Genomic DNA, 72,089 nt, shown 5'->3' with positions numbered 1-72,089 from the left:
GAGTTGAGAAGATCCCTGAGAGGAGGCCATGGCAACCCACTCCATTATTCTTGCCTGGAAAATCCCACAGACAAAGGAGTGTGGAAGGCTACAGTCCATCGGATTGCAAAGAGTCAGATGTGACTAAAGTGACTTTGCACACACAGCACATACTAAATTCTTACTATGATCAGTCTTTATATGGTAGGTCCCCTTTAATCTGAAGTAATAGATGCTGGCCAGAAGAAATGAGTTGTTCAATACTTAATGTGGACAGGCCACACCTGTATTAATGAGCACACTGTATATGTTAACTCAAAAAAACAAGATCCAAACTAATATTTGAACCTGTATAAATAGAGATCTCCAAGTCAGCTAGACTTGTAGTAGAGCATTCGTTACTCTAAATTCCTAATTTAAATATTAAATTCTCATTTAAATGCCTTTTGTTGAGTTATGAGTTCTGGATTCTAGCCCTTGCTATATTCTAACCCCTGGATTCTAGCCCTTGCTGTATTCTAACCCTCGGTGTCCTCATCTGTAAAAGAAGAAGGTTGGACTAGAAGATATCTAGGGTCACTTCTATTACATTTATTGTTAGAACCTTGTTCTTTTTTTGAATTGCCACTTTAGAAGCAAAAATGCCCCCTTAAAATGAAAAGATGAAGGGAGGCAGACCAGAACAAAAAAACCCAGTTTCCTTTCTATTCAGATCATTATCTTAATTTAAAAAAGTAAATTGTAATCATATTTTTGCAGGTAAATAAAATTAGTTGTCTGTCTATAGCTTTGCCAGCTAGAATGTAATACAAGGTGACAGCATCTCCTTTGATCTTTGCAGTAGTTGTTTAAGTTTCTGAAATCACAGAGATTGTGTGTGTGATGGCTTAAAGGTAGTTTACATTAGGTATCACCTGTTCTAGAGATACTTTTGGATAGAGCTGTGTAATGGCTTATTAACTCCACATTCATAAAGTAGCATTCTCAAGGAATGTTATTATTTGTAGTGTTTTATCTTTTAGTGATCATGTAAAATACATGATACTTAAAATAGTGGCAAAAATATTCAGAAAATGTTGAAAAATTATTAAATTCCTTGAGTGTATGTGGACATTTTTTATAAGTGGCAAATTTTATAAAATGTGTTTTAATGAATTTTAGTTAATCTGCTGATATAGATAGTTATGCTGCTTAGGACTTTAATATTTTTATTTTTACCATTTTATTCATTTTTCAAAGCATTTTTACTCCATTATTTCATTTAAAAGTAGTGTCTATGGTTGATGCTGTCTTGCTAATTATGATTAATTAGAGGATTTTCTCCCATCTCACTTTGTCGTTTCAAACAAATCTCTCACTTGCCACTAGGATAATAAAAATATTTGAATTCCATCACTGTTCATGAGGCTGTTCTTTTGGGTAGGTAATTATCTTGTGAGGAAATTTTTCCAAAATGGACACACATGCATTAAACTCCTAACTTTTGTATAAAACAGTGTCATTCATTTTATTCTGCTTATGTTTTTAAGAAAACACATGAGGGTGGAACAATACTTCATGTCAGGAAGCATTATCAGTTTCCACTGATGTTTTATACGTGCTCTGTTTTTATATGAGACTCTAAAAGCTCAAATGCTGTGTGATGCTATAAAGACATGGAAAATGATTCTTTCTTAGGGTTGGAGGAAGTGATGACTAGTGTTTTGCTGGTAGTATCTGATAATCCCCCCTCCCTTTAGCTATTCTAGGCATGTTTAGTTGTTGGGCGTTGTCGGACTAAATTGCTAAAAATAACAAATAAGGGGGAGGCTGTTATAAGACCAGCTCTTGCCACTGTCTGTAATCTGTTTAATTTAGTTCCTAAGGAGAAAGGGCAAAAGTAACATGGTGCCATTCTCATTGAATGGGTTTTTTGTTTGAAGTGCTGACAAGTACATGGAGCTCTGTCTTTCCACAAACCCCATAGGGCTCACATATGCACATCCACTTATAGTGGAGAGCCGGAGCTGGGGGACTCAAAGAGCATGTTCTAATCAGTGGTTATGCTTGAGATTAACCAAGTGATTGTGGTCTTTTGCATAACTTTAATGTGGTTTTTGACAGTGGAAATGTGCAGTTAGCCTGTGAGAGAGGGTGAGGTGGAGAAGATGGTGATTAGAAATGGATATTGTAAGAATAGACATCTATATAGTACTCTCTACTACACTAACTCAGTGTTCCCAGAGAGTCAGGTTGTTTAAAATTAACCACATATGTGACTTCAGTACATCTGCATGTATTGATAATTTTAACTTACATTGCCAGCATAAACCTTTCTGTGGATTTGGCTCTTGATCTTTCTTCACCTTAACTTCTTTCTAGTAATAGAAATAACTTTCTGTAAAGTGGAGATAGCAATCTAGTCAGTCAGTTCAGTTCAGTCACTCAGTTGTGTCTGACTCTTTGCAACCCCATGAACCGCAGCACACCAGGCCTCCCTGTCCATCACCAACTCCCAGAGTCCACCCAAACCCATGTCCATTGAGTCGGTGATGCCATCCAACCACCTCATCCTCTCTCATCCCCTTTTCCTCCTGCCCTCAATCTTTCCCAGCATCAGGGTCTTTTCAGTGAATCAGCTCTTCGCACCAGGTGGCCAAAGTATTGGAGTTTCAGCTTCAACATCAGTCCTACCAATGAACACCCAGAACTGATCTCCTTTAGGATGGACTGGTTGGATCTCCTTGCATTCCAAGGGACTCTCAAGAGTCTTCTCCAACACCACAGTTCAAAAGCATGCATTCTTTGGCGCTCAGTTTTCTTTATAGTCCAACTCTCACATCCATACATGACCGCTGGAAAAACCATAACCTTGACTAGACGGACCTTTGTTGACAAAGTAATGTCTCTGCTTTTCAATATGCTCTCTAGGTGGGTCATAACTTTCCTTCCAAGGAGTAAGCATCTTTTAATTTCATGGCTGCAATCACCATCTGCAGTGATTTTGGAGCCCCGAAAAATGAAGTCAGCCACTGTTTCCCCATCTATTTGCCATGAAGTGATGGGACCGGATGCCGTGATCTTAGTTTTCTGAATGATGAGCTTTAAGCCAACTTTTTCACTCTCCTCTTACACTTTCATCAAGAGGCTCTTGAGTTTTTCTTCACTTTTTGCCATAAGGGTGATGTCATCCCCATATCTGAGGTTATTGATATTTGTCCTGGCAGTCTTGATTTCAGCTTGTGTTTCCTCCAGCTCAGCGTTTCTCAAGATGTACTCTGCATATAAGTTAAATAAGCAGGGTGACAGTATACAGCCTTGACGTACTCCTTTTCCTATTTGGAACCAGTCTGTTGTTCCATGTCCAGTTCTAACTGTTGATTCCTGACCTGCATATAGGTTTCTCAAGAGGCAGGTCAGGTGGTCTGGTATTCCCATCTCTTTCAGAATTTTCCACAGTTTATTGTGATCCACACAGTCAAAGGCTTTGGCATAGTCAATAAAGCAGAAATAGATTTTTTCTGGAACTCTCTTGCTTTTTCCATGATCCAGTGGATGTTGGCAATTTGATCTCTGGTTCCTCTGCCTTTTCTAAAACCAGCTTGAACATCAGGAAGTTCACGGTTCACGTGTTGCTGAAGCCTGGCTTGAAGAAATTTTAAGCATTACTTTAGTAGCATGTGAGATGAGTGCAATTGTGCGGTAGTTTGAGCATTCTTTGGCATTGCCTTTCTTTGGGATTGGAATGAAAGCAATCTAGTACTTGTTAGTAAAGCTATTGAAGATCACTGAAGTGAAAGTCGCTCATTTGTGTTTGAATCTTTGCGACCCTGTGGACTATACAGTCCATGGAATTTTTCAGGCCAGAATACTGGAGTGTGGGTAGCCTTCCTGTCCTCCAGGAGATCTTCCCAACCCAGGGATCAAACCGAGGTCTCCCACATTTCAGGTGGATTCTTTACCAGCTGAGCCACAAGGGAAGCCCAAGAATATTGGAGTTGGGTAGCCTATCCCTTTTGCAGGGGGTCTCCCCACCCAGGAATTGATGATGACTGAAGGAATGAGTTAAGTGTCTTTCCTGTCCCCTGTTATGCATTTACCAGCAGTAGAGTGTGTGAAAATTGGAAGCAAATTTGCAGTTATATTTCTGGTATTCCACATTCTTTGTTGACTCACCTGAGCATTTATTGATTTTTATATTCTGAAGTTGCTTATTGATTTTTGCATCTGAAGTCCTATCCAGAAATCCCTTTGTGTAATAATTGTTTTGTTTTTTTCTGTGTGTGTTTTGTTTTGGTTTGAATCTGGCCACTTTACTGCCAAAGAAAGAATGGATTGCTTTTATTAGAGATTCTTGCTAAGGAGTATCTTGGGAAAGCCTGTTTTTAATGAAGATCCTGATATTTACCTAAAGCTTTGAAATCTGAGCGGTTGGACACTGCAAGCTTTGGGAATGCTTATTCCTTTTAGGCATTTCTTAAGTCACCAGCCTGCCTTACTGCCTAATTTAATGAAACACATAATCATTTTAACTGAACTAAAGGGTCTTAGAGATATAATTTAGAGCACAGTCTTCAGCACTACCTGTGCTATATAGTTGATGATGAAGTCTTGTGATTCATGTGGAATGACATGTATGGCAGCACTTAAAACCTTTACAAGTAGCTCAAGATTGATATCATTTATGGCCAAGTTTAATCAGCTCTAGAAATTTATAAAAAAAAAATCACTTTGCACTTCTGGATTTTTGAGGTTCAAATTCAGATCCTTCATTAAGGCAGGCTTAGTGTCTTTATCTCTTTAGAGAAGGCATGAGAGGGAAATAAAAGGTAGATGGTGATGGAAAACATAAGAGGAAGAGGAGCTTCTGGTACTAGAGTTGATCCTTGAAATGGATCAAGTTTTGAAATTAATTGTAAAATGTCAGCTGCCTTAATTTTTAAGTGTTGATGCTTTCAGTATCAGGGTTTGAGTTTCCCACCTACAGTGGATGTTCCTTCCTTTGGGCTGTGTGTGCCCTCAGTCCTGTCCACCTCTTTGTGACCCCATGGATTGTAGCCTGCCAGGTACCTCTGTCTGTGAGATTTTCTAGGCAAAAATGCTGGAGTGGGTTGTCATTTCTTCCTCCAGGGGATCTTCCAGACCCAGGGAGCAAACCTGTATCTCTTCTGTCTCCGGCATTGGCACAGATTCTTTACCACTAGTGCCAGCTGGGTGAACAATTCTAAGATTCATGAGCTAAGACTCTGGCCAATAATAAGTTGGCCAGAAGAAGTGTATGCATGTAAAAAAAAAATGCATCATTAAATGTTTGCTGGGTGTCTTGATTATACAGTATACTTTGGTGTTTTGACTAACTATGGAGGTTTTTTGTTCTTATTTTTATACATCAAGAAATGTACAGTCTATTGTAATACTGTGTGCCATGCACTATTATAGGCAAAGAAGACATAATTAGCAAAGACCCTGATGGCATGGAACTTATATTCTGGAGAATGGGAGTGAGGGGACAGATAATAAATAACTGATAAATGTTAGAAAGACAAACAACACAGGATAAAGAGAGAATGGTGAGAGATATATATGCTGTCTTACGTAGTGCTGACAGGGAGGGTTTCTCTGACAAGGTGATATTTGAGCAGAGAGACCTGAAGAGAGTAAGAGAGCAAGCTGTGAGTACATCTCGGAGAAGAGGGTTCCAAGCAGAGGGAACAGCGAGTATAAAAACGCTGGAGGTGAGAGCATATTTGATGAGTTGTGGGAACAGCAAGGAGGCCATGTCAGCTGGAGCTGAGTGAGCAAGAATAGTAGGAGATGAAATCAGAGAGGTATCAGGGAATAGATTATATAGGGCTTTGTAGGCCATATTAAGGATTTTGTATTATGGTCTGAAGTTGGGAGTTTTGGGAGGGTTTTGAGCCAGAGGAATGATATTATCTGATTTACATTTACATTTTAAATTTCACCATTCTGGATGCTTTGGTGAGAATAGATTATGGAGAGTAAGTGTGGGAGCAAGGAGACTTGTCAGGAGGCTGTTGCATTAAGATTGATGGTGGCTTGGACCATGGTGGTGGCAGTGGAGATGATCAGAATCTGGATATATTCTAAGGTAGAGCCAAAACAAACTGAGTGTAGGGATGAAAGAGACTGAAGGTTTTGAACCTGTTACAAAAGAATCATACCTCCTTTCTCCCACATATATCACTCATCACCTGTTGTAGAGATCTGGATTGGGTTCATGAGAGAAGGAGGCATTTTAGCTGGGCCTTGAAGATCAATTAGAATTTTATTATTAATACATAGGATTGGTTCAGGGGGGTCAGCATTTCAAAGCAAAAAAATGCTATGACCAGAAGTCTGAAAGTAGAGGTAGAATGGAGAGTTAAAGTGAGAAACGAAGCTGGAAAGGCCTAAGGGAAAGAAGTGGAGGCTAAAATGAATGAAATCAGTATGGTGTATACTCATTTTAAGTTCTCCTTGTTCTGGGTGAGTAGTTGTTTCCAGTGCAATGCTCTTCATTCACTCTGGTTTCCACACAGCACTCCATGTATGATGGGCTTCACAGGGATTCCGTGTGTTTATGGGAACATACATGCTGTTGATAATTCATAGATCAGTATTTCTTAGTCAATTTTCCAGTTTCAAAAGTAATTTTAAAAGCAAATTGAAAGTTTGTTTTGGGCCTTGTTAACCTTTGAGATACTGTTAGACACCCAAGTAGAAATGTTGAATAGACAGTTGGAAATAGGAATCTGGAACTCCAGGCTAGTGAAATAAAATTGAGAATTGTCTATAAATTGTCAGTTTATAGGTGGCATGTAAAGTCATAGAACTGGATTAGATCAACTAAGGAGAAAAGGTAGCTGCTTATAGGAGGTATAAAAAAGGTCATGTACTGAACCAAGGGCGCTGCAGCGGGATGTAAAAGCTCTGTACAGAGGTGTGGACTGTGTGCAGTGTGAATTCAGAGAACTGAGTGAGCACCCCCATGGGCAAGCCTCTGCTGTGAAGGGGCCAAGCTGCAGTGATGAGACCGGCTTCCTCCATGGTTAGGGGGCTGTGCGGGCCCCTGGTTTTGTGCTGCAGCAGTCACTGTCAGCCCAGTTAGCCCTAAGTTTCTACGGCTTTGTGACCTTCTCTCATTAGCACTGACCTGGAGCTGGGCAGGCCTGGTCTGTTGAAGGACAATTTGCTTTCTCTGGGGAGACATTGCAGAATGTAGAGACCGACATCTAGTTAATCTCAGAGCTGACCGGACTCTGGGGGCTGCACTGCAGGGAGTGGTGCAGCATAGCTCCTTTAAAGCACAGGAGGTTATAACACTGCCTGTGTGTGTCTGGTTTCTTGGGTGAGACCTGATGGAGGAGTGTGCTTGCATGGGTGGAAGCAAGCGTGCCTGCCAGTGCTGAAGGGTAAAAGTTCCCTAAAAGGATTTTATAATACAGTACTTTCACTGGTGTTTATATACACTCAACACACATGCATATACAAACGTGCAGTTTCCTGCCCTCTTTCAGTGTGTATTAAGAAATACTTCAACCTTTAGAATATTTTTTGAGTTCCCCTTACAAATTCTTAGCAAGTAATTGGCACTGCTTTTCTTGGCTCTGATAAGCACAGCATAATGCCTTGACATAATTATTAAGAAGATGAACTCTGGAATCAGTAAATATGAATTTGAACTCTAACTCTCCCACATACTATCACCTTGGGTAAATTACTTAGTGTCTCTAAGCCTGAATATACTTTTCTATAAAATAGCAACAACAGCAGGGTTGATAGATAAGGACAGTAAATAACCCTCTTATTTCCTGTTTAAGTATGGAATCAACTGAAAGTTGGGCATATTGATATGAAAATTTAAAATATCAGATCAGTCGCTCAGTCGTGTCTGACTCTTTGCGACCCCATGAATTGCAGCACGCCAGGCCTCCCTGTCCATCACCAACTCCCGGAGTTCACCCAGACTCACGTCCATCAAGTCAATGATGCCATCCAGCCATCTCATCCTCTGTCATCCCCTTTTTCTCCTGCCCCCAATCCCTCCCAGCATCAGTCTTTTCCAATGAGTCAACTCTTCGCATGAGGTGGCCAAAGTACTGGAGTTTCAGCTTTAACATCATTCCTTCCAAAGAAATCCCAGGGCTGATCTCCTTCAGAATGGACTGGTTGGATCTCCTTGCAGTCCAAGGGACTCTCAAGAGTCTTCTCCAACACCACAGTTCAAAAGCATCAATTCTTCGGCGCTCAGCCTTCTTCACAGTCCAACTCTCACACCCATACATGACCACAGGAAAAACCATAGCCTTGACTAGACGGACCTTTGTTGGCAAAATAATGTCTCTGCTTTTGAATATGCTATCTAGGTTGGTCATAACTTTCCTTCCAAGGAGTAAGCGTCTTTTAATTTCATGGCTGCAGTCACCATCTGTTATTACTGGTGAAGATTAGGTTGAAGGATGTGTCTTAGGTGTGCAGCAGTAATAATGATTTCTAATACTGATCCAGAATTAAGTTACCCAGCAAATCTCTGGAAGTTTGGGACAAGCACAGGTCTCTCTCTGCAGAGGCAGGGAGAATATATCTGTTAAATTTATGAGGAAAATATGTACCTTCTGCAAGCAGGCAAATCCTGGCAAAGTGGCAGGAGCCAAGCCATAGTTCCTTTTCCTAAACACACCAGTCAGAAAAGCCAGTAGTCTTCCTGAGAGTAGATTGGGGAGACCAGGATGGATAGCTGGTGAAAACTGGAGGTGAAGAGAATCAGCATTTCTTCATTCTTATAGGAAGTACCTACCTCATAACATGATACAGACAAATCACTTGGTGGCTGGCACCCATTAACTACTTGGTAAATGCAGGGTTTTGTTACCTGCATATGATGGGTGCTCAGTAACTATTTACTGATGGAGCATTTTGCCACCACATGCTTATAAGATAAAAGTTTCCTTTTAATTGGGAAAAAAATAAAGGCACACAAATGTACAAAACTAACACAACAAACACCTGTGTACTCATCACCCAGAGCTAACAAATGTTAGCATACGATAATGTTTATTTATTTTTGTTTTTTTACAAAAATAAAACCATACTAATGAAATTGAAGTCTGCTTTGTAACTTGCCTCCTGGCTATACATTCGTTTCATTCGCACTAACTAGGAGAAACTACTCTGAGCTATTAGGTATAACTTTCCAAGCCATGTTTCATAACATCCTATAGTCAACAAATGACATTATATTGTTCATGTCTTTAAGTAACTTGCCTTTTTTTTTTCTTTTTTTTCTTTTTTTTAACTTGCCTTTTTTTGAGTTCTGTTCACACTAATAAGTATATGTAATTTATTCAGTTTGCTGTAGGGTATTCTATAAGAATATGTAACTTTCTGTATTTTATTCAAAGGATCCATTGTTGATAGCTTTAGTGTATACATGTAAATGTGGGCAAGGGACCCGATGACTCCTTTCACATGTAGCATAAATACAGACATGTTAAGGCTAGTCAGTGGGCTCAAGGATGTAAGTGCCAACAGGTTGGTGAGATCTCCTGCTCTCACTTCCTAATGGCCAGGGATTCTGTGGTGAAGCCATCTCCTAAACTAGCTGGGCGGGATTGAAGGCGGGAGGAGAAGGGGATGACAAAGGATGAGATGGTTGGATGGCATCACCGATGCAATGGACATGAGTTTGAGTAGGTTCCAGGAGTTGGTGATGGACAGGGAAGCCTGGCGTGCTGCAGTCTTTGGGGGTTGCAAAAGTCAGACACGACCGAGTGACTGAACTGATTGAAACTAGCTGGCCTCTGCCAGTGTTTTAGAAATGGAGATCACATGTCCTTCACAGAGCCAGAATCAGAATTGATGAGAAAGAGAGGGCAGGCCTTAGTGGGAACCCAGGATTCCAGATTCTCATTTCCAACCACTTTTGCTGTGAAAGAAATGAGGGTTCCTCTGCCATGGTTGGATACTTCTAGTAGCTGGGTCCTCTAATGTTAGTGGTCCTTTTCTTATAAAATTATAAATCCCTAAACACCAACTCTTTGAGTAAAGAGATAAAGTGGGTTCTAAGTGGCCTTGTGTCTGGAAATTGAAGGAAGGGCAAAAGAAAAACCACCCCTTGAATCATGTTTGCAAAGAGAAGTGTGCCAAGTGCTCTTTATTACTCCAGTGTCATTATAAATTTAATTGGTCTTATGTCAGCTACTTAGATCAGAGCTAATAGCATGTTCAATTCCATTCTGTTTGTACCAGTTCCATGGTAACATGGGTGGGTGTGGAGTTGGGACAAGTGGCAGCTGCGACGTCTGGTCTGTGGAGTGATTTCATCATGATACGAGCCCCTTTATCAGCCTGGATGGAGAAATGTCACTGGGCAATGTGACCTGACTTTCCAGTGCCCTCAGAGCAATGAGCCAAGGCCTTGGGCTGCTTGTCCGACCTAGAGGTTTAGCTCAGAGTTAGAGAGCAGTGATTTCTTGGTGACATGAACAGGTGTAACTATCAGTTTCCCTTTTCTCTTTCTGAGTAAAAAGAAAGCTGAGGTTTTTTGAAAGCTTTATAAAATAACCCTTTGGTGTTAGAGTGAGTTTGTAGTTCTCTGGTTCTGCCCTCTGATGACCTGTACAAATCAGCAGAGGAGGTGCCCATGAGTCATGCATCTGTGCTTTTAGTGGCTTTGAGCTCTTACTTGTTTTCACTGTCTCCTGGTCCTTTTATGGGTTTCCAGTTGCCATATCTCTATTTTTTTAGTTGTATAAATATGTTACTCGATTGGAAAGTAATATTGTGATCACATAGAAGTTTCCTTGCCTTTGTTTGTCCATAGTCTCTCCCAGAGTACCTTATAAACTCATGAAATGTTAATGCTTCTGCTGATAACATTAATTTTCAGAAATTAATACATCAGTTTATTTTATCCTGCCTGGTTTGTGTATGTGTTACTGTCAGCCTCTGGGTGGAGTAAAGACTAATTTGCTCTGAAAATAATTCATTCGGAACTTAGATTGCTATGCCTGTTTTTAAACACAGCCTTATTATTTTCTAATTCTAGAACATGTTCATCACCCCCCAGAAGAAACCCGTTAATCATTAAGCATTTGCTTCCCATTTCCCCTTCCCCCAGCACCTGGTAATCATTCATCTATTTTCTGTCTTTGTAGATTTGCCTGTTCTGGATATTTGTATAAATGGATCACACAGTATGTGGCTTTCTGAGTCTGGCTTCTTTCACTTAGCTTAGTGTTTTCAAAGTTCATCTGTGTTGTAACATGTATCAGTACTTCTTTCCTTTTATGGCTGAATAATATTCAGTTATATGGATATATACTACATTTAGTTTATCTGCTTATCAACTGATAGACATTTGGGTGGTTCCTACTTTTGGGCTATTATGAGTAATGCTACTAACAATCACAAGTTTCTGGTACTACACCTGTCTTCATTTTTCTTACTTGGATATATACCTAGGAGTGGAATTGCTGGGTCTGATGGTTATTTTGTCTTTTCAATTTCTTGAGTATCTACTAAATTGTTTTCCATAGCAGCTGCATCATTTTACATTTCCCACCATCATATATGAGGGTTCTGATTTCTCTGTGTCTTCATTAACACTTATTTTCCATTTTTGATTGTAACCATATTAGTGGGTATAAAATAGTATCACATCGTGGTTTTGTTTGCATTTCCCCAGTGAATAATGATGTTGAACATCTTTTCATGTGCTTATCGGCCACTAATATATCTTCCTTGGAGAATGTCTACTTGAGGGTCCCTTGCTTGTTTTTTAACTGGGTTGTGTATCTTTTGTTGTTGAGTTGTAAGAAAATAGAAATTCTTAACTTGCTTGGAGCAAAGAGTAGAATCAGACTGACTTCTGGCTTTTGCCACACATATTTGCATGTTAGTCTTGCCAACACAGGTGAGTCAGTTACACCTCCACTTCTAAGAATGCAAGGTGTTGCCCTTACTTCCGCTCTGAGAAGGCACACCTTTGTTCACCTAACCCTTTACCATGCCTACAGGCCAAACTCCATAGTAAACACTGTTGATTTGATCCTCTTGCTCTTCTCGTAAGAGGGCAAACTAAAGACAAACTGAAATAGTAAAACTTGTTTTATTTGGTCATTTGGAAGACTTGGATAGTTTCGATAGTTCTGTTGATAGGTCAGGCTTTCTGACCCTGGAGAAGCAGAAGAAACTAATGCATATTAGAAAATTTCCTTTTGTAAAACTTGTTTTCATGAGACTTATTTATTATGTACTGTGTACATTTATTTTTCAAATATGATGAAACTTAGAATAATGTTCTAGTTGGGCTCTAAGGAATCAGAGACCCCAGGGTTGTGATATTGGTAGTTGTGTTTGCCCATCGTTTTTCTGATCTCTTTCCTGCAGGCCCTGAATCAAACACTTACCATGTTTAGCATACTGTTATGAGATTTGTACAACACACAGTTCTCAGTTGTGGCATTACGTGATCTCTGAAGGATATTTTCTTTGTGTGTTTATTTCCTGAATATAGCAATTCGGCCCTTCTAATAATTTCCTTGGGTGTACTGATACTCTACAACTCTTGTTTTAGACCTATGTGAAGCCCAGTGTCTCCTTTGAAGTTAAGAGGTAAAATTAATTTGTCCTGACACTTAACGTACTCTTAGGGCTCATCTGTGACAATTAAAATACCAGGTGGTTTCCCTTCATGAAGTTTTAGGGTCAGGTCTCAAAGAGCTATAGACTTTGAATTTTTATTTTCAGTTTTTTTGGCTGTGCTGCTTGGCTTGTGGGATCTTAGTTCCTAGGCCAGGGATTGAATCCAGGCCCTCAGCAGTGAGAGTGAGGAGTCCTAACCACTGGACTGCCAGGAAATTTCCTGCTGCTAAGTCACTTCAGTCGTCTCTGGCTCTGTGCGACCCCGTAGACGGCAGCCCACCAGGCTCCCCTGTCCCTGGGATTCCCGGACGTTTTAAAGTTGGAAGATATTCCAGAGGCCACTTGATGGAACACTCCCCCCACTGCCCTCAACATTTCTGATGTGTTGTCGTGGTTCCTACTTGAACACATCCAGTGATTTCTCAGAGAAGGCGATGGCACCCCACTCCAGTACTCTTGCTTGGAGAGTCCCATGGACGGAGAAGCCTGGTGGGCTGCAGTCCATGGGGTCGCTAAAAGTCGGACATGACTGAGTGACTTCACTTTCACTTTTCACTTTCATGCATTGGAGAAAGCAATGGCAACCCACTCCAGTGTTCTTGCCTGGAGAATCCCAGGGACGGGGGAGCCTGGTGGGCTGCCATCTATGGGGTCGCACAGAGTTGGACACGACTGAAGTGACTTAGCAGCAATAGCAGCAGCAGCAGTGATTTCTAGTCATCTCATCCTTTTTTCCTGAACCACTCTTCTCTTGGTTTTTATGAAACAGTGCCCCTCCTCTTTAGATATTACTGGCTGGTGCCTCTTCTTCCTTTGATTCTTCCTAAACGTTGACTTCCTATAAGGCTAAGTCCTTGTATTCTGAGTTCTTTCTCAAAGAATTCCAATCATTCTCATGGCTTCAAGTACCTGTATGTAAACTTGTATCTCTAGCCCAGACTTCTGTGAACTTCAGGGATGCAATCTAGTTTTCTTTTCACATCTCACTTAGATGTTTCACAAGTACCTTAAACTCGGCAAGTCTAAAATTAAACTTAGAATCTTTCCTTCCAAACCTGATCCCCTTGGGAGGTGTTCTTGACACCGCTCCCCCCTTCTGATTAATAATGAAGGTTATGGTGAAGTCCTCTGATAGCTTTTCTCTTAAATATTTCTTAAATATGTTCTTCTCTAGCTCCATTGCCATCACTAAGATACTGTCATCTCTTTCCAAGATTATTACAATGGCTTCCTAATAGGTTTCTCAGCATTCACACTTGTATTCTCTAACCACGTACTTCCCAACCCTTTTCACATCACAGCACCTAGAGAATAGTATTTGCATGGTTCACTGGGATAAGTGGACAGAGGGTGCTGAAGGTGGCAGCAACTGCCCAGGGGAGGTGGGGGGCCCTTTGGCTACTCCAGGGACTAAAGGGATCAATATCATGGATACATCTGTTACCCTTTCATTACTCACCGGGCTTTCTGCAGGAAGCCTTGCTCTAGCTCATTCTCTGTGTTGCAGCCAGAGTAGTTTTTGTTTCCAGTGGAAATTTGATTTTTGTCACTCTGTCTTAAGACCCAGTGGCTTTTCATCATCTTTAAGATCTTTAATATGGCTTTTGACCCTCTGTGATCTGACTCAACCTCACCAGCCTTATCCTTCTGTCTTATCTATCCCTCCCTCCCTCTTCAGTACTTCAGCCTCACTTGCTGTCATTTAGTTCCCAGACGTGTCTTGCTTCATTTGACCTTTGCACATGCTGCTCCATTTGCCTGGAATTGCTCTCTCCCCCTGCTAACCTCTCCACTTAATTTTCATTCATCCTTCATAGCTTATTCAAAAGTGCTTCTGTGATTTCCTTGATTATACCAGGTGTTTCCTGTGTTAACATGCTCAGACACTCAGTCGTGTCTGACTCTTTGCGACCCTTTGGACCGTAGTCCACCAAGCTCCTCGGTCCATGGGGTTTCCCAGACAAGAATACTGGAGTGGGTTACTAATTTCCTCCTTCAGGAGATCTTCCCAACCCAGGAATCAAACTCACATATCCTGCATTGCAGGCAGATTCTTCACTGCTGAGCCATCAGGGAAGCCCCTTCCTCTCTTAGACACTGTGGTTTCCCCTCAGAGCCCTTATTGCAATGGTGATTAAATGTCTGTGTGTCCAGCAACAGTGTGACCTCTGTGAATAAGTGTGTGACTTGTTCACTGCTCTAAGCCCAGTGCTCTTCGGGTGTAACATGCATTGAGTGCCCAATAAATATTGGTTAAATTATGTGTCACTTCTTGATACTGAGGATGAAGGATTAATCACATCAGAGAAGATCCCTACTTTTATGAAACTCATATTCAGATATAGACAGTGACAATATAAGCAAGAAGACAATGTAAGCAAGAAAACACGTAGTAAAGTGATGTTTTAGAGAGCTGTTGGGCAGGCCTCTCAGAAAAGATGAAATTTCAGCTGAGGTCTGCATGAGAGGAAACAGCCAGCCACTTAAAAGTATGCAAAGGAAGAACATTCCAGGTGGAGGGCACAGATGATACAAATGTCTTGTTAGAAAACATTTTGAATTGTTTAAGCAAGTGAGAAAAGGAAAGTGTTGTAATAAGGTTGGCGTGGTTAGTATGGACCAAATGATGCAGGGCCTTACTCCTGGGGTGAAGAGTTCAGATTTTATTTGAAGTGTAATGGGAAGACATTCAAGGGTTTTGAGCAGAAAGTAACCCTGATTTACTTGTTAAAATATCCATGACAAACATCCAGGCGAGGATGATAGAGGCTTGAGCTAGGATGGTAGCTGTGGTGCTGGATAGAAAGAAGAGGATGGTTTGGGGATATCTTTGGAAGTAAGTTAAGACTGATGGGTGGATGGAAGAGGGGATATTGGGTTCAAGGAAAAGAGAAGAAAAGAGTGGCTTCTGTATTTTTTTGTTTCTCTGGTTTTTAAATTGAGCAATTGAATGTATAAATCAATTGTGCTTATTTTAGACATGTTAATTTTGGGTTTGACAACCAGGAAGATATGTTTTATAAGCAATTTGATGTGTAAATCTGGAATTAAGGGGAGTCTGGGTTGGAGATACAGATTTGGGAATCATAATGATGTTTAAAGCTGAGAGTAGAGGGTTTCTAAGAGAGAGTGATGAAGAGAAGAGAAGTTAAGGACAGCTTCCCAGAAAATACCAACATTTTGAAGTTGAGCAGAGAAGTAGTCAGCAAAAGAGAGCTTAGAAGGAGTAGCCAGTAGTAGGAGAAAGATAGGAGTGTGGTATCATGAAAGCTAAGAGAGGAAGTTATTTCAAGAATTGTGTTGAATGCAGTTGATGAGTAAGAATGAACAGGTTGAGTAAGAAGAGAACAGAGAGTAGCCACTGCTTTGGGTGACATAGAGATCATTGGTGACCTGGACTTCATTCAGTTCAGTAGAGTAGATGGGAAGCGTGATTGGAGAGGTTTTAAGAGATAATGCGAAGGTGAGGAAGTGAAGGCAGCTGCTGAACAGTTAGTTCAGGAGGTTTTGCAAGACGGAGAGGAGAGAAAGGAGACAGTACTTACAGGGGAATGTGAGGTCAAGAAAAGTGTGGTTGTGTGTTGGGTGTGTGACTTGCCTTACCAATAGTTACCTTGCAGAGAAAGAGAAGTTGAAGATTAAGAAGAAAGAAAAAGGATAACTAGGAGTGAAAATTTTGAAAAGGGGATGGATTCAACCCCAAAGTAGAATTGTGTTTTTATAAAAACAGAGACACGTGTCCATTTTGGAGTGTCTCCAACATGGAGAAAGAGAGTATATGTATAGGTGTAAGTCAGGTGATGGATTTGGTAGTGAAAAGAGAGAATTCTCCTCAGATTGCTTCTGTTCTCTCTGAGCTGGGAATGACAGAGGAAGAAAGAGTATAGGAAATTTGAGGAGATAGGAAAGCATGAAATAGTTATTTGGGAGAGCAGAGAAGTTAATATGTTAAGGAAATTTAATAGAGCTTCTGGACGCTGGGTGAGTGCTGAAATTCATGGTCTTGAATTTAGGTGAAACTGTGTAGCACAGTTCCGTGTTTTTCTCCAGCTACGTTCAGCTAGTCGGGTACAAACGTGGAGTAGATGGATGGTTGGATTAGCTTGGTTTGTTAGTATTTTGCCAGGGGAGTGCAACAGAGGGAGAGAGGGGGCAAAAGGGAGTTCAGAAGGGGAATAAATATAAATGATTGACTGTGGAAGCTGAGCTGGGTGGGAGGGGAGAAAGTCCTGGAAGTAGAGTGGATAATGAAGAATTTGTTGAGTGATGAGGTTGAAGAAGTGCTGGAGGGAGAGTTATCAGATCAAAATGATCTGGAAAAATATGAAGTGGTGATGGTGAAATTGAAATTCTGGAGGAGGTACAGTTACTGGTGTCAGTATCTCTGGGGTATGACTATGGCCTGGGTGACTCAGGTGGGGTAAAGTAAAAATTGTGAGAGGGGAGAGAAGGTCATAGTATTAAATGGATCATCTCCACTCTTGTTGAAGTCACCTTGAGCGGTGTAGCTGTGGTGGAGAGGGAGACGGTGAGCCATTGATGAATGAGGGGCCGCACCCAGACTACTGGTAGATTGCGGCAGCAAGGAGGGGAGAAGAGGATGGCACACTGTGATGCCACAGACTTCAAGGAGGAAAAAAGAAAATGGTTTGGCAGTAGGCTTGATGAATGAATGGAAGGCTGGATGGATGGAGATTTATGCTTTTATTAGGCAGCTTTCATTGAAAGTTAAAATCTCTGCTTGCTGGATTCAGTTCTACCTTGTTAAGGCTCCCTCGTTTTTTAAAGAAGAAAAGTTGGCAAACCTTGCTGGCTAGATCTGGCTTGCTTCTTGTTTTTGTGTTTTTAGAACACAGCTAGCCCATCTGTTTACACATTAAAAATTTTTTATTTTTGGCTGTTCTGGTGGGTCTTTGTTGCTGTGCTCAGACTTTCTTTAGTTGTGATAAGTGGCAGCTACTCTCTAGTTGCGGTGCGTGGGCTTCTCATTGTGGTGGCTTCTCTCATTGCGGAGCACCGGCTCTATAGAGTGTGTGGGCTTCTGTAGTTGGGGCGCACGGGCTTGGTTGCCCATCAGCATGTGGGATCTTCCCGGCCCAGGGATTCTTAACCACTGGGCCACTGGGAAGTCCTGTTTACACATTTTTTATGTTGCGTTTGCACTACAGTGGCAGAGTTGAGTAGGTGTGACAGAGGCAGTTCCACAAAGCCTAAAATATTTACTCTCTAGCCCTTCATGTATTGAAGAAGGAAATGGCAACCCACTCTAGTGTTCTTGCCTGGAGTATCCCAGGGATGGGGGAGCCTGGTGGGCTGCCGTCTATGGGGTCACACAGAGTCGGACACGACTGAAGCGACTTAGCAGCAGCAGCAGCAGCCCTTTATTGAAGGAGTTTGCTGAAGTCCATTTTTGAAGGAGGTTCTCAAACTTCAGTGTGCATCAGAATCACCTGGAGGGCTTGTGAAAACAGATTGCCAGGCTCCATCTCTAGAGGTGCTGATTCAGTAGGTCTGGATTGGGACCTAAGAACGTGGATTTCTAATAAGTTCCCAGGTGTTGATGGTGCTGCTGGTCAGGGGACCACAATTCAAGAGCCGTTGTTTTAGATATTTAAGTTAGTGATTGGATTCCTTCTCTGCTTAATATTCTTTGAGCCAAGTTCCCTACCTCCATTAGCTATATATCTCTTTAACATGATCATTGTCTTATCTTACCCCCTTTAAGCTTGGTGCCTGTGAACATAATGATTCTTTGGCTAAAGCCTGATCTTTGCCACATGCATTGGAACAGGTGCCCGACCTTGCTCTTCACTTAACCTGTGAGCTTGTTTTCTTTGTTTCTCACATTGTCTAATGTACGGGTCTTTCTCTGAGACTTAAATGAAACTGATGTGGTAGGGAGAGTAATAGTAGGTAGAGATCACACACTTTAGGTGGACTAAAATGCTAATAAATGTTATTATTTGGAGGAAATAAGACCCCTTTCCTCCCCCTGCCTCCACCCTGGTATATCTCTGCTCTAAGGAACTTGAGTTTGCTCTGCCTTGGGTAGATTGAGCCATGTGATCATAGGTGGGATATGGGAGTCTGGCCTCATATGGTAGCTGTGTTAGAATCTCTTTAGATGTTCTCTTTAAAAGAACATCTGGGAGAAAAAAAAGGTCATTGCTCAACTAATCCAAGTCTTTTGTCCCTGTCTTTCAGCAGAGGAACTTCTGAAAGGTGTCTTGAAAGCAGTTTCTAAAAGATATGGAGACAGTAACCGCTTCTTAGGCTTCTTTTTATTCTCTTGCTCCATGCCTAAAATTGCTCTCTCGTTCTTTGAGCTCATCTCCCGGCCATATGTAGCTCAGCAGTTACCTTGCAGCCTCATTGTTTCCTAATGGTGAAGTGGATAAACGCAGATGAGTTCACAGGTGGACGTGTGTCCTTGGATCACTTGTCTCTTATCTCCAGGTCCTGGTCAGGTTTGGCCTGCCCTTTCTGCCTCTGGTGCTCCTCACCCACGCAGACTCTCGTTGCACTTGCACTTTCAGAGCTCTGCCCATCCCTGTCTCATTTCCCTTTCTGACTTCTCTCATTGTGCCCTTGCATGGCCTTTGTTTTTCTCTTCTTCCTCTTGTTTCCCTGCCCTCTTCACGTTTTACCCCATCTGCCAATACATGCCTTCTCAGCCTCAGATGCTGGCCTCTTGCTAAATTTCCCCATTATGGGCAACTGGCCCCCTCTGACCATTTTATAGTTCCACAAACTGAGAGAACAGGAGAATCATTGAATATCTTGAGTTTTTAATTTGGTATTGTCTAAAGCCTCATTTGATAAGTTGGAAAATAAAAAGGGAGAGAGGAAAAAACTTCTATACCCCAAGGTAGGACAGACAGGAAAAGCATTACTTTCGAGAAAGAGAGGAAAACAATGTTCCTAAGAAAAGTCTATAGAGATAGTGTCACAAGATGCATTACCTCAGGAGTCTATTTGAGAGATTGTGTCATGTCAGAAAAGTTCTAGAGGACTTGAGCCTCTTTCCTCTGTGAGAGGATGAGAATGAACTCCAGGCCCTCAGTCTGACTCCGGAAAGAAGGACTTCACGCTGATGAGCAAGAAGGCCAACAATGTCATTTCCCTGGCTGTGCTGAGCCCCACAGGAAAGCTCAGAATTTTGCGTCAGGACAAGGCCCACAAGAATGTTGCTGCGCCCAGAGCCCTGTGGTTTGATGCCACTAGAGAATTTCCTACGGAAAGGGTTCTGAGGGAGTGCTCAGTAAGGCAGAAAGGTGCTGCAGTGAGGCCAGCAAATGCCTTCCTAGGACTCAGGATGGAAGGTGGGGGTTGAAAATGCCTCCTAGAGTTTCCACAGCAGTCATTATGCCCTTGTCACGCACAGCAGCCCTGACAGACATCACATATGGAGCCCTTTCTCAAGGATTTCTGACTCTCGGATGCGGGAAATGGGGATGGTTTGTATTATGGTTTCACAAGTTAACCAATTAAAGCATAAGGGCTTTGACCCATACATAGGGCCTGTTTGTGGGAGCAAGGTTTTGATGTCCGTGTCAGTAACAGTGAGGTCTGAGTTTTAAACCTGTGTATTTCTTGAGGCAGAGGTTAGAGGGCAATGCCAGAAACTGAGAACCACCTTGAAAGAGAATGATCATTTTCTGCCTTTGCTTCCTCTGGTGGGTATTCCTTATTCATTCAGATTGGGAGGGAAACAAAAACCGAGTGTGCATACGAGGAAATCAGAAAGGCCTCGTTTATTCAGCTACTGAGTTCCTGTTATGAACCAGCCATTCTTCTAGACACTGGGACTCTGTCATGAGCAGAGTCTTGCCTTCAAGGACCATTTCTTCTCATAGGGAAGACAGACAGACAAACACATACACGCCTTCAGGTGGACAGGTCCTAAGGAGGACAATCACAGAATGAGGAGAATAGAGTATGGAGCTACACACGTGGTCATGAAGGCATTTCCATAGGTGACATTTGAGAAAGACCTGAAGGAACAAGTAGTGCGGATGTCTGGGGAAGAAGGGCCCTACACAGAGAGAACCAAAGGCAAAGGACAGGCAGGGGCATGGCTGGTGGATCGGTGGGACAGCTTGGAGGCCAGGGGGCTGGAGCCGAAGTGAGAGAAGGAGACGTGGGAGGGGAGGCCAGAGAGTCAGCTTAGAGCAGGACTGTACGTGGCTCTTTGAAAGGCCTTTGCCTCTTGAGAGAGACAGGAAGCTGTTGGAAGGTTTTAAATGTTGAAAGATGACTCTGGGCACTGTGAGGAAACTGAAGGGGGTGGTCAAGGATAGAAGAAAGGAGACCACTTAGGAAGCTCTTGATTAAGGTCAGAGTCTGGAGATATTTTGAGATAGCGCTAGCAGGATTTGTTGTTTGATTGGATGTCAGGTGTGAAAGAAAGAAAATTCAAGGATGACACTGAAGTTTTTGCCTTGAGTTGCGAAAATGGAGTTATTTACAGGAATGAGGAAGAGCCAGGTCCACACAGTTTCTGGTTTGACTAATGGTTTTAAACTGGAAATTCAAGGAAGAGAAAGTTTAACTTAATCATTGGTTCCTTAATTTTATCCATTCTCTCTGATGGTCTCATTTGTATTTGGGTCAATTCTACAGCAATTATTTCTGAGATACATACAACCCCAGCAGTCTCACTTTCAGGGCTCCTTAACTAAGCCTCTGTGATGCGGTGTGGTGAAAGGTATGGTCCACAAGAGCCTTGGGGTACACTCTGTCTCTGGGAGCACCCTTCACTTCAGGTGCTGTGTTGGTATCCTAGGGCCGCATAACAAGTTACCAGAAACTGGGTGGTTTAAAACAACAGAAATTGATTTTTTTTTTTTTTGCAATTCTGGAAGGTGAAAGTCCAGAATCCAGGTGTTGCAGGCTGTGCTCCGTGTGAAGGGTTTGGGGAAGATGCCTTCCTGCTGTCTGGCTGATGGTGGTTGTGGGCCACCCTCGGCCTTCCTCCTCTTGGAGGTGCACCTCCCACTCTCTGCACGGCGTCTCCCCCTTGTGTCCCTTAGTCTTTGTGTGGCCTTCTTACAAGGACAGGAGTCATTGGATATAGAGCCTGCCCTAACCTAGTGTGCCCGCATCTTAACCTGGTTACATCTGCAAAGACCCTGTTTCCGAATAAGGTCACATTGACACATACCGGGGGTCAGGACTGCCTCATGTCTTTTCGTGAGACACAGTTCAATCCATTTCATGTGCTTTGGGACAGGTTTGACTGTGAGGGTCTGCTGGGCTTGCGTGTTTGAGGATGAGACAACTGAAATACAGTTGGAAGGCAGGACTATGCTAGAGATGCCCCATCTGTTGGGATGAAAAAAATTCTTTATTGTCCAGTAAGTCTGTAAACTGAAGATTAAAAGATAGACAAGTTCATTTTACATTATTTTGAAACTTGAAGACTTTAGGATATGCAGTAGTAAAAATAATGAAAAAGTAATGAAATTGGAAGTGGAAGATTGAAGGAAGAGATGTGACAGTAAAGAATTTTAAAGTTGAGAGTTACAGCCTGGATTCGATTGGCCAGAGGCTGGGGCTGTAGGGAGAAAGGCTCTTGCTGGTGTTCAGTTTGATGGTTTTGCTCATTGGGGCAGCAAGTGGGTGGACATGAAATGCAGCAGACGTGGGTCTTGAGCTCTGGCTGAACTGCAGGGCTAGAACCCCACTTGGCTCGCCTCACCTCTTCCTTGGATTCCTTACCGGGCTGGGACCCAAAAGGTGCCCGGATGGTGCATGGCACATCTCTGGCTGCCATGCAACAGCTGGTACATGTACATTCTTCAGCGGTGTGTCAGGAGTTACTAAGTATTTGCCTTTTTTACTCACAAGTAAATCTAATGATTGTTTATCAGAGGAAGTTTTAAGTTCCCACTCTGATATCACAGTGATAGATAGGACTGTACCAGGTTTAGTGGTGCACAAAATTTTCTTGGCAGTAACACACTTGTGGCCATAGAATCACCATGGTCACTAGGAGTTTTTGTGGAAATCTTGTTCTTTTGTAAGGAATTGAGTGCAAGTTGAAGGGATGCGAGATGGGTAAAGAGACAGGGCTCTTCCTGGCCTTCAAGAAATTTGAAGTTCGGAGACAAACAGGAACCAGAAGTTCACATAAGAACTGTGATAAAGATTTGTGGGATTAGCAGATGCAGAGCGTTACACAGGATGGATGAATGGTGGGCCCTGCTGTATAGAGCCGGGAAGTGTGCTCCATGTCCTGTGAGGGGCATGGTGGAGGGATATGAAAGAGAACATGCATGTGTGTACTGAGGTATTCTGCCATGCAGTGGAAATTGGCACAGCACTGTGAATCAACTATACTTAAAATTGTGGCTGCCTCAGCACACGGCACCTAAAGGAAACTGTACTTTCCAGTGTATCATTTAATAAATGTCTGGACAGAGAGTGGGAGAAGTTGGAGGCAGGGGTATGGAAAAGGGGTGCCAGAGAGGTTTCATGGTGAAGGCCCTGGGCAGTAGAAGCCCTCATTTCCATTTTTCTGCTTCAGAGGTTGGGGATCAGGTCTTTGCAAGGCCTGAGACCAGGCTGCTTACCTGCCCTCTGCCGCCGCCCTCCCCTGGCTTCCCTGGGTCATCTGGGCACCTCAGCAGTCAAAACCCTCAGCTGCTGGGGTGAGGGAGGGGCAGTGGCTGCCTCTGGGCTAGGGCTCTGCACCTCTGACTCTAGTGTGGCTCCATCCCATGGGCCCTGGCAGGGGGTTATTTTGAGCACTCCCCAAAAGGGAGACTTGCTGTCATGTCTGTTCAGTGGGCGGAGCCACAGTGTGCCCTCAGGGCAGGGGCCAGTGGTGAAGCCACGCTTCTGGGGTGGCCACGGGGCAAATAACGCACAGACATCATTTCCTTTGACTAATCTTTCGTAATCCTGGTCCAGATGTGGCTCCTGAAAGTGAAGTTCTTTGTCTAAGTCGAGATTTTTAATTTAGGACCCAGATGGGGTAGGAGGTACACTTCCAGAAGGTCTGTTTTACTCAGTGTGTCATTGTCCTGGATTCCTGGCAGGCAGTGGTTTCATTAGAAAAACAGATTTCATCCTGACTCATCTGCTTCGGTGAGCCGTGTGATACAGCTTCTCAGTCCGCGGGGCAGCCGGTCTCCCGTCGTGCTGGACAGAGCGGAGGGCACGCTGTCCGCTCTGCAGCAGCGACAGCTACAGGCGCCTGGCCTGGGCTTTGGAAAACCTTGAGAGACAGTCTGTTATGGGGCCAGAGCTTTGTCCTGGAATTTCCTGGCCTTTGTCTGTCTGGTGTAACTTCATGTACCACGACGCCTGTTTTTAGAGTCTGCTTCCTTCTGGGGGAAGAGTGCTGTTGCTTTCTACAGAGCACTTCTGCTTCCGGAACTGAGCGACACCCTCCCCGGTGCCCAGGCGTCAGGGTCGGGGAACGCTCTGGGGCAGGTGTGTACACCTGGCTGTCAGTAGACAGTAGGCTCCTGGAAGTCACTAGTCACAGAGAAGCCATAACCCTCGGGCATAAAAGCAGCATCTGTCAGCTTGGCACATTCACCCTGATCCTAACCCTTGTTTCCTTCTCATATTGCAGCAGAAAAAATCCTATCTGGAGCGGAGTGTGAAGGAAGCTGAGGACAATATCCGGGAGATGCTGATGGCGCGAAGGGCACAGTAGGCAGCCTCTCAGGAACCTCTTCCTTCTCACCCCTGCCATTCCTGGCGAGGGGCCTGTGTTGGGAAACTGTTCTGCCCGAGGGACATTTTATCTGGTTGGTCTAGTAACCTTATGTTTTATGCATGGCCTGGAGCCCCTTTCAGATCTTATCCTTGTATGTTTTATCCTGGCTCTGCCTGCCACCCTTCTTCCCTGTGGTTGAATCATGAACTCCAGGGAAGGGAACAGGGGAGCCAGGACAGACAGGGGAGTTCTTCTGGGGCCTACTGCTGGTCACGCCAGTCAGACCAATAAAAGACATCTGTCCCACTCTGCTAAGTCTGCTTTTCTTGAGCTGATGGATGAGAACAGAGGACCAGAGAGGCAAAGAGTGTCTCCACGTCACTCCTCCCTGTTGCCTCTCCAGGGGATCCTTCTGCATTGAAGCCTTGCCCTCTTTTTTCTGTTTCTGTTCCTCTAGGTAAACCCCTCAACTTCTGAGCCTTCATGTATCAGTAGTATGCAGATGAGGAAAAAGGGAGAGCAGGCATAGCTGAATGTATGATCACAACAGTGGTACCTCAGTGGCAGTCTGCCTAGAGTCCTCGTGTCTGACTCTCTGCAACCCCCCATGGACTGCAGCACGCCAGGCACCTCTGTTCTCCACTGTCTCCTGGAGTTTGCTCAAATTCCACTGAGTCGGTTTAACAATAGCCGTTATTAAAAATTACATTTGTAAATTTACTATTATAGTAAAAGTAAGGTTAATAATTATTAAGAACTTATCCTTTCTGAATTACTTTACTGAATTTGACCATTATCTATGTTTTTGAGGTTGACAGTCTGTTGTGTCTGGATGGTGGAAATACAACCTAGCGGTGTGAGCCTGCCCTTCTCTTCCCGACTCCATGTTCAAGATACCACGTTGGTAGCTTCAAATCAGCCATGGGGGTACCTACCGTTTACTCCACAGAAATCAGGTGATGATACAAAATCATGGCTTTTTGCTTTTAAAGAGAGAGATGGTAGTTACATATTTTTGTTTTTAAAGCAAGAGAGCTAATAGTTAAGTATTTGTCAGCAACTGTAGAGGAAAAGTGGGCAGGCGCAGTTATGCAGGGAGAGCTGTCAGCTGTGCCTCAGGATGGGCCGCTGAAGGAAAATGAGACTTGCTGCCATGGCGGCCCAGCGCCACCCTGCGGCCAAAGCTGAGATGGATGGCCTGATCGGCTAGTTTGTATTTAATATTGTGACAGCTCTCTCTTCTTGTGTGGCAATGGAGTGGGAGGTTCTGGGAGGGCATAGCAGGAAAAGACAGACTCAGGTCTGTCCGGCCCTGGGGGCAGCCATGGTTACCAGGACACCCTGCTCTAGGCTCAGGGAAAAAGCCAGCGTGGCTCCTTGGTGAGGCCATCTCTCAGTGGGCCTGGGGAGAGAATGCTCGCTTGGCGAGGGCCCCATGACCCGACTGAAGGACACCTGGCTTTGGACCACCCTGCCTTCCTAGGAGCTGCCAGGATGAACAGGTAAATCAGCTTCCTTGTATACTGGTCAGGGGCTGAGAAATCCAGGGCTTAGATTCTATCTGAAATAACCGAGACAGTTGAGGCTTAGACAAATTTATTGAAACATACAGGATGTGAGCAGAGAAATCATTCAGTGGTAAATTACATCAAACCTGAATATAATTCTAAAATTATAAATATATATTTTATAACTAAGCCTTTGGCCAAAAAAATAAAGAGAAAAGTCATTTAGGACATTTGTGAAAGGCCAATAAGAATGGATTTGAACATTAAAAAGATCAAGTCACTGAATTAAACAGCAGCAACCCCTGCTAATCTAGAATCCCACTGAGTTGAAGGTAGAAATGTCTGTGCAGAGCTAGTTGTTGATTTCAGCAATCAGAAGAGGCGGGGCAGGCACACCCGTGCACGGTGGTGGCAGAGCTGGCAGGACAGGAGAGCTGGGCTGGTCAGGTGAGCATGTCCCAGAGACAGCAGCAACAGAGGGCTGTCCAGCAGGCTGTGAGGCAGGTAGATGTGCCCAGATCATCCCTTCTTTGGTCTTCTACCACGTACACTGCAGGGGGAAGGGGACAGAGGGTGAGAATGAACTCTAACAGTAACTTAACAGTAAACCCCAGGCCCTATAAAGCCAGCACCACCCAGATCAAGGGAGAGCTCCATACAGCAGCCAGAGCCACTGAGCAGACATTGTGCAGCCTGTCCACTGATGCAATCTCGGTGATGAATGCAGGAAGGGTAGCTTAGGACTGTCCCCTTCCTGCTAAGGACAGTCATCCCCGCAGGAGGGCAAGCCCAGGGGAACCTCCACAGTGGCCTCACACCAGGCCAGCCTGAGTTAAGTAAGGAATGTCCATTGTGCTCTGGCCAGAGCCGGCTAACCCTACTGGGTTCATAAACCAGGGAGCACCCTGTTCCAAATCTTACAGGGGAACTGGGGGTGGGGTTTCCTCAGATATACCTAAGCCATCTCCCAAGAGCAAGAGGGTAACTATAATCTAAAGGGGCTTTAGGCTGTAAAAGATTAATCAAGAATCTTTTTTTCATACCTGACCAATGCAGAATGTGCTCCAGCCTCTAAACTTTTGCACAAAGCAATGGAAGGCAGGATGAAAACCTGGGCAAGTGGGAGGGTATGGCCGGAGCTTGGTACTCTTGTGTTTCCTCTGAATGGAGTAGGAACTTGGAGCCCTGTCAGGGCTAAGTGCTCTATTAGGAGAGATGAGTGCTAAACAATCCCCAGATCAAGAAGGACCCCCAGCCGCCCTTTACTCATCAACTGACTTGTGGCTGACATCAGCCTCACTTCCTGTTAGAATATCTGATGGTTGACTGTGGCCTGATCTGCAGACACTTTTAAGAAAATCTCAAAACAGCTACCATCATCAAACTCAAGTTATAAAGCAGTAAGGATCTTATTTTTTTTTTTTTTTTTTTTTTTTTGCAAGTTCATGAATACATGAGTCTTCTAAGTTAAACCAATCCTTGGGCAATCGTCTTTCAGTTCTATTTTTGCATATCTGTTTTTATACCTCCTCGCTTGGCAGCTCCTCTCTCTAGAGCCTGGTATATAGTAGCTAGAACATGCTGGGTAGTGTGAGCTTGTCCAAGTTCTGTTGTATCAGCTGCCCTCCACAGAGATAGCCCTTTCCCTTCTCTCACGGCACAGGTCTAAATCTCATTTGGCCCCACTCAGCAACACAGGAAAAGCTGTTCAGGGTCTGGGAGTCAAGACCCACCACCAGGGGAGCCTAGTCAAAAAGAAGAGAGCCTGATAAGGCACATGACCTATGTGGAACTATGTGGTGGATGTTCCCATTTCACAGGTAAGGAACTCGAGGCTCAGAGAGGTCAGGTCTCTTGTTGAAGCACAGAAACAGCCAGAGCAGGAATGTGAGCCCAGGCCCCAACTAAGATAGCAAAGGGACCAGGAGGAGCACAGGAGTGAATGGGCTCCAGGACAGTCTTCTCTCACCAGCCATCGCACACCCAGCTTGGGTCACCAAAGCAGGAAAGCCCCAGGCAGGGCGACCTGCCATTTCTGCCCCGATGACCGACCCAGGTTCCCAGCCTCCCCTGATCCTGCATGGGTAGCGCTGGACAGGGTTTGGCTGTGGCTTCCCTTGCCTAATCTCTGGTTGCATTCTCCTTGACAGGGGACTGGCTCTGCTGCCCTGAGGACAGAAAGGCTCCCTCCCCTGCAAAGGCAGCCTGTTGGACCCAGGCCAGAGACCTAGCCCAGGGCTGGGCTCCTGTGTGCTGGGCCCTGCAGTCTCTCTCAAGCTGCCTTTACGAGGTGCTCACTACGTGCCCCAACCCATGCTGAGGGCCTTCACAGCCCCACAGGACACCTGTCTGCTCCCGGCTTCCCCACTCCCAGCCCTTCCTCCTGTCAGAACCACTGACCCACAGGTAGCTTTGTCAGGAAAACAAAGATGTCTCCGTCTTGCTTCCTCTTGTCACCTTCCTCCTCTAGTCCACATCTGTCCTAGCCAGGGCTTATTTCACATGACGTCCTCCACAGCCTGGTGCAGTGGAGAGACTCAGCTGATTACCCCCAGACAGTGGTTACAGAGGTTAGAAATAGTCAGTCTGGCTTAAAGAAAAAACAGAACTTCAAGCCCGAGGGCTGCGTCAGCCTTGATGGGGGTAGTTAGTGCTGTACCTACCTTAGAAACCCGGTCAGTTATTTCCTGGAGCACTGAGTCTTCCAAAGCCCTTATTATGTCTTTTTCCTTCGCATTAGCTGAGGACAGAACCTATCCCCCCAGACTGTAGAGAAGACGGGGGCGGGGGTGTGGAGGAGTCTGTTTGGTAAAGTAGGTCTGGAGGTAGGAGTGAAGTGATTTCCTTGCTTTCTTCCCATCACCAAAGCAGGGATGACGGGCACAGGAGAAAGCTCTGAGGCCTCACAGCACCCACTGTGGGGCCCGGAAACTGCGTATTTTATAACTGAATCTTCCTAGGTGCCCTGCCTACCTGCGCAGTCTGAGGTACTGCTCCTTCAGAGAGGACTGCTGCACTGAGCAGCGGGTCTGGTCTGCCTCGGGCCCCACCCCACCTCGAGGCTTCTGCTCCTCACATCCTCTACTCTGCCACCCCTCCCCATCCCTGCCCTGCAGTGGTGAACCCCCGTTCCCCCCGAGAGCTTCCACACTGCCCTAGCTCAGCAGTCAGGATGCAGCCCTGCTGCCCGAGTCCTGGGCCAGGACAGCCTCCCTGGGTACCTTAAGTCAGGGCACTGTATATCCACCACAGCTTCGCTGGCCGTACTGGTTCCCCAGAAGGAACTGGGGCGTAGAGGATTCTAACGCATGTGTTTCCACACCCAGGCCACATGAGCCTTTCTGGCAACTGGCCTGTACTGGCGAGCTGAGCATGGGGGGTGGGGGTGGCAGGACCATGGTTATGTAAGATGTTAAACATTAAGAGAGGCTGGATCAAAAGTACACAGCAACTGTACTATTTCTGACTCGTCTGTAAATCTACAATTATTCCAGAATTAAAAAAAAATTTTTTTTCTTTTAAAGGAAGGAACAATGGAGAGGGATCAAAAGTGCAGTGGGAGCAGTCAGTGCCCAGTGAGGGGCACTGGGTCTGGTGTGTGCAGGGGCTGCACACACAGCGCTCCTACTGAGGGGTCCAGTGCCCCCTTGTGGCCAGCCCGGGCACCAGCTCCTGCTAACGCAGGCAGGCCTTTACAGATGGGCCCACGCACATAGCAGCCAAAAGGCTTACCGCCCCATTTGCTGTGTAGTATCTCAGGAGTCAAGGCCACCTTATTCAGCTTGTGCCCTGGTCCCAGGAAAGGGACTGAACAGACTCTCAATTTCCAGAAAACTGTGGTTGAGTTGGAGAGCAGGTCTAGAGGTTCCTTCACCAGCTTGTCTGCCTTGCCCCGACACGGCCCTTTTGTACCAACCTTCAGTGTCCTCAGCCCCATTCCAGGGGTGGGGCCAATACTCAGAGTTGCCACGTGAATGCAGGTGCAAAAGACGGCGTGAGTAGTGGTGGTGTAGGGGTTGGGGGATGTAGAGGGAAGGGGGTGTGAGCATGTGTGTGACTTGGAGGCCCAGCCTCGGTCAGAAAGGCCCAGGGGCCCTGAGCAGACTCTGGCAGAGGATCCTCATCCACTGTCTTGCCTCAGCTGGAAGCAGAGAAGACAGATGCAAGATGCCTGGAGGCACGCAGCCCCCTGGGCCCAGCTGCCTGCTCACCGAGCCCTGGGGTCTTCTCCGGGGCCACCAGCCACACCAACCAGCAGTCCCAAATTCTAGGACTACCGTAGTGTACACCCAGGGAACAGGTATTCACATGGGCTACTCAGAACCCTGGTTCTGGGCATGCAGTGGGCAAGCAGGCTCCAGGCCACACAGGGACCCGGGCAGGAATGTGAGTGGAGACTCTTAGCCAAAGGCTCCAGTTCTCAGTCAGCCCCATCCTGGAGTTCTCAGTCAGCCCCATCCTGGAATCTGAAACCTCGGCTTGCTCAGCTCAGACATTTTAAATGATTAATCAAGGGCTTTGAAGTGGTAATTGAGCCTTAGCAGGCTGTTAGTCCTTGTGCCTGCATCTGTCTGCAGTCCCAGCCCAGGAAGCTAGTAAGGAGAAGCAAATACAACAGACCGGGGCCTTCCAGACAGTTCTGACGTCTCAGGCCTTCTTGCTCCAGAAATGAAGGAAGCTGCACCTTGGCCTCTTGTGCAGGCTCAGACCAATGGTGGGCACCCCATGCTGCTCCTTTACTGCTGAGACCACCACAGCCCAGCGCCGCCCCGGGAGTGCCCCCGGTGGAGGTGACAGCTCTGCCAGAGGCAGGAGGCCTGTGGTCAGTGCTCAGCTGTCTTCACCCCATCTTCTAAACCAGCATCCAAAACAACATAAGGCCAGCCTTGCACGAGGTATCAGAGGATGCCGAACAGCCCTCCTCCTGCTCAGACCAAGAGGTAGGAAGAGGGAAAAATCTTAATGCATCTGAAGAATAAGTACAATCTCAAGACAGCCCCAGGACAGCTCCTGTGCCTTCCGAGCAGCCAGAGACAACACACACACTGCTGGCTGAGGATGCACTCGAGCTTTCCTTGGGTGTGCACGTGCGGTGGGACCATTTTTTACTCAGCACAAGGGGGCTGCACCCGGGATGGAAGCTGTCCTAAAGGCAGTACCCCTCTGCCACATGCTCTGAAGGCCACGAGCACCAGGTAAATACGCTGGGGGAGGGCTGCCGTAGGGGATGAAGGGCGGCCAGGAGCATAGAGGCAGTCAAGGGAGTGTGGTTTTCACTGGAGCCTGGAGGTTAAGAGCAGGAGAGGTGAGGCGCAGTTTCCCTCTCCACGGCAGGAGGGATGCGGGCTGGTGCACCGGCACAGCCTTGGTCCTCTCGCGCTCTGTGACAGCACCGGCCCTCCTGGGCCTCACGCCTGCCCTGCTCCTTCTGCCACTTCAGCCATGTCTTCCACAACTGTGTCCCTCTTCTTGCTTCAGTGTCCCAAGACACCTACTCTAAGGCACGGCAGGCTGGGAGCTGGCCCACCAGTTCATCCATCCACTCATGTGCCTACTGCCTGCCGCCCCACTGAGCAGCCAGCCAGTCCAGCATCACTGTCAGACATTGAGTGCCAAGTGTTGCTGTGGATTGGTCTGGAAAGGGTGGGATGTCTGCTGACTGTGGGTCCCTGTCCCGAGATGTCCAGAAGTGCAGCCACCACCATCCTCTGAGGAGGAGCTGCTGGACAAAACCCAGCAGCCATCACGGCCCAGCCTGCCTCAGCCAGAGCACCCAGAGGAGGGCTCAGTCGCAGGCCAGCTTGTACTTTCGCCCTGTCCAACACAGTCAGTCCTATGAATAGCAGACCTGATAGTAAAATTTTTTCATGAACTACAAAAAGGTTAAGTACATGTGGACATCTCACACCAGTCTGGTAAGTAAGACTGGATTGCCACCACCTCCTGTGACCCTATCCTTGGGTTAGACCTGCTGGGGCCACTGGGACAGAGGTGATTGTGGATACAGGGGCAGTTGAGCACATCCCGGATGCCAGAATTGCAAATGAAACTGCTTTGGAGATCATGTGGCAGTCATTTTTTTGGTAAGAAAAGGATCCTGAGCTCAGAAGGCAGGTGGTAGCCAAGGCTGCGTGGTGAGTTGATGGTAGGCCCTGGCCTGTCACCCAGCACTCCTGGCCCAGTGCTATCTGCACATCAAGGTTAAGCTCACTTAAGATCAGACGGCAGGCTGCCTGCAGGTGACCTGAAACCCAGATTGTGGAGAGGCGAAAGGCCTCTCCTCCACTGCCCCATTCTCCCTTGAAATCCAGGGTCTGTGTGCGAGCAAAATCTAGCCCTCACCCTCCCCACAGTGTGTCCCCAAAGAGAGCAGAATGGCCCTGGCCCAGCAGCAGCCAGACGGGAGACGAGTGAGTTCCAGGGTCCCTCCTGGCAGCTGTTCGGCCCAGAACAAGGCACTTCTTGGGGGCATGCGGGGGAGGTGTACTTGGACTGTCCCCCTGAAGAAATCGACTTCAGACTTCCCCTGGGCCCCCACCACTTGAGTTACTTTATTCTCTGAGGGCAACAGCCGCGTACATGGGCTCTCTGCAGGGCACTGCACAAGTGACAGCTTGCCCATGCCCCAGCCTCTGGCTGGCGAAATGGGGAAGGGGCATAGTGCCTAAGAGCCTATGTTTTGTGACAAAAACATAAAATGTTTGGTCTGGAGCCTGTCACAGAGTGAAGCAGGGAGGACTCATAATAAATGGGAACCACAGTGTGACGGTATCCTACAGAAAGAAGATCACTGAAGTCTGTTTCCTTATTCTCAGTCTGTGTGCAGGGAGGGGCTCCTCCCACCAGTCCATATTCAGGTTGGGATTCGTACTTGTAGCACTAAATCACGCGATGACGAAAGCAGAGGAACCGGCTGTCCACGTGAAGCACAGTTGCTCAGAAAAGGGAAGGAAGAGACAACCCAGGGAGAAGCAAGGGGCTGTGTGTGTGTGTCGCAGGGGCTAGGAAGGCTGAATACAAACAGCTTTAGCTGTTGAGGCCCCTCAAGAGAATAGAGAGAAATATTTAGCAACATCCCATTTCTCGAGATAAAGGGAGTAAGGAGACCCTCCTAATGTACACGGGCGAGCATCTGCCTGGATGTGATGCGTCTGTGGTTGTCCCTGAGACAATGCACACACTAAGGGCCGCAGGAGAACATAATACAAAAGAGAACAGTCAACAAAGCCTATACACGTTCAAAAATACTTCTGTCCACAGTTGTAAAATATTCAAGTGAAAGGACATCCTCCTCCTACCTCCCAGATGGAGATGCTGCAGAAGGCAAGGAGGTTGCTAAGGAGCCTGAACAGGGCATGTGACCGAGAACGCACGAGTGCTGTCCCTCTTCCTCCGATGGGACTCGACGCAGGGCTGGAAGCTGCCAGTCTGGGTGTACGCGGTGGAGATCCAGCCATGCTCACTAGTCAGTAGGGCCAGGCTGTTTGTTCTACAAGTGCTTTGTTCTACAAGTGCAGAGACAGGAACTCATTGCACTTACACAACATACAAAAAAGGCTTCCTTCCTTCCCTGTAGCGACAAAAGAGGTTAAGACCAGGGCCTACAAAACTGAGCTGAGAGGCCCTGGCTCTGTTCTGCTGTAGCTGGGTGACTTCGGGTTAAGTCACTTAACATCTTGGAGCCCCTGCATCCTCCTCTATGTGAAGGAAAGACGGCAGGGGAAGCTGCTGCCTTAAGAGCACATGTGAAAATGTAATGTGGACAAAGGTGAACATCATTAAGATGGGTCAAAAAAAGAAGTATCAGTTTACAGCCAGGTTTCACCATGGGGTGAGATCATATCATTCGTGCTTAGTCATGTCTGACTCTTTGTGACTCCGGGGACTGCGGCCCCCCAGGCTCCTCTGTCCATGGGATTTCCCAGACAAGAACACTGGAGTGGGTTGCCATTTCCTTCTCCAGGAGAGCTTCATGACCCAGGGATCGAACCCGCGTCTCCTGCATTGGCAGGTGGATTCCTTACCACTGAACTTTCACACATTATCTTTCACAATTTGAAAAGCTAACTGTTTTATGTCCACAGAGCTGAAGACCTGAGGTGCCAGGAGTTCCAGTGCAGCCTCTGCAACCACGTGTGCTGCTTGGCAGTGTGCACCAAGCTTCGTCTTGACAACTTGGCCACAGTGAGCACCCCGGGCCCACATCTACAGAAATGCCCCAGGCTGACGCAAGGGCTGAACAACTTAGGGGACGGGTGCTCTATCCAAGCTTATAGAATGAAAAACCTAGATAAATCTTTTTTTTTTTTTCTAAAAATCTAAGAAGATAATCAAGAGCTACTACTTCTGCTGATGAGAAAAGAAAATAGGTGATCAAAAGGGAAACTCAAATGATTGGCGAAGGTGACGGCAAAAGACTTCAGTGAGTGACCTTATATACCCTGAGACCAAGAGACAGAACAGCTGGTGTTCTAGAATCCTGAATTCAGCCAAGAGACTAGGGAGGGGACTGAGGAACAGTGATGGGGGGAATACGCAGGTTGAGAACGCACACAGCGACCCCTCAGCACCAGCTATTCTGCTCCAAGTCTGTGTGTGCCATTGCCTCGGGTGAGAGGAACCATGGTGTGACCTAGGGAAGGTCAAAGGGAAGAGTATGAGAAGTCCTGACGTCATGGCTGATGTTACTACAGCAGACAGGAAGACACAATTCATTATATTGTGATGCATCATGAATATATTTCTAATGTGGGTTTTTAAGAAATAATTACGAGTGAGGCTGCTTTGCCAGGCAGAAGAAATTAAAGGAGAATCTAGAAAAAATTCAGATCATGCCCAGTACAGGACAGTTCTATGATCCTGTGGCTGCAGTTTAAAGACCCCAAGGCAGGGAGATTCCTTTAATGACCAGCAGGTCTTGCTCACAACCTACTCAGGAAGGAGGCAGAGATGAAGATTGCGAATGATGGTGGCTGACCTGCCTCAGAGCATGACTTGGCCCACAAGCCCCTCAACATACTGGTCATCTTTTCATGACTGTTCCTACCCAGTTCGATGTAGACACACCTCTACCGCAAAGCTTCAAAAGACACCAATAAAATCAATCATAAGCTAGAATTACCACAACAGAGCAAATGAGGGAGCAGGCTGCCTGGCTTCATTAGAGGTTATGGCATATAAGAGGGAACAGTGAAGTGAAAGTTGCTCAGTGGTGTTCGACTCTTCACAACCCCATGGACTATAGAGTCCATGGAATTCTCTAGGCCAGAATACTGGAGTGGGTAGCCTTTCCCTTCTCCAGGGGATCTTCCTAACCCAGGGATTGAACCCAGGTCTCCTGCATTGCAGGCGGATTCTTTACCAGCTGAGCCACAAGGGAAGCCCAGGAGGGAACAAGTCATGCCACTAAATACCCACCAAGCCTCATAATCTATAGATTTAATGCAATTCTAATCATAATCCCAACCATTTTTTATAGATAAACTGATTCTAAAATATATGGAAAAAAGAGAACTAGAATAACAAAAAATACGGAAAAAGAATAAAGTTGGAGGACTTAATGCTACCTTATTTTAAGGTTAATATAAAGCTACAGGAGTCACGACAGTCAGCTCAGGAGGAGGGACTGCCAGATGACAGGAGCGGCACAGGACGGCAGCAGCGCCACAGGAACACGCCAACTGGCGTCTGACAAACGCGAGAGCGGCTCCATGCAGAAAGGACAGTCTTACCAAACGAACGACTGGCACACAAAACCCCAAGAACTTCAGCCATTTTAAGCCTCACATTTTATGTAAACATTAACCCCAAATGGCTCATAGATCTAAAACTATAAAAATTTAGAAGAAGACACAGATTCCTCATGACCCGGAGTTAGGCAAAGAGTTCTCCAATCTAACAACAAAAGCATGATAGTTTGGATTTAATCAAAATTTAAACTTTTGCACTACGGAAGACACGGTTGAGATGAAAAGACAAGCTACAGACTGGGAGAAAATACATGGAAATAACATGCGGTACAAACCTTGTATCTAGAATGTAGAAACATTCTCAAAACTCCACAGTGAGAAGTCAACAGACATGTCACCAAACAGGATTTGAGAAGAACAAACACATGACAACATCATTAGCCATTTAAAGAACACAAATTAAAACTACACACCTATCAGAGTGGCTAAAATTAAAATCACTGACAATAAGTGCTGGCAAGGACACAGGGCGACTGGAACCCCCAGTCACTGCTGACGGGGATGCATAATGGTATAGCCACTCTGAAAAACAGCTTCTTAAAGTTAATACACAATCATTTAAGCCAGAAATCATACTTCTTAGAGAAATGAGAACTTACGTTCACACAAAAACCTGTACATAAACTTATAATCACCTAAAAGTGGCAACAACCCAAATGTCCTTCAATAGGTAAATGAATAGGTAAACAATAGGTAACTGTTACCTCCAGACAATGGAATACTACACCCAGATCTTCAGAAGATCCACCAGCAGTTACACACTGATTAATTCTGCTTACAAGGCAGTATCTCGGAAGGACATTCTAGGGCAGAGAAACCATTCAGCCCAAATCTCCCTTGGCCAAATGTGCTGGAAAATCCAGAACAACTAAGGTTCTCAGATGTATTCCTCAGGTCCCCGGGATTTTAGACAAGAGGCAGGTGACGGCCCCTCCTTGCCTCAACTGCAGTTCCACAGTATCTATTCCACATTGCAGTTACATGGGGAGTTTCTGATAAAACAGTTTATACTAGAAAAATCTATCAGACTGAAATGGTGGTTATGAAGGATCTATACTTGCTGCTGTTCAGAAGGACCTCCCCAGCACGGACAGTCACATGTTTGACAGTCTATGTGCTGGACCCTCCAACGGAGTCCATTTGGAGAGCAGGGTCTCTGTCCAGAGGCTCAAAACCTGCGTGACATTAACTGACTCCCTTGGTGTCTGACCCCTCTGGAACGTTTTTTGTATGGTTCTCTTCAATTTAGCAGTCTTTGAGCTTTCATGGCCCAGCTGGTTCTTTGCACTATGAGCTTGTCTGTTTCTCTCTCTGTCTCACACACGCACGCATGTACACTTGCCTTCCTTTGGACTGTGTTTTTGGTCCTAGCAATCTTGTCTCCTCCTCTGTTGGTGTCCTTCAGAGAATAGAAGCTGGAGGAAAGTTTGCCCACCCTCTGTGACAATAGTGTGGCCAAATCCAGTGCACACTTTTTGAGTTCATACCTGACTTCCCAGCAATATTTGATGCTACTGATGATTCCCCTAATACAAATTCTCTCTGCTTTCAGGGCATCCCATTCTCTTGGTTTTCCATCTTTGATTCTTTTGCAGGTTCATCATCTACAGGTACAAGTCAGTTTTCCTTAAAGCTCAGCCCTACATTGCCACCTTCTCTTTTTTCCCCTCCGTATTTCTACCTGATGTGATCTCATTCATTCCCACAGTTCTGATTGCTACCAATATGCCAGTGCCTCTCACATTTCATCTCTGGCCCAACATCTCCTCCAAGCTCCAGGTGTATTTACACCTGCTTATCTGACATCTCTACTTGAATGTCTGATAAGCACCTTAACACCTCAATCTAACCCAACACATTCAGAGCCCAACATGATTTTCCTCCTCCTGAGCAAATACAGTTCCTTTCCTTTGTTTCCAGCCTTCATAAACGCCATCACCAGGCGGTTAGTTCCAGTCAGAATCTCAGGAGTCACCCCCATTTCCTGTTTCTTCAATCCCCATAGCCAGTCCCTCATCAAGTCTTGTTAATTTTACTTCCAAATATCTCAAGTACATTGATGTCTCTCCATCATCACCATGTGAGTTTGTGCCTCAAACCATTTTCTACATGGAAGCCAAAGGGAACTCTTAAAAATGCAAAGTTGACCATGTCATTCCTTTGCTTAAAATCCTTCCATGGCTTCCCACTGTGAGCAGGACAAAACCCCAAAATCCCTAAGTAGGGCTGTGGGCTCCTTGTCGTGTTCCTCCCTGTTTTTTTGTTTTTTAAATCTGTTCCCATCATCCCACTCTTCTCTGTCACACCAATTTCCTCTTCTAGTTTCTCAAATGACGCATGTTCTCTCCTCCCACTGGGCCTTTGTACATGCTTTTCCTACTGTTTTGCTTATTAACAGCTTTTCATCTTTCAGCACCTTCCCAGACTGTCCCATGTTTATATGTTTTCATGGCAATATATATCTCATAGTAGAGTGCCAGTAACGCCTGTGGGGTTATTAATGTCTGTCTGCCTCCCTCCCGAGTGTAAGCCCCACGGGGCAGGGATGGGGTCCCGTCTATGTGGCCCACCACCTGGCACACTGCAGACACTCGGGTGTCAGTCCTTGTAGACAGAAGGTGGTGCCCTGGGAGTATCCTTGGGGCAGACTGAAGAACTGCACCTCCCAGTTTAAAGTGCCCCCAAGGTGATGTTGTGACAAAACTGGATTGAAAATCCAATCTGTGACCCCAGTAGAGTGAAGAAATTATTTTCACCAAAAAAAGGAATAATATTGATATTTGGCAAAACTAATACAATTATGTAAAGTTTAAAAATAAAGTTTAAAAAATTTTAATAAAAAAAAGAGTCCATATATAATAGCATTAAAACTGCAGTGCACCTGAGAAGACATCCAATTTTAAAACCAACAAAGGATATAGGAAAGCTGTGTGAAGAAAATTACACAATTTTATCTAAGGACATAAAAGATGACCAGAAAAAAAAAAATATTTAAGAGGGGCTTTCCTGGTAGTATGGGGGATAAGAATCTGCAATCCCTGGTCTGGGAGGATCCTGCACGCTGCGGGGCAGCCATGCTGGAGCACCGCAGCTGCTGAAGCCTGAGGGCCCCAAGCCTGTGTTCCGCAACAGGAGCGGCTACTGCGGCAAGGAGCCCACGCGCAGCAGCTAGGGCAGCCCCACGCGCCTCAACTAGGGAAAGCCTGCACGCAGCAACGGAGGCCCAGCTCAGCCGTAAATAAAGTTTTCTAAAAATTAAGAGAAATCATGTGCCTGATAGGAAGACAGCACTCTAAATATGTCAGCTCTCCTCCATTTACTCTAAATCAAAGTCAGACATGGCAGCTTTCCATGACAGTGTGTCATTTTAGGATGATACACGCATCCTAAAGTCCTGATTAAACGAGTAAAAGGCCAAGAAAGTTCTAAAGAAGAAAAGGGTATGTGTGTACACATGTCCGGGGGGGGGGGGTAGGAGGGGGGCAGCGAAGATGCTTATCACACCAGACTCCCCATTCTAGCCCATTTGTATATGGGAATTTGGTGTATGACAAATCTCATTTTAAATCAATGGGGAAAGGGTGACCTAATTAATAAATGGTGTTGGAACTATCAAAACAGAAAAAACCAGAACCCTATCCTACACCGTGATCAAAAACCAATTTAGGTGGACTAAAGACTGTTAAAAAGTTTTAGAAGAAAATATAGACTTATCTTTCATCGAAGATTAAAACACACAAAGCATGAGGGAAAGATTGATAAACATAACATTTAGAAACTTTCATACTAGAAAACACTATAAAAAGGTTAAGAGACAGGCAGAAGATATTTCCAAATCTATGAAAGTGACAAATGTTAGTGTGTGGAGTGTTTTAAGTTTCCCTACTAATCAGTAAGAGAAGACAAACAAGTAGAAAAAATGGGCTAAGACTCTTAACAAGCAAGTCACAGGATTTGTAAAGACAAGTCAAAAACATATTTATGTTCAAGGTCACTAGTAAGCAGGGAAGGTAAAATAGCAAGATACCATTTCACACCCATCCCAGATGCTAAAATGTTGAAGTCTGCAGATGAGGTAATTTTTAATGAAAGAAAAACTGTCAACTGTGCAGCACTAGTTGTTTATTCCAGTAACAGAAGGTAGCGGGCCTGGAGGGAGCACTCGGGGCGCCGCTGCTCAGTCCAGGCTTTCCAGGAGGCAGCAGCAGCAGAGAGCGGCCCAGCACGCGGCCAGGGCCGCCTGACACCCGGTGTCTTCCGTCTTCCTCTCCCGCTCCACCACGTACGCTGGGGGGCAGGGGAGGGGCGGGGAGAGAGAGACCCAGTCAGAGGCGACTGTGAGCCGCAGCGGCCCGTGCCGCTCAAGCACCTAGCGCATGTGAGGAGCCGGATTCCAGTCTCCCTCCCTCTCCAGACTGTCAGCTCCGGGAAGGGGAGCCCCGCCTATCTGCCCGCCCGCCCCCGGTGTCACTACCTGCACGTGTCAGGTAGCTTCCTGGATGTGGGAGTGAAGGTGGCATCTGCTTGAAAGTGAAAGTGAAGTCGCCCAGTCGTGTCCGACTCTGCGACCCCATGGACTGTAGCCTACCAGGCTCCTCTGTCCATGGGATTTTCCAGGCAAGAGTACTGGAGTGGATTGCCATTTCCTTCTCCAGGGGATCTTCCCCACCCAGGGATCGAACCCGGTCTCCCGCATTGTAGATGGACGCTTTACCGTCTGAGCCACCAGGGAAGGATCACTGTTGCCTGCCACCTCCCCTTCCCCAAGCTGACCACCAAACACCACCCAGTACCTGCCTGGACAAAGTCAAACAGTTTGTGGTGAGGCCCGCCCTGCAGCCACATGTGGCAGGCACTGACTGAAAGCTTTACACATTGTCTCATTTAATCCTCACAACAGCTCTGTTACTATCATTTGTAACTCTCAAACACAGCTTGCAGGAGTGTGAATTAATAGAAGCCCTTTGAAAGAGAATGTGTGTGTGGGGGGGGGGGGGTAGGGTGCTGCATAGAATTTTGACCCAGAAAATCTGTATCTAGGGTTTTTCTATAGAAACAATTGTTTAATTGTTCAAAAATGTGTGTACATTGTGATTGCTGCTGTATCAAAATAACCCCAAGCTACCAATAACCTTGATGTCCGTCACCTGGAGACTGACTAGGTAAGCTAATACATCCCATAGAATAGAATACTAAATAGCCATTAAGAAGAAGGAGATGGTTCTTCCATCCTGCCAATAAATTAAGCAAAGGATAAAAGCAAGGTATACAGCAGTGTGCTTGTTATGTTTGTACAATGAAAAGGATACACATACACACAGACATACAGACAGATATCTGAAAGAATATAAACAAAGGTCAGAATGTGGAGGGGGAGGGGCTTTTACTCTGCTTTTGCATTTTATATTTTTCTCAAATCCAGGCTCGTCCAGTTCCAAAGTCAAGCTCAAAGCTGCTGCTCCTCCATGCCACTGCTGGGGTCCTGTGGGCAGGAGGGAGGGCTGTCCAGGTTCAACACAGCTTAGACCCCCCCCTCACCTCTGCCTCTGTGCTAGCTCTGGGGCTTTCTCTGGGGGCAGCTGGCATCGACTGATCTGGGTTCCCTGGTGGCACTGGCCTCAGTCCCAGATGTCTTCCCCATTGTCACGATCACCTACAGACCACCCTCGGCCCAGCTCCCCTAACCTGTGGTCCCAGTGATGCTGCTCCCTCCACAGCCGGGCCTGGTGGCCCCTATGACCTGGAGTTTGACCCATCAGATTTGCCTTCAAGGCAATTCTGACTTCCCTCAGACCTTGCTGACTCAGCCCTAGGCACAAGCTAGGGTTTCTGCTGGGCCAACCTGGCAAGCAGCGGCTGGATCAGATCACCACTCCCCCCACAAGAAGCCTGGAGACCAGAGGGTCCTCACGCTGGTGCAATTCCTAAGGCTGAGCCCCATGAGCCAGAAAACCCGCCACCACGCCAGGTCCCCAACAGCCCCGCTTCCAGGGTTCCTTTTGCACTCTTCCCTCTCCAGTGACAGGAGTTGCTGGCATTTCCCAAACCAACCCCAGCCTCTTCTCTTCCACTCCGGGTTTGGGCAGGAGGGAGTCAGGAGCCCACCTGAGCCTGGTCTGGCACAAAGGGCGCTGAGGAGCAGGTAAAGTCTGTCTAGCCTTGCAAACCCCAGGGAGCCCGTGATCTGCCAGGGGCCGCCTTCAGGTCCCTCACCACCCCTCCTAGCTCCCCTCTCTCATTCACTGCTTTGAGTGCCAACATCAAGATCTTTCAGCTCCCACCACCTCAGCAGAGCCCCCACACAGACCCAGCCCCCCAGCACAGACCTGGCCGCCCCCTCCCCCGCCCCCCCGCCAGCACTGACCCTGCCCCCCAGCACAGACCCAGCCCCCCAGTACAGACCTGGTCCCTGCAGCACAGACCCAGCCCCCACCCCTGCCAGCACAGACCCAGCCCCCCAGCACAGACCCCTGTCCCCCCAAAGCAGCCCCAGAGGTTCCAATGTCTCTTCCTAGGAACCCAAGGTTGAACAGGAGTAGGGGTGGGGTAAGTAGGTAGTGAGTTCTCATCAGATTCCAGAGATGGGGAAGTTCAGAGAAGCGGGGCAGAAACTTCCCTATCAGATATGGCTGCCCCAATCCAGGTCTCAATTCCCAGACACTCTGCTCCAATGTAGTGAGAGACCACAATTAGAATTTCAGAACAGAGATTTTTAATAAGATGTATCAAATTGGATTTAAATATAGGCTTATCTACTCGTTGACCATGTAATGAACAGGTGACAACCTCTCTTAGCCTCAGCTTCCTGTGCTGTAAAATAAGAGTGACACCAGTAATCTGTACCCCACAGGGTTGCAGGGAAAATGAGGAGATTAGACGTGCACAGTGCCCAGCACATTGTCACCGTTCAATAAATGCTCATTGGTGTTATTCCATGTTAAAATGACTGACTCTCAGGACTGACTAAAGAGGTGGCCTACACACAGGTAGAGAGAAGGGGTTCGGGGGCTCACCTGGACTCAGAAATAAACCAGAGGCCAGGAGGCAGTTACAGGCTGTTCTGGGAGCCAAGGGCCTGCAAGGTCACCTAGTCCTTCACTGTGCAGAGGGTAACAGGTCCCACCCAAGGGAGGGTGTGCCCGAAGCCCGGAGGAGGGGAGTGGCGGAACACAGTCAGGCCCCCACCTCCGCGGCCCCACAGCAGGACACAAGACTGCTGGAGGAGAGCTGCCCGCAATTCTAGGCCCTGCTCTCACCCCAACTTAGGCGCACGCGCGCGCGCACACACACACTCTCTCTCTCTCTCTCATTCCCTGTCACTTTTCCTTCGGCCTCAACCAACCACAAGGCATCAGAGCCCAAGTTCAGGGTTGGGGAGGTGCGACTCTGGGAAGTTCAGAGACAGTCCAGGACAGGGAGCCTGGGACAGAAGAGGGACCTGGTTAGCAGGGGAATAAACAGGACAACAGCACAAGGTGTAACCCAAGGACCAGAGACAGACCTGCGTCCTGACTGCCAGACCCGCGGCCAGCGACAACCCACCCCGCCTGCTGAGACCCGGGCACCGACCCAGCGGGAGAGCCCACAGTGGGTGGCACAGGACCTCCCAGACCACCTGCCAGTCATCCACCTTCCCATCCAGCCTGTGACACCTGAGCAGAGATGCCAGCCCCCCTCCCAGGTCCGGCTGTGCACCCCGTGAACAGCCTCCTCTCCTCCTCTCTCTGCCAGAGAACTGCTCGCCTGCCCCAGGGCAGAGAAGTGCCCCTGTGCTCCACGTCAGCGCCAGGAATAGCGGCCTGATCCACTTGCACGCTCCTCCCAGGGTCAGGCCAGAGATAGCGCTCAAGGTTGGGTTACTATGTGAAAGGCTCTCCCCTTCGACTCAACACACAGATCTTTCAGACGCTCTGAGAAGCATCTTATCTGCCGTTTGTTTGAAGGCAAACTCCTCCCTTCTTCCTCCAGCATCTAAAACCAGAGCCAAATAAGGCGACCCTCAGGAGACTAGAATGGCCGCCTGGTGCTCAGTGCATCTAAGGCCGCCTGCAGGACAGCACCCTGACCTGGGGCTCCCTGCGTCTCCCAGAAGCCTTTCCGACCTGGCCCAGCCCAACCCAGATCTTTCTGACTTTGATCTGCTGCTATCACCTATCAGTACAATCATTCAGAAACCTTGGTCTGAGAAATACCAAGCAGAGACAGAGACAGGCCCGAGGGCAGTCCTCAGATGAAAAGGGGAGGCTGCGTGCGCAGTGGTCAGTCCGCGTCTAGAACGCAGCCTGGGGCTAAGAGCGCGGCCTTTCCCTTTGTGGGCCAGCAGTGCTTTCTGTTTACCTGAAGCGCTGGAACAGATAAGAAAACAGGACTGCCTCAGAAATGGCTGGTTTATCCTCAGGGTTTCTGAGTGCCATAGCTATTAACAGACTATAAAGGTCCTCGAGTGCAGGGAGCAGGTCTTCTCCCAGTGCTCCCATGTCCACTTCCTAACTGGTCTGGCAAATACAGATGGGCACTGGCCAAAGAAGTCTACTCTAGAGGTCGAGGGACCCACGACAGGACAGGTGAATCCGCTGAAGGCCTGTCATCCCTGGATGTGTCCACCTCACCAACACTGTGGGCCTCAGGCTGGTCTAAGCTGGTGCGGGGAAGACCACTTCCTGTGGCAACTCCAAATGCCAAGCTGTTTCAGAAAAGCATTTTATTTTCCTGGGGGAAAAATGACATATAATTCGAATAATGCTAAATGTTGTGTAAGAAAACCGGATCAAATAAAAACAGATGATGAGAACCAGTAGACCTGGGGGATAACACCATGCCTGCCCAAAGCTGCTGGGAGTGAAGACAAGTGACTTCAATATTCTCAGCTGGCAGGGGCTCAGGGTTTTGGGTCCCAAGACGGAGCCAGGGGTGGGGACAAGGCCAGAAGACCAGCTCAACTCAGGTGAGGAGGGGCGAAGTCAGCAAGAGCCTGCACCCCTGGAACAAGCCAGCTGTAAGGAAGTGCACTGCCGAGGGTCAATGCCCACCGCTGAGTGACAAGGGGCTGCCACAATCACAAGGGAGTCACCAGCTAAGTGTAGTCAACAAAAGCTAATACATAAAACTGGAATTTTAACATGTTGTGAAATCCTATCAAATATCAAAAGGAAGCCTGATGTTACGAGTGACCAGTGGTGGTTGCGTTATAGTCTAAAATTAGGCCATGAGTAAAGCCTCCTTTTGGCCCATAAGCCCAGCTCTCAGTGGAGAAGGGTGAGTCATCAGAAACTGACCTTCAAAGACATCCTGCTCCTGTGCTTTACAACTCCTACTCAAAAGAACTGAAAGCAGGCGCTTGGACAGGTATTTGCACACCTATGTCCACAGCAGCGTGTTTGCACTACCAAAAGGTGGAAGCCACCCAGGTATCCACCAGTGGACGAAAAGATAAACAAAACATGGTTTACACATACAATGGAATACTCTTCAGTCCAAGAAAGGAATTTTGACATATGACACAACATGGATTAAAGACATTTTGCTAAGTGAAGTAAGCCAGTCACAGAAGGACAAATACTGTAAGACTCCTGCTACATGAGGTACTTAAAGGAATCAAATTCATAGAGACAGGAAGTGGGATGGTGGTTGCCAGGGGCTAGAGAGGGGATTTACTGTTTAGCAGGTAAGGAGTTCTAGTTTGGGATGATGAACCAAGTTTTGGAGACTGATGGTGGTGACGGCTGCACAACAATGTCAACAGGCTCACTGCCACCCAAACTGTACACTTAAGAGTGGTTAAAATGATAAAGCCTATACTCTCATCCTCTGCTTATTTGGGAGGGTTCCAAGCGTATCAACACCTGGGGAAAGGGATATGGATCAGAGCTTTGCTTCCCAGCAGGCAAAGCTCTGTGGGCTGGTGCCCCAGGGCCGTTCCGCACCAGCAGCTGTGGCCATTCTCCTGGGCTGGTGGTGTGGTGGATCCCGCCACCCTGCAGAGGAGGGATGCTCTGCCAGTCAGGTGCCTGCCCACCCTCCAGCCCAAGGACCCCTCCAAAACGCTCCAGCCGGACCTCACAGACAGAGGATGTGCCAGAGGAGACAGAGACACTGCTCAGGGTCCCTCCCAGCCCATACGCTCACTTCTCATTTCCCTGACATGGCCAACTCTGCAGGGGAGTCTGGGAATAAAGGACACCAGGCCTGACTCAGGCGGCTCACAGACAGCCTGGATGGAAGAGCCCACGAGCCAGCTGAGGAAGCGCACTGGCACGCCACGCTGGGGGCACCAGTAATCACCAGAGAGCCTGGACAAGGCCTTTCGGTGAGCTGAGGAGACAGGAACGCCAGCCCATTACTGCCCTGTCCTCGCGTTCCTTCCTTCACAAGAAAACCTAGAGAAACGCGGGCTTTGAGCGGCTCACTTACAAACAGGCGGCGTTGTAGGGTGGCCCAGCTGTGTTCCAGCCCCGACCTCTCCTGACTGGTAAGAGTCATCATGGCCTGAACTCCCAAGGAGGGAGTGGTGGTGATGGGGCCTGACCGCAGGATCTGTTATTTCACAGCCTGCTGAGCAGCAAGAAAGACGCTTAGAACCAGGCAATCGGGGGAACAAGTGATGAGAGAAAAGGTAAGAGGAGAACAGAAATAGACTCAGAATCCACAAACTTCCAACACTGCTGCCCCTGAATATAAGAAAACAACTGCCATGATTTTGGATGCTAAACAGAACTAGGAAAAATTTTTTTTTTGGTTTCAGGCACTGCTGCTGCTGCTGCTAAGTCGCTTCAGTCGTGTCCGACTGTGCGACCCCAGAGACTGCAGCCCACCGGGCTCCCCCGTCCCTGGGATTCTCCAGGCAAGAACACTGGAGTGGGTTGCCATTTCCTTCTCCAGTGCATGAAAGTGAAAAGTGGAAGTGAAGTCGCTCAGTCGTGTCGGACTCTTAGCGACCTCATGGACTGCAGCCTACCAGGCTCCTCCGTCCATGGGATTTTCCAGGCAAGAGTACTGGAGTGGGTTGCCACCGCAGGAAAAAAAAGGTGAGCTCATCAGAGGGGAGCTGGCTTTTTGGACTCTCTTGTTGACTATGAGAGCTACTCCATTTTTTCTAAGGGATTCCTGCCCACAGTAGTCTTTAACTCAGAAGTTAAATTCACCCATTCCAGTCCATTTTAGTTCACTGATTCCTAAAATGTCGACGTTCACTCTTGCCATCTCCTGTTTGACCACTTCCAATTTACTTTGATTCATGGACCTAACATTCCAGGTTCCTATGCAATATTGCTCTTTACAGCATTGGACCTTGCTTCCATCACCAGTCACGTCCACAACTGGGCATTGTTTTTGCTTTGGCTCCGTCTCTTCATTCTTTCTGGAGTTATTTCTCCACTCTTCCCCAGAAGCATACTGGGCTCCTACTGACCTGGGGAGTTCATCTTTCAGTGTCTTATCTTTTTGCCTTTGCATGGGGTTCTCAAGGCAAGATTACTGAAGTGGTTTGCCATTCCCTTCTCCAGTGGACCACATTCTGTCAGACCTCTCCACCGTGACCCACCCGTCTTGGGTGGCCCCACACGGCACGGCTCATAGTTTCACTGAGTTAGACAAAGCTGTGGTCCATGTGACCAGTTTGGTTAGTTTTTTGTGATTGTGGTTTTCATTCTGTCTTCCCTCTGATGGATATGGAGAAGAGGCTTATGGAAGCTTCCTGATGGGAGAGACTGACTGTGGGGAAAACTGGGTCTTGTTCTGATGGGTGGGGCCATGTTCAGTAAGTCTTTAACGCAATTTTCTATTGAAGGGTGGGGCTGTGTCCCCTCCCTGTTATTTGACCTGAGACCAAACTATGGTGGAGGTGATGAAGATAATGGTGACCTCCTTCAAAAGGTCCCATGCACACACTGCTACACTCAGTGGCCCCGACCCTGCAGCAGGCCACTGCCAAGCCAGGCATCCACCGGAGACTCCTGGACACTCACAGGCAAGTCTAGGTCAGTCTCTTGTGGGGTTACTGCTCCCTTCTCCTGGGTCAGTACTTGGGTGCAATCTCAAAAATGACAGAATGACCTCTGTTTGTTTCCAAGGCAAACCATTCAATATCACAGTAATCCAAGTCTATGCCCCAACCAGTAATGCTGAAGAAGCTGAAGTTGAACAGTTCTATGAAGACCCACAAGACTTTCTAGAACTAACACCCAAAAAAGATGTCCTTTTCATCATAGGGGACTGGAATGCAAAAGTAGAAAGTCAAGAGATACCTGGAATAAAGGGCAAATTTGGCCTTGGAATACAAAATGAAACAGGTCAAAGGCTACTAGAATTCTGCCAAGAGAATGCACTGGTCATAGCAAACACGCTCTTCCAACAGCACAAAAGAAGACTCTACACATGGCCATTGGCGGATGGTCAATACAGAAATCAGATTGATTATACTCTTTGCAGCCAAAGATGGAGAAGCTCTATACAGTCAGCAAAAATAAGACCGGGAGCTGACTGTGGCTCAGATCATGAACTCCTTATTGCCAAATTCAGACTTAAATTGAAGAAAGTAGGGAAAACCACTAGACCATTCAAGTATGACCTAAATCAAATCCCTTACGATTATACAGTAGAAGTGACATATAGATTCATGGGATTAGATCTGATAGACAGAGTGCCTGAAGAACTATGGACAGAGGTTTGTGACACTGTACAGGAGGCAATGATCAAGACCATCCCTAAGAAAAAGAAATGCAAAAAGGCAAAATGGTTGTCTGAGGAGGTCTTACAAATAGCTGAGAAATGAAGAGAAGCAAAAGGCAAAGGAGAAAAGGAAAGATTCAAGCATCTGAAAGCAGAGTTCCAAAGAATAGTAAGGAGAGATGAGAAAGCCTTCCTCAGCGATCAATGCAAAGAAATAGAGGAAAACAACAGAATGGGAAAGACTAGAGATCTCTTCAAGAAAATTAGAGATACCAAGGGAACATTTTATGCAAAGATGGGCACAATAAAGGACAGAAATGGTATGGACCTAACAAAAGCAAAATATATTAAGAAAAGGTGGCAAGAATACACAGAAGATCTATATAAAAAAGATATTCATGACCCAGATAACCATGATAGTGTGATGACTGGACTAGAGCCAGACATCCTGGAATGAGAAGGCAAGTGGGCCTTAGAAAGCATCATCATGAACAAAGCTAGTGGAAGTGATGGAATTTCAGTTGAGCTATTTCAAATCCGGAAAGATGATGCTGTGAAAGTGCTGAACTCAATATGCCAGCAAACTTGGAAAACTCAGCAGTGACCACAGGACTGGAAAAGGTCAGTTTTCATTCCAATCCCAAAGAAAGGTAATGCCAAAGAATGCTCAAACTACCACACAATTGCACTCATCTCACATGCTAGCAAAGTAATGCTCCAAATTCTCCAAGCCAGGCTTCAACAGTACGTAAACTGAGAACCTCCAGATGCTCAAGCTGGATTTAGAAAAGGCAGAGGAACCAGAGATCAAATTGCCAACATCCACTGGATCATGGAAAAAGCAAGACAAGAGAGTTCCAGAAAAACATCTACTTCTGTTTTATTGACTACGCCAAAGCTTTAGACTGTGTGGATCACAACAAACTGTGGAATATTCTTCAAGAAATGGGAATACCAGACCACCTGACCTGCCTCCTGAGAAATCTGTATGCAGGTCAAGAAGCAACTGTCAGAACTGGACATGGAACAACAGACTGGTTCCAAGCCGGGAAAGGAGTATGTCAAGGCTGTATATTGTCACCCTGCTTCTTTAACTTATATGCAGAGTACATCATGAGAAATGCCAGGCTGGATGAAGTACAAGCTGGAATCAAGATTGCCAGGAGAAATATCAATAACCTCAGATATGCAGATGACACCACCCTTATGGCAGAAAGTGAAGAACTAAAGGGCCTCTTGGTGAAAGTGAAAGAGGAGAGTGAAAAAGTTGGCTTAAAACTCAACATTCAGAAAACTAAGATCATGGCATCCAGTTCCATCACTTCATGGCAAATAGACAGGGAAACAATGGAAACAGTGGCTGACTTTATTTTGGAGGGGGCTCCAAAATCACTGCAGATGGTGACTGCAGCCATGAAATTAAAAGACTCTTGCTCCTTGGAAGAAAAGCTATGACCAACCTAAATAGCATATTAAAAAGCAGAGACATTACTTTGACAACAAAGGGCCATCTAGTAAAAGCTATGGTTTTTCCATAAGTCATGTATGGATGTGAGAGTTGGACTGTAAAGAAAGCTGAATGACAAAGAGTTGTGATATTGGAGAAGACTCTTGAAAGTCCCTTGGACTGCAAGGAGATCCAACCAGTCAATCCTAAAGGAGATGAGTCCTTAGTGTTCACTGGAAGGACTGATGCTGAAGCTGAAACTCCAATACTTTGGCCACCTGATATGGAGAGCTGACTCACTGGAAAAGACCCTGATGCTGGGAAAGATTGAGGGCAGGAGAAGGGGACAACAAAGGATGAGATGGTTTGATGGCATCACTGACTCAATGGACATGAGTTTGAGCGAGCTCCAGGAGTTGGTGATGGACAGGGAAGCCTGGTGTGCTACAGTCCATGGGGTTGCAAAGAATCGAACACGACTGAGTGACTGAACTGAACTGGCTCTTTGGAACAGGCCCAGATGGACAGAGATCAGCATGGAGGTCACTGCTGGGCCCTTCCCATTAGTGTCCAGGCACAGATGGGCACAGGCCCCTCTGCTATCAGCAACGTTAGTCTGACTCACGTTGAGCACCGGCCTCGGGAGTCTCATTCAAATAGGTCTTGCTGCATTTTCTCACAAGGCAAACACCACCCTATTGTTTTTTATCGAACACCAAGTGTGTCTTTATCTTACGTATACAGACCACAACTGGCTTCTGCAGGTACCAGGTTCCTACGTTATTGATTAACAGTCCTAGCAGATATATTGATGCAAAATGCCCCAGGTTGATTTCTTCCTCCTTGGTCAAGCTTAATTTGGCGACAGTAAAAATAGCTGGGTTTTCACCTGAATGCACCCCAGTGCAGAGCCCTGGTACACAGTGACCTCTAGGGCAGGGCGGGACAGGATGACCACTCTCAGTGAGCATGCTGAGTGGTGATTTCAGCAAGGCAAACCTCACTTGTAATGACTGTCTCCTCCACAGGCCTCTACTCCCTGAAGCACACCGCCAGCCATTTCCCAGCAACAAAGGTCGTCCTTGTAGATTTGGAAAGAACTGTGAGGGGCACCTGGGCTCTGCCGAGTAATCCCCAACAGTTCCTCCTGCTCTTTAACTGCCACAACCCAGCATCCACCCAGAAGTCAACCAGGAAGGGCCCCGAAAACCACCACCCAACCTGCTGAGATGTGCCCCTCGGCAAATGTGAGGCCAGAGACGTCCCTAGTGGAGAAAGGCGGGCAGAGGGGGAACCTGGCCCGTAGAAAAGCTTCTTTCCATGGTCAACTCTACTATTAATATTAATAGTTCTAGCCAGCTTGTCATTGAAGCTAGATCCAAAAAGTCTCCCAACACCGTGACCAATCACCTTTCCAGTGAAACAGGAAGAGACAGGCTAATCCTTGCCATGAAAGGCTGAGGTGGGAAGCTAGGTGAGGTTAGCCCTGGTGATGGAGCAGGTACAAAGGGAGCCCCATTGTGTCAAGAGTGACGGAGGCAGCTGACTGCTCCCCATCTGCTGAGCGGGGTTCAGTTGCCCAAAGTGGCGGGTTCACTCACAGCCCTGCCGGTCTGGAGAACGCAAGGCCTCTCAGCAAAGTCAGAAAGCCCAGCCCCCTCGGCCGAGGGCCCCCTCCTGTTGCCCAGCTGTCGTCCTGAGTCAGGAGCACCCCGAGGTCACCACACAAACAGACCCTAGCCTCCTAACAGCTCACCAAGGAACCCTGTGCAGATGAGGAAAGACGGTTGTAGAGTCGGGTACCCCAGGGTCCACTCTAAGTGCCACTTTGAAGGGTGACCACCTCTCCCAGCTTTGGTTTTCTCACTTGTGAGATGGGAATAATAACAGCACCTCGTCCCTCACCGGGTCCTTTGGGGACTTAGTTAAGCCACACTAACCGCCTAGTATACAGTAGGCTCGAAGTTTTTGTCAGCTGCCATTACTACTCTCAAGACAGAGACCTGAAGGACAGAGGTGCCGAGACAGCTGGAAGCAGCCCTGGCATTATGTGAAGCTGCTAGGAGAGCCTACAGACAGCTTCTCCTTCTACCTGATGAACTGAGGTTTTTGAAGAACAACCAAGTGATGTGGAAATCGGGTAAAAGAGGTGTCTATTTCTGTTAAGTATTGCCTAGACCCCCTCCTTGTGGATGCCAGGCTGCTGGGCAATGACCCAGGAAGGCAGGGGGCACGGCCGCCTAATGAGGCACAACCACTAGGCATCCCCACGACCCCCCACCCCACCACAGCAGCAGCTGGAGCTGGCGACCCCCAAGAGTCCTCCTACCAGCCCCTCACTCTCCTGCCCCTTCCACTAGGCCCACAAAGTGGAAAGGTCCAGTCCAGGAGGAATTCCTTTAGATCTCCAAGATGAAGTCTGGTGACCCTTAGCTCCCGATTCTATGCTGCACACGCCAACGTTACTAACCACGCCCTGAGTCTACTCCACAGACCTGAGGTACAGGAGACATGGAATGAATGAGTGAATGAATGGAGGACTGAACAAAAGGTGTCTTGCACCTTTTACCTCAGCTGGAAAAGCTGTTTGTAGCTGGCCTTGCAGGCAAGCTCAGATACGGCCTCAGCTGGCTCCTCTCTGAAGCAATGGCAGAGTGCAACTAAGAAAAGATATGAATATCCTGTCAGTCTGAAGTTCTGAAGGAAGGTGCCACTCTCACTTTGGTCAATTTAAATCCTTCGAGAGATCTTGGCTCATCCTGAACTTCTCTGAAATGGTTGAGGGTATCAGGGCCATCACTCTATCCCAGAAGGAATCCATGTGACTAGGAGGATATCTTGGAATGAGTGAAGCCAGCACAAACAGCTCAGGATCCCAGGCCTGGCTGGGCTGGGGAGAGTGGGCCCCACAGCCCCAGGATTCACCTTCTCAAGAGGGGGGACCCTCCCGAGAGCCTTTCCTTCAGATCCGTAGGCCTAGGGCACCGCGCCCATAGCTGTGAGGAATTCATGGTTACCCATGGCTGCCCGGGGTGCTGGACAGGGACTGGGGTGGAGGGGGGAATACTGATCTTTCATAAACTACCCATGATACGCCTACTCTCAGAAGCAAAAATCCATTTTTACTCAAAAACAATCTGGTCCACTCTAAAATCCTCCAGGCTGACAAGGTATCCCAGGCTACCAAATGGACTTATTTCAGGGGGTAAATGGAAAAGCTCAGAGGGAATCAAGACACTACCAAAAAGAAAATCTAATGGAATTCTTTTTTTCCCCTAAGGAAAATGCAATTGAAAGGCGCTAGAATCTTCCCTGGACCATTCTGATTTACAGTCTTGAAGCAGGCATATCCCTGGGAAAAGACTGATGCCTGGGCTCCCAAGAACAAAGCTCTCCATGTCACCACATACACCCAGGGATAACCTCTAGAGGAAGAGTGTGTGCGTGTGCCTGCACTTGTACGTGTGTGGAGGGGGGTGGGGTTGCCCTTCTCCAGCTTCAGAAAACCTCTCGAGTCTAAAAGGCTGAGAATGTGTAAGGGCAGCCGGAGGGAGTGAGTCACCTTTTCCATCGCACCACAGATCTAATGAGGAAAAAGCCACCAAGCCCAGCACTGGGACAAGGAGGCAAGCGGTACTGGCTTCTCGAAACTAAAAGGGTTGGCATCTACAGCCATACCACCCTGAACGCTCCTGATCTTCTCTACAAGGGTGGGCAGCCTTGACAGCACACAGCAGCAAGCTTCCTGGTTGCAAGCTGATGAGGCTTCCCAGAAGAGTGGATAGGAAAGTGCATTTCCTAGAGGAGGAAGCCACTCCCTCAGGAAGCCAAGGCCAAGTGTGGACAGCAGAAGGCCAGGGCGGGCTACTAATACTGCCACGATCCGCTCGCTGGCGGTTCTTGGTGGGTTTGAGACCAGCTCTCAGGGCAGGAGCTGGGCCCTCCTCATCCCTGTAGTGCCCCACCCCCGGCCCAATACAGCCGCTGCAGACCTGGCTTCACTGGCTCTGGGGCTAAGCCTGCCACAGCAGAAATAGCCCATTTCAATAAAATGCATTTATTTCCCTTCACTTCTTTGTGGCTCATCTGAAAAATGGAGGCAATACCACCATCCACCTCTTGGGATTGTTATAAAGATTAGATGACTAACTTGAAAAGCAGCACAGTGCCAGGCACGAAGTAAGTGGATAATATACTATAAGTATTACTGTTACTGTAAAAAAAATAAAGGGCTAGAAGGAAAGGCACTTCTGGAGACTGGGTGGAGGGCAGGCATGAAGTCAGCATAGTGAGACTCACATCTGCATGGAGACCTCACTGAGAACCACTGCTCACTGCTCACAAGACTCCCACATTGTATGGGGCCAAGATGCAGCTGAGGAGATACAGACTTAATGAATTTAAGAAGAAGGAAAAAAACCCAGAACACCCAACCACACTTTTATGCAGCATTTATATCAGCTACAAATAGATCTTCTGGACAGAGATGAACATAATAGTCAAATTTCAAAAGGGCTGCATCATGAAGAACTAAACACAGACCAAAAGATTTATATGAAAATGTTAACTATTGTCTCTGGATAGCAAAAGTATGGGTATATTACTTTTTATAAGGAAGAGCTATTTCTGTAAATTAAAAAGTTCTTTAAAAACAAAGCCATGTTTTTCTGTGTGAGAACCTGGTTGTCCCCAGGAGCAGCGGCCTGGGCTCTGGATAAGCGGCACTAAGTCAGGGTTTGGAGAAAGCCACTCTGGCCCCTGACCACACTGGGCTTGGTCCCCACACTCGTGTCAGCGTCTGCTGGGCAAAGCCCTCATCCACTAATGAGGCTGTCAGTCCTTACCATCTTCAATGCCAGCATTTTAGTTACAACCATCCCATGTTGCATCCCTCCTTTTAGAGAATCTCAACTCTGGGGAGCCACCATATAAACCAAATATAGATTTTTTCCCCGGTGGCTAACCACACTGACCGCGGGGAAGCAGGTGCCCGTGGGCACAGGGCCACAGCAGCACGGGTGCAGGCAGAGCCTCAGGGCCTGTGCTCGGGCCTGGGCCGCCTCTCAACAAGGCTAGTCTTACTTCTGTTTGGAAGGGTTCATCCTAGGGAAAGACCCCACCACTCTAGTGGCCTCACACTCACAGGGCAGTCCCAACACCCTGGTGCTGGCTCCAAGCCCACCGGCGCCTCCCAGTTTCCCTGGATACCTTTCACCAAAAGCAGCCTTCCTCTCCTCACCCGCCAAACCAATTTCCTCATTGTTTATACCAACCTAACTGAAAAGGCTTATGTGAGATGTGAAGGAAAGGCGTCTGTCAAGTTTCAAGACTGGATGAGAGCAGTTGCTGCTAAGTCGTTTGTCCGACTCTGTGCGACCCCATAGACGGCAGCCCACCAGGCTCCGTCGTCCCTGGGATTCTCCAGGCAAGAACACTGGAGTGGGTTGCCATTTCCTTCTCCAATGCATGAAAATGAAAAGTGAAAGTGAAGCCGCTCAGTCATGTCCGACCCTCAGCGAGTCCATGGACTGCAGCCCACCAGGCTCCTCCGTCCATAGGATTTTCCAGGCAAGAGTACTGGAGTGGGGTGCCATTGCCTTCTCCGGGATGAGAGCAGTATTAGAGCCGAAAACCCTGGCTGCATCTGGAGGGCGGGGGAGGCTGACGAAGCAGTGCAGCAGAGTCGTTTGGGGGCAGGCAGGACTTCAAACCCCCGCCACACGCCCCTGGCCAGCTGAGCAGACTGGACCCACAAAGAGCAGCCGCCTTTTATACTCCATTACCCCTGCGTGCTGGGCGGGCCAAGGCTTTTGAAAAAGCAAAAGTGTTTTGCATTAAGCACTTGAACAAAACAGACTGTGTCTCTAAATCCAAAAAGAATTAAAAGCCCAAGGCCATCTTTAGGAGCCTGTGGTCCCCCAGTGTCCTTGTGACCAGGCTGTCTTCATGTGATGCCAGGTCCCAGACCTTGGGCTGTCACTAGGGAATGGGGGACAGGGCATGGGGCTTCATTTAAGCGCAGGCCTACCGGAGCAGATCTGTCGAGTTAAAGCCTGAGGTCACAAACCTGGGGACTCAGAATCAAAACTGGTGCCAAGAGCCCACTCACTAAAGACTAGTCCCATCTGCTTTTGTGAAGAGTTGCAACTGAGGGTCCCAGAAAGAAGAGGTGAGCCTGCCTCTTCATTGCTGTTAACAATGTACGTTATTGTTATGAATATTATACATCTTATATTTAAACTATTATATATATTATTAATATTTTGAAGTATTTCAAGGGCATTTTCTAATGTAATGTAAATAAGCATGCAAATTAAGAATACAATTTGAAACCAGACAGACGTGGGTTCAATTCAAGGCTCAGGGAGTTACTCTCTGACTTTAGGGCAGTTAAATTCATCTCTCTGAACCTGTGTCTGCATCTCTGAAATAGGAAACCACCAGCACAGGACTGCTATATGGATTAAATAAGATAATATACACAAAACACCTGAACAAGATCTAATTAGAAACAGCAACATTTACTTAGTGCTTGGCACTAAATTACACAAGGCATTTAACAACTATTGGAGCAAGAGGTGAGATTCCAAGGGAAAGTGAAAGACAAAGTTATTTAAAAAAAAAAAAAAAAACAGAAAAAAACTTTTATTCATTCATGGGAGGCCGAATGATACATGGAAGCATGTCAGGCCTTGGGTCAGATCCCCGGGGAACCATGGTCAAGCCATCACAGCCTAAGAGTCAGGTTCCCTGACTGTAAGGTCTGGGATAACTTACCCAGAAGGACTATAAAAAGAATCAAAGCCATGTCCATAGAGCTTCCAGCCCAGCATGGGGTACCTCACTAGGTGCTTAGTAGTCACAGAGGAGCACAGCTTTGGGGTTAAGACTGGTGGGTCTGAATCTCAGCCCTACAACCTCCTAGTTGTAGGACCATGAACAAGGTTCATGCTTTCTCTGCTTCAGTTCCTTCATCTATACCAGTGGTCCCAAGCTTTTAGGCACTGGGGACCAGTTTCATGGAAGACAATTATTTTTCATGGATGGGGCGAGGAGGATGGTTTTGGGACGATTCTCATATTCTCATAAGCAGTCCCCAACCCCGATCCCTTGCAGGTTCAGTTCACAGTAGGGCCTGAACTCTAATGCCGCTGATCTGGCAGGAGGTGGAGCTCAGGCGGTAACGTGAACAGTGGGGAGCGGCTTTAAATACAGATGAAGCTTCACTCACTCACTCACTGCTCACCACCTGCCCTGGGGCCCAGTTCCTAACAGACCACAGACTGGCAGCAGTCTGGGGCCCGGGGCTTGGGGACCTCTGATCTGTATGATGGGGATGGTAAGAAACCTATTTCACAGGGTTGTTACAAGGACTAAAAGAGCTGACTCATAAAAATGCCTGATACACCATAACCACTTGATAACTATTCGTTCTTTTATTTAGCTTTTATTAATTATTCAACAATTAATAATTAATATTAAATGTTCAAAAACTTAGACCACTGGCCTCAAACTCTTCTTGTCCTGCTAGTTTTAATCTAGGAATTGCTTCCAGACACCCAGATTCTCCAGGCCCACCTGCAGAGAGGCTCAGAAACAAAGCTTGTCTATCCAGTAAGAAGTCATGAGTGAATTCTTTAAAGCTCCAGGTTCCTGGAGGCTTTTTCCTGGGCTGGCCACCAAAAAAAAGTCATGAATTTTTTAGCTGCTGATAAAGCTTTTCCTCCACTGGGCTCAAAAGCCCAACTTACAGCTTTCATATGAAAGACTCTATAGAAGTGGTTCTCAAAGGCAAGTGATCTGAGCCCCTCAGGAACATCTGGTAACGTCTGGACAACACTGCTGGTTGTCATAACTGAGTGGATACTACTGGCGCATAGTAGGCAGAGGCCAGGGATGCTGCTAACCACACAGTGCACAGGGCAGCTCTGTGTTCCCCCCGCCAAAACCATCCAACCCAAATATCAAGGCGCCAAGGGTGAGACACCCTGCCCTACAGGGAATCTGCTTATACAGGTAAGTGCGGTGGAGGACGGGACCAGACACACAGTGGACTCTACACGACAGTGGCCGCCAGGTGCAGACGACACGTGCATCTAAGCAAGAACTGCTGGGCAAATGAGAACACAAAAACGATTTGAGATAATGGGGTATCTGGACTATGAGTGGAAAAAAATTTTTTTCTATGACAGTTGTTACTATATTCAGTGACCAGACCACTCAGTGGAAGCAAAAATGACCCAAAGCTGCATCTCTCAGTTCTGATAATTCACACACCCGTGACTCTGAATATCCTGCTCAGAGCCCAGACCAACAAATGAATTACACGAGGGAGGGGAAAGTGGTGTAAATGATCCTTTCTGCAAATTCAAGTTTAAAGTTTAACAACTTAACAAAGCTTACTCCAGAAACTCACTCTGTCCTCTCTCCTGTGTATGTTCAAACTCCTCTTCATCTTTAATCACTCAAGTACTCACCGGGGAATCAAGGGGTCAGTCAATTTATTCAAGGTCTCTGCAATCAGGACACTTTTGGACAGCGGTGGGGACCTTAATTCTCTAACTAGAGCCAAGGCTGTAAAATTACAAACCTACAGCGCGCTATGAAGGGCAGAGAGCTGACCCAGGCTACGCTGGGGAGCGAGGGTGAGGTACCACTCAGCATCACCGATGCGACGCAAGAGTGAGATGGGAAGGATTAATAAGAGTTACTCGCACTGAGTCAAGAGAGGTATGATTTTGCAAGCCATACAGAGGAAACACCATTTGCAAAAGCCATATGGGAGGAGAGGCCTAGGGAGGTTGAGGAAGTTGAAACAGAATCTGCTAGCAAGGCTAGAACATGAAGGACCTCTCAAGGCCTTTGGAAATGTTGGTCTTTATTCTAATAATAGGAAGGGAAAAGAAATGTTTAAACCCTTAACTTTTATAGGTTCTACTCTGGCACACTCAAGGGTTAGGTGAGGAACAGCTCTCCCCAAAACCTCTTTATCCTCAGGTAAATCAAAACTTCTGGCCTATCACACAGAAACCCAGGCCAGCAGCAAAGCCTCAAACTAAATGGAAAACAAGAGACCATGACCAAAAGTAAGGAGGAGCAGTTTTCTCTCCAAAGTAAGGATGAGCAAGCTGAAAGCCCAGTGGGCCGCGGTCCTGGCCCCCCCTGCATCAGGGAGAGGGGAGGTCTGCAGTGCTGAGAGAAATAGCTGGTGCCACAGCCCTTGTCAAGAGCCACAGATCCCCGGAGGACCCCACAAGCAGCCCACCCCCTCCTGGTTGAGGGGTGAGCGTGTTCAGGCTGGCCCAGACCACAGGCAGCTGTCCCTTTTGCCCCATTCCTGTGCCTTTGTCTGGACAGGCCCTGGGATTGATGCTTTCTGTAGCTCTTTCTAGAAACCCTACTCACTACCAGCTACTGTGCCAGCTCTGGGCACCTTACTGTCTCCATCTCATACCCCTTCTTTGCTCATCCTCTTCTTCCTCCTCCCTTTCTAGAGACCTTCCTCCTTGTGGTCACTGGGTCTGTCTCAGGTCACACATGGTGTTAGAATGACTGCTTGCCACTTACTAGCTCTGACCTTGGACAAACTCTTCTTTAATAAGACCCACCTCATGGAGCTGTCCCCTAATTAAAAGCTGAAGGATATATAGTGTTCAGCACCAGGTCTGACCCACAGCAAAAACTCAGAGCCACTCCCAGGATTCTATACAGAGAAGATGAGAAGGGAGAGGAACCCAAGGTAACGTCACAAGGAGGGTGCTGCAGAGACACCTGTGCAGGCAGAGGACCCGGGAGGGGACAGCCTGCCAGCCAACACACCCTTGGAATCAAGTAGAGAACATGATGTACAAAAGACCCTGCCTTCAAGCAACCTACGTTCCAGCAGGAGGACGAAGGCAGCCAAGGAACCCGCGAGCAATGTGCTGGGAAGGGAAAAGAGGCGGGCAAAGTGGGGAGAGAGTGCAGGCTAGGGTGTTACATTTGATGCGGTGGGGAGAGGGAAGGTGGGTGGAAGGCCTCTCTGACCAGGTGACAGCTGAGCAAGAATCAAGAGAACACAGGCCAGGTGGATTTCGGAGCAAAGAGAAAGGCAGAGGGGAAGGGAACGGCAAATACCACAAATACCAAGGAGCACTGGAGCAGTGCACAGCGGCAGCCTGCCCATGGAGGGCCTGGCTGGTCACCTAAGGACTGGTTTTTACTCTGAGTGACAAGGGAAGCATCTAGAGGGTCTGGGGGAGAAAGCAGACAGCAGGGGCAAGAGTAGGAGGAGGGAGATCAGTTATAAGGCGGATGACGTGACTCTGGAGTTGAGGGTCCCATGGCTGCCTCAGGCTGGTGGGGATTCTGGCGGGGAGATCCGGAATGACTCTCAGCAACTGGGATCCCCACCTTTCCCCTGACAGCTTCCTGTCTTCAGCAGCCCCATCCACCCACAAGCAAAAATTCAGAAAAGTGGTGTGGGCCAAGGGAGGGTGCTGAGTCCTCCCTGCCTGTACACTGGACAGTATATGACTTTATGTTTTGCCTCAGTCCCGCGATCACAGTATGACAGATAAGGAAGCAGAAGCTCAGGGAACTGGAGAGACTCCACCTAGATTCCTGAGCCAGCGTGGCTTTTGGTGGCTCCACGCAGAGTCCTTGCTGGGACATTGTGTCATCCGACACCTGGTGAAGAAGGTACTGTGCTGGGCTTTACCCTGGAAAGGCTTCCCGGGGCAATGAAAAATGCCTCATCAGAGTTTCTGATTAAAAAAAAAAAAAAAGCATAAATGGCTCAAACAAGCCAGCTGTAATTTCTTAGCAGAGATTCTGGATCATTCAATTCTTTCCTTGTTTACCCCTGCGCTGAGTGAGAGAGCAGCGTCAGACATGAAGGCGGTGCGCAGGCAAAGCAGGCTGCGCCGCCAGCCTGCACCGACTGCGGACTGGGGACAGGCCGGCTGGTTGGCCAGTGATCCGGGTAGGGCTCTCCTCCTGCAAGCACTCACCTTTGCATCTTCAAATTACAAAGAGCAAAAACAGGCACATTTTACAGGCTCAGAAACCCCGTGCAAAGGCCAATCAGCCTTCTGAACTCCATGGAGACATCCTAGGGACTCTGCTGAAGCAGAATTTTTCATTTTACATCCATACATTGCCAAATGTCAGTCCTAACCCAGAAGAACGTGAATAAAACCCCAGTATCTGGACCTACAACAGTTAAATAGCAAGGGAAGAGTCTCAAAGGGAAAGGGGACCAGAAATGGAACATGAATTCACAAACATCTTTCGAACTGATGTTATTTCCATCCATTCAGCAGACATTTACTGAGCATATACCACGAGTCAGCACTGTTCTAGGTTCTGTGGAAACAGAGGCTGAGAGAAAAAGATCACCTTCCTGAAGCTTACAAGGGGAAGCAGGCACACTCAAAAATCAGAGAGGTTAAGCCATCTACCCAGGTCCTAGCACTAAGGGGATTTGAATTTAGCTTTTATCACACTTGCCACCTGTCTACTAGGAAAGTGGTTATCCCTGTTATAACTACCAGCTTTCTGTGTTTCTTTCTGTGGCTAGGGGGTGAGGGGGAGGGAGGAAACAGGTGGGGAGACAGGGGAAGAAATAGGCTGAGAAGAAGGTACTTTCCTCGGATGGGTGTCTGAGGGCTGCTGTGGAATCAGTGCTGGATTGCAGCAGCATGCAGTAAAGAGGAAATGCATTTAGCTTGGATTCAGGACTTAGGTCCTTGTCAAAACACAACCATCCCAGCAAGTCACTAAACCTCTCTGTATTTCAGTATCTCTAAGAAAGAGGGCCTAGAGCCAGACATCCTGGAATGTGAAGGCAAGTGGGCCTTAGGAAGCTTCACTACGAACAAAGCTAGTGGAGGTGATGGAATTCCAGTTGAGCTATTTCAAATCCTAAAAGATGCTGTGGAAGTGCTGCACTCAATACGTCAGCAAAGTTGGAAAACTTAGCAGTGGCCACAGGCCTGGAAAAGGTCTGTTTTCATTCCAATCCCAAAGGCAACCCCAAAGAATGTTCAAGCTACCGCACAATTGCACTCATCTCACATGCTAGTAAAGTAATGCTCAAAATTCTCCAAGCCAGGCTTCAGCAATACATGAACCATGAACTTCCAGATGTTCAAGCTGGTTTTGGAAAAGGCAGAGGAACCAGAGATCAAATTGCCAACATCTGTTGGATCACTGAAAAAGCAAGAGAGTTCCAGAAAAACATCTATTTCTGTTTTACTGACTATGCCAAAGCCTTTGACTGTGTGGACCACCACAAACTGGAAAATTCTTCAAGAGATGGGAATACCAGACCACCTGACCTGCCTCTTGAGAAACCTGTATCCAGGTCAGGAAGCAACAGTTAGAACTGGACATAGAACAACAGACTGGTTCCAAAAAGGAAAAGGAGTATGTCAAGGCTGTATTCCTGCTTCTTTAACTTATATGCAGAGTACATCATGCGAAATGCCAGGCTGGATGAAGCACAAGCTGGAATCAAGATTGCTGGGAGAAATACCAATAACCTCAGATATGCAGATGATACCACCCTTATGGCAGAAAGTGAAGAAGAACTAAAGAGCCTCTTGAAAGTGAAAGAGGAGAATAAGAAAGTTGGCTTAAAGCTCAACATTCAGAAAACTAAGATCATGGCATCCAGTCCCATCACCACATGGCAAACAGATGGGGAAAGAATGGAAACAGTGGCTGACTTTATTTTGGAAGGCTCCAAAATCACTGCAGATGGTGACTGCAGCCATGAAATTAAAAGATGCTTACTCCTTGGAAGGAAAGTTATGACCAACCTAGACAGTATTAAAAAGCAGAGACATTACTTTGCCAACAAAGGCCTGTCTCGTCAAGGCTACAGTTTTTCCAGTAGTCATGTATGGGTATGAGAGTTGGACTATAAAGAAAGCTGAGCGCCAAATAACTGATGCTTTTGAACGGTTGGAGAAGACTCTTGAGAGTCCCTTGGACTGCAAAGAGATCCAACCAGTCCCTCCTAAAGGAGATCAGTCCTGGGTGTTTATTGGAGGGACTGATGTTGAAGCTGAAACTCCAATACTTTGGCCACCTGATGCAAAGAGCTGACTCATTTGAAAAGACCCTGATGCTGGGAAAGATTGAGGGCAGGAGAAGAAGGGGATGACAGAGGATGAGATGGTTGGATGGCATCACCGACTCAATGTACATGAGTTTGGGTAAACTCCGGGAGTTGGTGATAGACAGTTCTTCTGAACTGAAGAAAGAGGGTACAAGGAATGGTAAATGGCCGCATCCTACCTAACAAACAATTTAAGCCTTGTTCATAGCTGCTGCCTAGGACCCTTTGGTAAGGAGACTTCTGAAGCCACATTTGGGCTGAGCAGATAGAGCTGGAATTGGTGAGTGACGTCTCCCATGAGCTTGGGAGAGTGATCAGCTGGGCAACCCAACACTTTCGATGATTTGAGGTATCCGAGTGGGAGCCATTTCAATTTTGGTGACAGAATTTAAAAACCTCTGACTTCCTGACTTTCTAACCAATTCACAGAGTTTTCCTTAAAAAGACAGATGGCCTATTTTCTGACATAAGACTGGAGATGCTGCTGTGTTTAACTGCCACCTTAAATAGTTTTGTTACTATCGCATATGCCCAAGAACCTAGAAAGACTTTTATTATTTAGAATGCTTCACTGAACATGAGCTCACCCAGCACCAGGACTTGGGGGTGCAGTTTCCTAAGATCTTCCCACTCATTTTGTATGTGGCTTTGCCACCCACCCATCAAGAGTAAAGTCTACCCACTCCTCCCACCACCACACACACACACACACTGAAGTTTTGCTGCATAGGCCTGTGCCTTCTCTGACTGAGAGAGTGTGATGGAAGTGACATGCTGAGACTTGTGAGTCCGGGCAGTGAAAAAGCCAGGCTGATCATTACTCTAAAGTTATATAAAGTTTGGGGAAATCTGGGTGAAAGGTACACAGAACTGCTTGTACTATTTCTGCAAAGCTTTTATAAAGTCTGGAATTTTTTCAAAACTAGAAGTTAAATGAAAAGTTTTTTGTTTCTTTTCTTTTTTTTTTAAGGGAGGCCTGGGAGTTGCTACTTTTGCACTCTGATGCCAAAGGAGCCCAGACCTCTTGAGGCTGTCACGCTGTGCGGCCCCAGTCAGCCTCACTGAGAGGCCATGTGGAGGCAGCTGGAGGTGGAAAGGACACCAGATGCATTTGGGGTTTTTTGTTTTGTTTTTGCATTTGAAAGAACAATTTCTTGTTATAATGAAGCAGAAGTATAAGATTTCACTGAAACTGAAACAACTGACAGAATGCTACAAAACTTAAACTTTCATGGGAAACAAAAGGGTCAGATCAAGCCAGTAGCAGTGGAAAAGCCCAAGCCTGGACTGCATACAGATGGAGAGAGTAACTTCTCAGCCTGTGCATCACCTGACCCCTCCCAGCAGTGAGACAGCCACAGTCATGCTCCTATCCCCCTCTCCCTTCCAAAGAATCTGCCAAACCAAATAGCTTCCTCCGTGATACAGGTGTAAGCCAAACCAAGAATATCCCTTTAGACAGCTATAAATATGAAAGCCAAGAAGGAAAGTGTGTAAATCCCATTCAAGGGTAGAAAGCACAGACTCAGCCCAGCCCCCTCTAGGTCATCCTCTATGCTCCAGCCCCAGTGAGCAGAGACACATCTTTCTGGCCAAGTTCTGCCAAATTATAGAATCTTTAATGGCAAGATTTAGGGTAATTTACTACATAAAGATCTGTTTAGTCAAGGCTATGGTTTTTCCAGTGGTCATGTATGGATGTGAGAGTTGGACTGTGAAGAAAGCTGAGTGCCGAAGAATTGATGCTTTTGAACTGTGGTGTTGGAGAAGACTCTTGAGAGTCCCTTGGACTGCAAGGAGATCCAACCAGTCCATTCTAAAGGAGATCAGCCCTGGGTGTTCTTCGGAAGGAATGATACTAAAGCTGAAACTCCAGTTTCAGCTCATGCTGAAGAACTGACTCTTCATGCCACCTCATGCGAAGAGTTGACTCATTGGAAAATACCCTGATGCTGGGAGGGATTGGGGGCAGGAGGAAAAGGGGACAACAGAGGATGAGATGGCTGGATGGCATCACCGACTCGATGGATGTGAGTTTGAGTGAACTCTGGGAGATGGACAGGGAGGCCTGGCGTGCTGCGATTCATGGGGTCGCAAAGAGTCGCACACGACTGAGCGACTGAACTGAACTGAACTGAATGTGTATTACTGCAGGGAGATCCAACCAGTCCATCTTAAAGGAAATCAGTCCTGAATATCCATTGGAAGGACTGATGCTGAAGCTGAAACTCCAATACTTTGGCCACCTGGTACGAAGAGCTGACTCACTGGAAAAGACCCTGATGCTGGGAAAGATTGAAGGCAGGAGGATAAGGGGACGACAGAGGATGAGACGGTTGGATGGCATCACTGACTCAATGGACATGAGTTTGAGTACGCTCCAGGAGTTGGTAATGGACAGGGAAGCCTGGTGTGCTGCAGTCCGTGGGGTCGCAAAGAGTCGGACGAGACTGAGCGACTAAAGTGACTGACTACATAGTAACAGACACCCAAAACATACGTCAAACTTCCACCTGAGGGAAAAAGCCTTAAATTCTGGTTTGGTAAGACCTGGCTTTCCAAATGGGTCTTTGAACCCAATCCTTGGGCTGATATAGCTCCTTGCCCAAGTGCTTTTGTTTCCTGAGTTGCTTTTTATAGAGCATCCCTACTCTTATTTCAATAAGAAATCTCCTTGCATATCTAAGAATACTATAAGATTCCTCTCCTCCCTTTCTTTTTCTAGCAAGGTTTTTGCTCCCTGTGTTGCCTCTGTTCCCTCAGTGACCCTTTTTCCTGTCTTATCATTTGGGGCCTTTACTCAGGTCTCTGAAGATCCTCTGTTGTTCGTTAATATTTAAGGCTGAGATTCTATTACTTGCAGTCTTATGAGTCTTGACTAACACAAATGGTGAAGTCTAAACTAAAACAGTAAGGGCAAGGTTGACTGCAGTCAGTCATTTAAGAGGTTCTTTACGGAACATGAAACCTAACTGAATTTGCTGAGAGGAAGTGCTTTGAAAGAAGTCTGTATGGAGTGCAGCTGAAGCACCTAGGAGTGGTAAGTCTACGGAAGGTGTGGGATTCAGGAGGGAAAGTTTCATGGAGATACTGATATTCTGTTTGATCTCTCTGTAGGGTTGGGCAGAATGAGAATGAGGAGCAGGGACTGAAGGGAGCAACATGGCTGGTTACAGGCCATCCTCAGTGGTGACAGCCTTAACTCCAAGCCAGGGTAGTTAATGGATGAGACATCTGATAGTCTAATAAGGGGGTGGGTATATTTTTCACATGGGAGGGATGTGAACTGTTAAAAGCCAAGACCGGAGCGTGGTGGACCAATTGCCAAGACAGCCACAGCTCCGCTCACCCTGGATTCCCATGCTGTTTCTCCTAGTGTGTGCCTGCTCAGTCGCATTCAAATCTGCAATCCTATGGACAGTAGCCCGCCAGGTTCCTCTGTCCATGGGATTCTCCAGGCAAGAATACTGGAGTGGGTTGCCATTTCCTCCTCCAGGGGATCTTCCTGACCCAGGGATTGAACCCCTGTCTCCTGCATCTCCCACACTGCAGATTCCTTATCACACTGAGCCACCTAGGAAGCCCCTGTTCCTCCTAGTGAGATGAAGTCTGTTTTACACCAATATTTGTAACAGCCAATTATTTATTATTCATAAGATTTCAAAAGCAAATATCCATCAACTAATGAAAGGATGAATAAAATATGGTATATCCATACAATATTATCTGGCAAAGGAATGGAGCACTGATATTTGCTACAACGTGGATGAACCTTGAAAACATTACACTCAGTAAAAGAAGCCAGTCATAAAAGACTACATATTACATGATTCAAAGTTCAGCACAGACAAATCTACAGAGACAGAAAATAAATTAACGGAGGAGGAGATTTAAGGCTATGGGGAGTAACTGCCAAAGGGTCTCTTTTCAGGGTGATGAAAATGTTCTGGAATTAGTGGTGATGGTCACACAACTCTGTGACTACACCAAAACCCACTGGACTGTACACTTGAAGTAGGATAGCTATATGCTATGCGAATTGTATCTAAACCAAACTGTTACCAAAAAAGCAGAAGTGGGAGAGACAGCATCTATTTCCCCTCCTGCTGAACCTGGCCAGCCTTTGCGCAACAGGATACAGGCCTCACTATTAAAAGCCTGGCAGCTGCTACTTTCAGACTCTTGAAGGACAGGGAGATGTGCAGAGAGAGGCCTCATGGAGGTAAACGAGGTCTTAGTCATGTGAGTGAGGTCGTCTTGGACATTTCAGTACTCCAGCCAGGCTGACAGCTGAATTAAGTCATGCAAGTGACCCCAGGAGAGATCCCCTAAAGCCAACACACTGGACCATGAGAAATAATAAGTCACTGTTGTTTTAAGCCACTTAGTGTCAGAGTGATATGTTATACAATAGTAACTGAGCCTCATATTCCACCATAACATGGGACTAATGCCAGAGGGTCACTGTGACAATCATGTGAAGCTAATGCCAATGCAAGAGATATTAACTATTATTATTAAAAATCATCCCCAGAGATCCTTGACATATTGAGGGTGTGCTCCCCAGGGAAGCCTCATTCTCACAAACACCTGCTCCTTCCAATCACATGGTTCCCAAAAAGCTGGTTTGCTGAGGAAAACAAAGGCTTAAAAAAATATTATATCTGAGAAAATGAAATCTGAACTATAAACAGAGTACCAAAGAAGGGTCTGCTTAGATCAGCCATCTACCCACCTTCTTGTACATTCAACACATCTTTATTAAATCCTTACTAATTACTAAACATCAATTAAGAATAGCTAAGACCCCCTCCAGCTCAGCTGGTAAAGAATCTGCCTGCAATGCGGGAGATCTGGGTTCAATCCCTGGGTTGGGAAGATCCCCTGGAGAAGGGAAAGGCTACCCACCCCAATATTCTGGCCTGGAGAATCCCATGGACTATATAGTCCATGGGATCGCAAAGAGTTAGACACGACTGAGCGACTTTCACTTTCACTAAGACCTTAGAATAATTTCCACCTAGGTGGCTGTTAACAGAATGGACTACACACTAGAACTCCAGCCGAGAGATGGCATAGGCAGCAGTAGATACATCTAAAATCATCCTGCTAGAGGGAAAAAAAACCTTTAAATTTCTGCAGAGCGCTCAAATTCTCGTGCTTAGAATACAGGCCCCAAGAATGATTCTGACTGAGAATCCCAGAAGCAACAGAGAGAAATAAATAAAACGGGTTCCCTAAAGGTGCATCTCTTAGTGAGGGGGGTCAGGGGGTCCCATTCACAGAATCTGGATCCCCCAGAACCCAGGCTGAGAGAAGGACTTCACCATCTGGCATCGCCTGCCAAGTCTGGTGCAGAATGGGTGTAGGCAATTAACAATACCCAGGCTGATGTCAGTGAGAAATCCTGTAGAGAAGGATGTTCAACAGCTTTCAACTGCATTTATGAAATCATGACAAATTGATAACACTGAACTAAAAGAACCTTTTAATCCTAAGAACAATTAAGATCCTATTTTTTCCTCAAAAATGCTGACATAATATTAACACTTAAATGACACCAAAGTTAAGAAAGAGGGCCAAACCCATGAATATTTTCTGCATGAGGGGACAAGGTCCACCGAGCCCAGGAAGCACTTATTCTAGACAAGCTCTGGAACATTCCAATCCACTGAATGCTACTTATAATCAGTACAAACAATACAGGCCCGGAAATGTTTGCAAGGCCTGTACTGCCTGTATTATTTAGGCCAGAAGGGCTCTGGGTGAAAGACACAACCTAGGGAGGCGCTGGACTGAGTCTATTGTTTAATACAAATGCTGGGCTGACTTTTTTTTTTTATTGACATATATACTAAAGTGCACAGATATAAAGTTTGAGGCTTGTAAAATGTTTATACCCAGATTAAGATAAAAGCATACTCCTAATACCCAGAAGGTTCCCTGTGCCCTTCCCAGTCAATAACAAACCCCACCCTAGCCCCCTACTCCACTATTTTGATCTCCAGAACCACAGGTTAGTTTGGCTTAGTCTTGAACTGCACATAAACAGAATCATACATTGTGTGGTCTTTTCAGACTGCCTTCTTTCATTCATCACAGGGTTACCTTATTTTGAAACAGAAACCTAAAAACTGAGCTTTATTTTCAGGAAATCCCCCTCTGATGTCACAAACCTGGATGCCAACTATTCTGATTATACTGGTTGTACTTCCTGAACTCCTCCAAGCACATGTTGTAACACTTTAAAGCAGAAACAGAGCCTTGGATTATAAAAGTTTTTCTTCAAAATAAACTAAATCTTTTAAAGGTGTTCAAATCTATTCAACCTTAATATAGCCTCTGACTTAATACCATAAAAGTGTAATCTTTCCCATACTGAGCCCACAACTCCTCTTAAATCTATTTTTCTTCCTTGGTATCCACCCATTCTAAAGAACCCTCAAATTCTGAAATAGAAAGAACCTTCAATTCTGTTACTACTTTCAATTAGTGAGGAGTTAAACTATAAAATTGAACCTTAGGGGTTAAACTATTAAACCTTAGGGGTTAAACTATAAATTAACCTCAGAAAATCTCTGAGGCAGCTTAAGGTTCTAAAATTCAGATGAATGTGGCAGTTCAGAAAAGAGAGGAGAGGGACAACAGCAACAAGATACAGGTACAGAGTCCACAGTTAACCTGTCAGGATTCAGATCTGGGCTCTGCCATTTCTAGCTGGGGGGCCTTGTGCAAGTCATTACTCCACTCTGTGCCTCAATCACTTCCCTGGAAAATGGGAATAACCTTGTAAGACTGTTGCAAGGATTAAATGTGAATGTATATAAAGCTCTTAGGAAAGCACCCAGCACATAATAAGCACTCGGTAAGAATGAGCTATATTCAAAAGCTAGAAGCTCTAAGAGAGCAACTATTCTGCAAACCACAAGGTTATAGAACAGTCACAGCAGTCACCCGGACATACACAGTGCTTCTCAAGGTGTTTCCTTCCTAACCCTTCACAGACTGCTACTTTTTGTAAAATGCAGGATTACAGGCTTGAATGTCATAGCAATGTCAAACTATTTTCAAAGTTTTTAGATGTTTACTCTAAAAATGTTTGCACTTCCTGTATTTACCTCATGGCAGCCTGATAGCTGCTCACGGACTGGCCCTTGTCTCTGGAGTAAACTTTGAGAAGCACTGTTCTCGCACACAAGAAGGACCACAAGCCTGCTGACAACTCAGCCAGCAGGTTACACAGAATTATGAAAACACATCAGCAAAGAAAACCAACCTCAACAGCAGGGGCAAGAGGATGACTTGAGGGTCAACAAGCTGAGAGATAAAATAATCCCAACAGGCTAAACTTGGAAAACAAAACTGGCTGCCAGAGCAAGAATCCAACTGCTAATTTGCCCCCATTCGCTGCTTGAGGAGGTGTCCTCAGAAAACATGCCGGCCAGGAAGTGATGTGAAGGAAGGAAGGGGTCAAGAGATGTGAAGAAGGAAGCAGAACTGAGTCAACGCTCCTGAGTTAGAAGCCAATCTATGCAGTCAGCAAGCTTTGGGAATGTCAACCACAGCACACAAAGGCCAGAGTTTCTCCTCTGCTAAAGAAAACATGCAAAGCAAACATCTCCCTTGGTGACGTGGGACTGCACACATTGCACCCAGGTACACACAGTCGTCCCTCAGTGTCTGTGGGGACTTACTTGTTCTAGGACCCACATGACACCAACACCTGTGGTGCCTCGAGTGCCTTATATAGAAATATTTATATGAAAGGTATTTGCATATAACCTACACATGTCCTTCTGTATGCTTTAAATCACTTATAAATTATTTATAACACCCAACACAATGTAAACGTTGTTTAAATAGTTGTAAATACAACAGGAATGTTATGGAAGTAGTTTCTAGAGTGCAGCAAACTCAAGTTCTGCTTTTTGGAAATTTCCAGCATTTCTTTCCCCAGACATTTTCAATCTGGTGGTTGGTGAACTCGTGGGTACGGAACCCACAGACACGGAGGGCCGACTGTACACCCACCCCATTCCCATCACAGTACCTGTGGTTTTAGGAGGCTCCTGAGGTCCGCCCTGCCAGCCGTACTGTGGGTATCCTTGGTAGGGGTACCCACCCTGAGGAGGTGGGTAGGGTCCCCCTGGAGGTCCTGGAGGGTAGAACCCAGGCCCCATCGGTTGCGATGGATAAGGGGGATACGGGGCCGTCGGACCGGGGCCCGGATACGGCGGAGGGTTCCCTTGGTTCATCAGGGACTGCAGAGTACACCTAGGAGACAAATGGTGAAAGTTATTTGTTTTTAACCTGACGAAATCATTAGGAAAAAACTGTAATCACGAGACACTTTACAAATTGCCTTAGAGATTTCCTAAACCTCTTGCACACTTTGAGCTCTGCCCATTTTGTTTTCTTCTCACTACTGGCATATATCTTAAGTATCTGATTGCTTTCTGTCTGCCTGCCTCACTAGACGACAGGCCGTGACAGCAGGAATCAGGCCAGGTGGCCACGCCAGCAGTGAGTGACCAGGGACGGGGTAAGGGCTGCTCCGCCCTGGGCGCTGGGTGGCCTGGTCACTCGCCCCAGACCCAGCTCTGAGCAGCTGAGCAGTGTGCTCGGTGGCACCGCGCAAAGGGTAGAGCTATTTACAGAGGATGCCAAGCATCTTCTCTGACCATCCAGGCTCCCAGGACTCTGGAGGGCTCACCAGGAACCCCCACTGTCTTGTAGTTCCTGTTCTGGGTGCTTTCTTCTGTGAGGGAGGCCACTTCCTCCCAGCACCCAGAGCCTTTTATCCATTTTCTTGATTAGGCCTGAAGTCTGGAAGGGGTCAGCATCTCCTTTCTATCATCTCTGTAGCCCCCGAAGTGCCTGATCAAGGACTTCCTGAGTAAAAGCATTACTGCAGAATGCAAAGTCCACACACGCTGGATGAATCGGATACTGCCCTCTTGCTGCCTGGTACTGTTACCCCTCTCCTGTGCTGATATGTAACGTTTTACCTAAGTTAATAAAGGAAAGAGTCTCTTGCTCAAAATTTAATAATTTCACCATTAATTCTTTATAACATGCAATCAACAAATTCATAAATGTCTCTATAAAAAGAAGAGAACAACTTCTTATAAAGTAATAAATTACTTTTCTTACTTATAAATAAAGTAAGCCTCCCTAAAAAATATGGATTAAAATAGTGGACTTTGCTGGCTGCCCACACAACAACCATATCCCCCTTCATAAGAAGTCAGATTTCCAGTTACGGATCCATTCTTTCCTCCTGCAGTTCATGTGCTTCATAGGAAGCTCATTCCTTACCAGCTCCAGGGTAAACCCA

At 46.6% G+C, this 72,089-nt stretch overlaps 1 protein-coding gene and 1 non-coding gene across 2 annotated transcripts in view; one reads left to right on the top strand and one right to left on the bottom strand.

Annotated features, from left to right (window-relative positions):
* PFDN1 (prefoldin subunit 1) overlaps nt 1–24,588 on the top strand; it is a 74,352-nt gene extending 49,764 nt beyond the window's left edge. Inside the window, exon 4 of the mRNA XM_005900186.3 lies at nt 24,191–24,588. Coding sequence (XP_005900248.1) covers nt 24,191–24,274 — 84 coding nt within the window. The 3' untranslated portion in view covers nt 24,275–24,588. The remainder of the gene's footprint in view (nt 1–24,190) is intronic.
* Nucleotides 24,589–39,636: 15,048 nt separating this feature from the next.
* Nucleotides 39,637–70,947, bottom strand: LOC102282473 (uncharacterized). Its single transcript, XR_011464830.1, has 2 exons — nt 70,803–70,947; nt 39,637–39,821 (listed from the first exon to the last, which is right to left on the bottom strand). It is a non-coding gene; the product is annotated as an uncharacterized protein (transcript).
* Nucleotides 70,948–72,089: the final 1,142 nt, after the last annotated feature.

This window comes from Bos mutus, chromosome 7, assembly GCF_027580195.1.
Source record: "Bos mutus isolate GX-2022 chromosome 7, NWIPB_WYAK_1.1, whole genome shotgun sequence".
Lineage (NCBI taxonomy): Eukaryota > Metazoa > Chordata > Mammalia > Artiodactyla > Bovidae > Bos > Bos mutus.
This window is presented reverse-complemented; position numbering and strand designations above follow the sequence as displayed.